The 71,469-nt window shown below is 48.3% G+C and overlaps 3 protein-coding genes across 5 annotated transcripts in view; all 3 read left to right on the forward strand.

Moving 5' to 3' along the window:
• Nucleotides 1-8,353: 8,353 nt before the first annotated feature.
• On the forward strand, nt 8,354-11,132 carry MRPL20 (mitochondrial ribosomal protein L20). The gene is made up of 4 exons (XM_075327688.1): nt 8,354-8,489; nt 9,702-9,812; nt 10,537-10,614; nt 10,699-11,132. Exons 1-4 carry the CDS (start codon nt 8,403-8,405, stop codon nt 10,870-10,872), a joined length of 450 nt encoding a protein of 149 aa, XP_075183803.1. The 5' UTR covers nt 8,354-8,402; the 3' UTR covers nt 10,873-11,132.
• An 8,340-nt stretch (nt 11,133-19,472) lies between these two features.
• On the forward strand, nt 19,473-34,681 carry CCNL2 (cyclin L2). 2 transcript variants are annotated; one of them, XM_075329262.1, is made up of 11 exons: nt 19,473-19,763; nt 26,668-26,742; nt 26,840-26,949; nt 27,039-27,159; nt 29,029-29,093; nt 30,626-30,725; nt 32,299-32,403; nt 32,491-32,632; nt 32,715-32,832; nt 33,399-33,491; nt 33,664-34,681. In XM_075329262.1, exons 1-11 carry the CDS (start codon nt 19,533-19,535, stop codon nt 34,007-34,009), a joined length of 1,506 nt encoding a protein of 501 aa, XP_075185377.1. In that variant the 5' UTR covers nt 19,473-19,532; the 3' UTR covers nt 34,010-34,681. The 2 variants fall into 2 exon arrangements, with proteins under 2 accessions (XP_075185377.1, XP_075185378.1); XM_075329263.1 differs by lacking the exons at nt 30,626-30,725; nt 32,299-32,403; nt 32,491-32,632; ... (1 more) ...; nt 33,399-33,491; nt 33,664-34,681 and adding an exon at nt 29,878-30,570.
• A 15,129-nt stretch (nt 34,682-49,810) lies between these two features.
• The window catches only part of AURKAIP1 (aurora kinase A interacting protein 1), a 27,144-nt gene continuing 5,485 nt past the window's right edge, over nt 49,811-71,469 (forward strand). Inside the window, exons 1-3 of one of the 2 annotated variants that reach the window (XM_075329395.1) lie at nt 49,811-49,884; nt 55,030-55,118; nt 63,638-64,074. In XM_075329395.1, coding sequence (XP_075185510.1) covers nt 55,067-55,118; nt 63,638-64,074 — 489 coding nt within the window. In that variant the 5' untranslated portion in view covers nt 49,811-49,884; nt 55,030-55,066. Of the gene's footprint in view, nt 49,894-55,029; nt 55,119-63,637; nt 64,075-71,469 lie in introns of both variants that reach the window. The other variant, XM_075329396.1, reaches the window with a different exon arrangement.

Below are 71,469 nucleotides of genomic sequence, written 5' to 3' on the forward strand. Positions count from 1 at the left end.
TCAGTACTCGTAACTAGTGATGAGCGGGCACTACCATGCTCGGGTGCTCAGTACTCGTAACTAGTGATGAGCGGGCACTACCATGCTCAGGTGCTCAGTACTCGTAACTAGTGATGAGCGGGCACTGTGTCCTGTAGGTGAATCCCCCAGTAGTTTTCAATAGGGGGTGCATAAGTTGGAGTCACACATGTGGCTAACATATATGTAGACACCAACAAACCAACAACATCTTGGGGTGAGGAGAAAGGTAATAATAGGGAGTTTTAAAACCCAAAGGTTGGGCATTCACATTAGATGGCTGTCAGACAAACTATCTTTTAGCTGATGAGTTGTCCAACAGCCATCTCAGCCAAATTTCCCATAGTCAGGAGCGCTAGTCCAGCTGAGTTCCTGTGTTCTCTATCAGAAAGCCGTGAGTTGATACTTAGGTGCCCTCATACACATTAGATCGTTGGCCAAACCCGTTGATATCAGCAAGTTCAGCTGACTTTAGTCTAATGAAAGCCTTAAAGAGGTTGTCCACTACTTTTACATTGATGGGCTATCCTTTAGATAGGTCATCAATGTCTGATTGGCTTGGGTCTGACACCCAGCACCCCCCTCCAATCAGCTGTTCCCAGTCACAGCGGCAGCAGTAGGCAACCCAAAATGCATAGTTCCGAAGCTGCCCCGTCTTTTGATAGCGACCAGGTACTACACATCTGCCTCCTACTGATTTGTAAAGAGGCGGATGTGCAGCACCCGGCTGCGGCCGCTATCAGTTGACTGGATGGCTCCAGAACTGAGCATTTCTGACTGCCTGCTGCCACCGCCGGCACCGATAGCATAGCAGTTGATCGGTGGGGGTGCCGTACCCTGGCCGATCAGACATTGACTACCTATCCTAAGGATAGGCCATCAATGTTAAAGTAGTGGACAACCTCTTTAAGTTGAAGCAGCCAGATATTTACTACTCCCCAGTGGTGGACACTATGAGCCTGATTCATTTGCTTTTTTTTGTTACATGTTTTTGTTTATTGACATTTCTTGTGCCAAATTTTCCAAAATGGCGTACATGGATTTTGCACAAAATGAAAAAAAGTTGCATGAAAATTCAGGTGTCTCTCCGGGGGAAGGGAGGACTGGAGTAAAGTTGTTGCCAAAAGTTTTGAGTATGACAAATATTTTATTTTCCACAACGTTTGCTTTGTTGGTGTTCTTAGGTCTTTTATGTGGTTACTTAGGCACAATTATCAGCATTTCATAAGTTTTTAAACATTTATTGACAAATAAATCAAGTTTATGTAAAGATTCAATATTTACAGAATTGACCCTTATGTCTTCAGACTTCTGCCCTTCGCCCCGACAGCAGGATATCAGCTTCTAGGCCAAATCCTGACTGCCTACTCATTTTTGTCAGATCAGTGCTTAGAAAATTATCACAATTGTTGGTTTTTGAGGATTGATCGCAGGTTGTCAATGGGATTGAGATCTGGAGAGTTTCTTGGCCATGTTCCCCAAATTTCAATGTTTTGTTCACTGAGACTTGGCCATCACTTTTGCCGTGTGACGTGGTCTCCATCATGATAGAAAAGCCTTGTCCATCACCACATTGCCCCTGGATGGTTGGGAGAAGTTGTTCTTAGTGGATGATTAGATCCCATACTTTTTTCATGGCTGTGTTCTTAGGCAAAATTGTGAGTGAGCCCCCTCCATGGATGAGAAGTCCCTAAAAATGAATGGTCTCAGGAGGTTTTACTGTTAACAGTCAGCCTTCTAGATGTCCCAACCTGAGTGAAAGTGGCTTCATCAGAGAAATCAACTTTACGATCTCTAGAGTCCAATCTTGACCTTCCTTTAAGGCTACATTCACATAACCATTCCGTTTTTGCGGTCCGCAAAACACAGTCCGTTTCTTTCATGGATGCATCCATGTGGCATCCATGTGACATCCGTTCCGTTTCGTATACGGGCAGTGTGTCATCCGTGTTTCTTCCGATTTTTTGGCGGACCGCAAAACACGGAAGCACCTAGATAGATAAATAGATGGATAGCTAGATATACACTGTGTGCAGACTTATTAGGCAAATGAGTATTTTGATCACATGATATTTTTATACATGTCGTACTACTCAGGCTGTATAGACTTGCGAGCCAACTACCAATTAAGTAAATCAGGTGATGTGCATCTCTGTAATGAGGAGGGGTGCGGTGTAATGACATCAACACCCTATATAAGGTGTGCCTAATTATTAGGCAACTTCCTTTCCTTTGGCAAAATGGGTCAGAAGAGAGATTTGACGGGCTCTGAAAAGTCCAAAATTGTGAGATGTCTTGCAGAGGGATGCAGCAGTCTTGAAATTGCCAAACTTTTGAAGCGTGATCACCGAACAATCAAGCTTTTCATGGCAAATAGCCAACAGGGTCGCAAGAAGCATGTTGGGCAAAAAAGGCGCAAAATAACTGCCCATGAATTGAGGAAAATCAAGCGTGAAGCTGCCAATATGCCATTTGCCACCAGTTTGGCCATATGTCAGAGCTGCAACGTTACTGGAGTATCAAAAAGCACAAGATGTGCCATTCTCAGGGACATGGCCAAGGTAAGGAAGGCTGAAAACCACCACCTCTGAACAAGAAACATAAGATAAAACGTCAAGACTGGGCCAAGAAATATCTTAAGACTGATTTTTCAAAGGTTTTATGGACTGATGAAATTAGATAGAGGGATAGATAGATACACAGATAGATAGAAAGAGAGATAGATAGAGGGATGAATGAATGAATGAAGGGATAGCTAGAGGGATAGATACTGTAGATGATAGATGAGAAAGACATATAATGTCCCTCTCCCCAGCATTGTGTAATCTTGCACCCTTTAGTGCCTTTCATGTGGTACTAAAGGGTGCTTAGCCTTGTATTAAGCAAAAAAATAAATAAATAATTAAAAAAAACAATGTGGGGTCCCCCTATTTTTGTAGCCAGCTCCGTTAAAGCAGACGGCTGCAGCCTGCAGACCACAGCTGGCAGCTTCACCTTGGCTGGTAATCCAAAACAGAGGGCACCCCACACTGTTATTTTAAGTTAAATAATTAATTTAAAACAAAAAAAGTGGAGTCCCCTAAATTGGATCACCAGCCAAGGTAAAGCGGACAGCTGTGGTCTGGTATTCTCAGACTAGGGAGGTCTGCGATTCTTGGACCCTCTCCAGCCCAAGAATAGCAGGCCACAGCCACGCTAGAAGTGGCACATCCATTAGATGTGCCAATACTGGTGCTTTTTCCCAGCTCATCCCGATTCCCTGGTGCGGTGGCAAACAGGGTAATATATGGGGTTGATGCCAGATGTGTAATGTCACTTGGCATCAAGCCCTGGGGTTACTGATGTCACGCATCTATCAGATACCTGACATCAAGAACCCAGTCAGTAATTAGAAAAAATAGACGACAAACAAATTTTTATTTGAAAAAAAACCTCCCCAACACATACCCTCTTTCACCAATTTATTGAAAAGAAAAACAAATCCGGGTCCAGCGTAATCCAATAAGGGGGTCTCATGACGAGCCATACTCACTTTCCCAGTCAATGAAGAACAGAATGTTCCCCATTGACTGGGAGAGCAGTGCAGTGACCTGAACTAACATCATGAGGTCAGGCCAGGTCACTGCAGGGCACGACCAGCGCTGATTTCAGGAGGTTAGTGAGGTACATTGCCTGCGGTGATTGAAGCCTCTGCACTCCTGACATCAGCGCTGGTCACTGACTTCTATGCCCGCCGAGTTCTCAGATCACCTCTCGCGAGCGGCCAGTGATATCACCACTAGTCACAGTCTCAGGCCGCCCATGAGAGGTGATGTAAGAACGCAGCGGTCAGTGATGAGCGCTGACGTCAGGAGTGCATCACCGCAGGTAATAAACTTTACTAACCTAACGTTCATCATTCATGCGGCTGCTCGCACTGCTGTGCGGGCAGATACGGACACACTGCAGTGCGGGCAGATGCGAACACACTGCAGTACATATGTGTACACCACAGTGTGAGCAGTCGCGGGGCTGGCACGGGAACGGGACACAGACTGCAGGAGCACCCGACGGAGGTCACACGGAAGTGCTTCTGTGTGGCTTCAACAAAACCAGTGTCAATGGTATATTGTCAAGAAGATACACTATATTGACCAGAAAAAAACTCTAAAACGTCACGTTTATTATTATCATTAAAATTTTAACTTTAATCTAAAACACTGGAACCATATCCAATAGTACAAGTCACTAACAAAGTCGTGATAAGTGATTATTATCCCTTCACTGGCTTCCCATCGCCCAACGACTCCAGTTCAAAACATTAACCATGACATACAAAGCCATGCACAACCTGTCTCCTCCCTACATCTGTGACCTAGTCTCCCAGTACCTACCTGCACGCAACCTTAGATCCTCACAAGATCTCCTTCTCTGCTCCTCTCTTATCTCCTCTTCCCACAATCGTGTACAAGATTTCTCCCGTGCATCCCCCATACTCTGGAACGCTCTACCTCAGCACATCAGACTCTCCCCTACCGTGGAAAGCTTCAAGAGGAACCTCAAGACCCACCTCTTCCAACAAGCCTACAACCTACAATAGCCCTCAGCCCAGTAGACCACTGCGCAACCAGCTCTGTCCTCACCTATTGTACCATCACCCATTCCCTGTAGACTGTGAGCCCTCGCGGGCAGGGTCCTCTCTCCTCCTATACCAGTCTGTCTTGTACTGTTAATGATTGTTGTACGTATACCCTCTTTCACTTGTAAAGCGCCATGGAATAAATGGCGCTATAATAATAAATAATAATAATAATAATAATTATTTTGTGAGGTCCTCAAATAGGGCAGTGGGCAAGGGGCGTGCACCACCTGCTATCATTGGGTCATTTAGGTATCACAATAACGGGGTAAAGGGACCTAATGTTCCCTGATGTTTATCCCTACCTAGCAACGGAGGTCAAGTACACCTTAATTTTCTGGGTGCCCCCCGTTCCTCGGCGGCTAGCCCTATATGTCCCTGTCACTATTTTTGACCTAGAACCACCACCAGGTGCAATGTGCTGGAGTAATTGTGTAGTCATGTGTCTTAGGTCACAGTTCAAAAAAGAGACCCCCCAATCTTAATAATTATTATGATTCTCAGTTCCCAGTTAAGCAGATGCCTATATAGCTATAACAATTGGGGAGATACATTAGATGGGGGTCTTAACCACAGATATGATGGGCCTGAAAGTCCCAGTACTCATCCTGCCAGGACTGGTCTGATCTCGACGCGTTTCCCCCCGATATATTGGGGGTTCATCAGGGGATGTGTATACTCCAAGATGTCTTTATTTAGTCTAGGCTATCAATCTCCTCAGCTTTCTTTGTGTCCTTGAAATAGATTCCCCTAAGTGGGTCCAGTTGCTGTCCTGGGTCACCCTGGGTCACGTACTCTCTGTAAAAGTAGACCTCCTGCCAGATCAGCAATGAATCATGTGGGAGGCTCTGTAAACAGTGAGTGCCTGTAATGGCAGTGTTTCATTGTGTCACCAGTTCCATAATCTGTGTGGCTTCCAAAGATTTTGCGAGCCCATTGACTTGTATTGAATCACGGTCCGTTATTACGGAACAGAATAGGACATGTTCCATAATAACGGATCGGACATACGGCATCCGATGTGTTTTTTTGTAGGATTGGAAGCACACAGAAGTGCTACCGTGTGCCATCCGATCCTACACAAAAGACATTGAAAAGATGGTCCTGTTCGTGGGTCCGCAAAAAAACAGGAACTGACCAGGACAAATGGAACAGTCATGTGAATGAGCCCAAAGGCCGCTTTCACACTGCCCATTGAGAGGTCCCGTCATGGCTTCTATCCAAACCCCCAGCAAAATGGGTTTCAGACATATGTGCCAACAGGGCCATATGTCTGATCGCATCACAGTCGCATGACCCTTGGCTGACACCCGCAGCAGAAGATCATTAGCATATCGCTTCCGATGTTCCCGCATCGGAAGCGGTACACAAGTGGAAAAGAGCCTGTATTGTAGGCTGTAGGTCTGTTGGAAGAGATGGGTCTTCAGGTTCCTTTTGAAGCTTTTCACAGTAGGAGAGAGTCTGATATGCTGGGGTAGAGCATTCCAGAGTATGGGGCAGGCATGGCATATTTACAACTTCAAAACCCTGTCTGAACATAGGCTTTTTTTGCAGCTGATTTTGGAGTAAAATGCGTCAGTTTGCCGCGTAAGGGTTCCACTAAGGCCGGGGTCACACTTGCGAGTGCCTTGCGTGTAACTCGCGTGAGTCTCTCATTGCATCACCCGGCACGGCCGCACACTCTCCTGACAGGAGCGAGTCAGTTGCATGTATCTCTATGCAGCTGAGATGCTCCTGTCCGGTGAGTGTGCGGCTGTGCCGAGTGATGCAATGAGAGACTCACATGAGTTACACACTCACATGAGGCACTCGCAAGTGTGACTCTGGCCTTACATATAGCTTCCGATGCGAGAGCGATATGCTAATGACCCGATGCTGAGAGCGTCAGCCAAGGGTCATGCAACTAAGATGCAATCAGATCACAACTGTGGAGAAGAGAGAGGGAACAGTTTCTCCCCATCTCCTCCCCGGCTTGTTTCTGTATACATTGCACTGCGGTCGGATGACATGTGAGTGCAGTGCGATGTTTCACACGCTCCCCTAGACTTGTATGGGGGTGTGTGAGCTGAGACTCGCTGCCAAACGCAGCATGCTGCGATTCATTTCTCAGGCCAATATGGCATGAGAAATCAATCACAGATGGATACTGCCCCATAGTTTTGCACTGGTGCGAGTAAAGCCCGATGTTTTATCAGATTCCACTCGTATGTGCAAAATGCAAGTGGAATTGAGGCCTTAGAACGTGTTTCTTTTGCCAACTGTTCACGTCCCATAGAAGCATTGGAGGGCGTATAATGAATGTGCCTATAAGGTGCATATATATATATATTATACTAGCTGTACTACCCGGCTTCGCCCGGGTTAATAACTGCTGTTAACAAAATAGAATGTATTAACAAAAATGTATTCTGCACACAAAAACCACAAAACAAATAGATATAAATGTAATTATAATGTCTGTCTCCCCCTCTGTATATATCTCTGTCTCTCTCTCTATCTCTTTGTCTGTCTGTCTCTTTCCCTGTCTGTCTCTGACTGTCTCTGTCTCTTTCTCCGTCTGTCTCAATCTCTTTCCCTGTCTGTCTATCTATCTCTTTCCCTGTCTGTCTATCTTTATCACTTTCCCTGTCTGTCTCTTTCCCTGTCTGTCTCTTTCCCTCTGTCTCTTTTCCTGTGTCTGTCTCTTTACCTGTCTTTGTCTGTCTCTTACCCTGTCAGTCTCTTTCCCTCTCTTTCTCTGTCTGTCTCTTTCCCTCTCTTTCCCTGTCTGTCTGTTTCCCTGTGTCTGTGTCTGTCTCTTTGTCTGTGTCTGTCTCTTTACCTGTCTCTCTCTTTCCCTCTCTTTCCCTGTATGTCTCTTTCCCTGTCAGTCTCTTTGTCTGTGTCTGTCTCATTGTGTCTGTCTCTTACCCTGTCTATGTCTGTTTCTTACCCTGTCCGTCTCTTTCCCTGGCTACATTGTGACACGCCAACATTCCATTTAAGGGTGTGGCTGCACATTCTTCTGAAGTTCTGGCTGCACTGTGGCTCCCAGGTCCATTCGCTTTAATGAAGGCAGTTTTTTTTGGTGAATAACTGTAAAGCGCGGGGTTAAAATTTCCCCTCAAAACATAGCCTATGACGCTCTCGGGGTCCAGAAGTGTGTGTGCAAAATTTTGTGGTTGTAGCTGCGACGGTACGGATGCCAATCCCGGGCGCGCGCGCGCGCGCACACACACACACACACACACACACACACACACACACACACACCTTTATATATTAGATAATGGGCGTATAATGTGTGCACCGCAATACAAGTGATTAGGGTCACATTGTGACCCCTGATGGTACAGCGACCGCTACAAGCAAACCACAAAAAAAATCCACTTTTTTACGATTTTCTTGTCATGGCCGCAGTAAATAAGGTGTCTCCATCCAACGCTAATTCCTGCGCTGTGATAAAGGAGCGACACTGAGGGCCTGCGACCCATGTAGGGCTGAAGTCACAGGGTAGTCATAGACCAAGCTCCTTTTATTAATAATATGGGTTTTAATGCTTTTTCACCACACATTTCTCAGTCACTGGGACACATTTACAACTTCCACATTTCCAGTGTTATCTTGTGAGGTAATGCAGCCACACTGAGCAGACAACGTTTGTCCGCGTGTCATTAAAGTTTGAGAGAGAAAAAAAATATCATGTGACGTAAATTACGTGCGACCGAGTGGTCACCGGCGGCCATGCTGGTTAAGGGCAGTCGGAGAACATCATAGAGGACACAACATGGTGCTGCTGAGCTTTTCACGGTGGGTCCGAAACCGGGGCCCTGACCGATACTGGCGGGTGCAGGAGGTGCTCCAGTATGCCAGGGTGAGTGGAGGACGGCGGGAGGGAGCCGGGGGCGTCTGCCCGGACATTGCCGGCATGCTGCTCCCTGCACTCAGGTGCCACTCCAGCTCCATTGTGTAGGGGGCACTGCTGTTGTTGCTGCACTACAAGTCCCAGCATGCACGATATGGCGTTCTGTTGTTGCATTAGCGATCATTCACCTGGGACTTAACCCCTTAAAGTGGAAAATACACAATTTTCTAACCTGTGATTACAATACCAAAGTATACGAGAAATTACACCTCCTCCATGGAGCCCAGGAACAGACCAGCAACGAGGTCTTTATGAGGCCCCCATAGGCCATAAGCCATCTGAGCCCTGCAATTGTGTTGCCAGGTGAGGGATGGAGCACGATTGGCGCCAGAACACATGAAATCACTAGTGACATCTCACTCCAGTCACTGCTGTTACTCCGGTGTTGTCTGTATAACATCCCCGCAGCTGGCGCCATACACCCGTTCCCAACCCCCCCAGCTGGCGCCATACACCCGTCCCCAACCCCCCCAGCTGGCGCCATACACCCGTCCCCAACCCCCCCAGCTGGCGCCATACACCCGTCCCCAACCCCCCCAGCTGGCGCCATACACCCGGTCCCAACCCCCCCAGCTGGCGCCATACATCCGTTACCCTCCCCCCAGCTGGTGCCATACATCCTTCCTGTCCCACTCAGTTGGCGCCATACCCCCCCCCCCCCCAACACCCCCCCTCACCTTCAGCTGGCCCCATACACTGATCCATTTAAGCTGGCGCCACATAACCGGTCCCCCCCAGCTGGCACCATACACCTGTTGTCCCCCCCTCCGGATGGCTCCATTCAAAACACCTGGTGCCATACACCCATTTCCCCCCCCCACCCTTAGCTGGCACCATATACCCCCCCTCCCTTTAGCTGGCCCCATATAATTCAGATTAGTTTTTTCCCCACTCCATAGTCCTGCATATCCATTACTGCGGGATCAGGCTACATATACAACAGGAAGTGTGTGTCTATATATATATATATATATATATATATATATATATATATATATATATATCTATCTCATTTATTTTACAAAACTGGACATGCCCCTTGAGGGCTAGGCTATACTTGTTTTTACCTCCTAATACGTGGATGGTGGTAATGGTTTGGGATATCTTGTATGGACCACGGCTCTTTTATATGATGTTTTGTCTTTTCTTTTTAATCCTTAGCATTTCCGTGGAAGAAAAAATCGTTGCTTCAGCATGGCGATACGAGCCGTCCGCCGAGCCTTTGTGTATTCAACAAAAGCCAGAAAAGCTAAGAAGCGCATCATGAGAACGGTAAAAAAAAAAAGAATGGAAAAAAAGTTCTCCATGTCTGCCCTTCCTATATGAGATGCCGGGTCTGGGGTGACCTGTACTAATGTTTTCCCTACTCACAAAAGCCAATAATGAGTACATTCTTCAACTCCTTTTCAGGATTGAAAGCTACCAACAACTCTAGTTGCCAAAACAAATGTTGCTCTGTGCCCTATTCACACATACACAGGAGGGCCTCTGTTATCTTACAAAAACTGCACCCAAGGCCGAATAGAATAGAACTGCAGGGGTGCTGCTCTTGCTTTCCATATACACAAACCAGACCTGCTATCTACAGTTGCATTGTAAAGGTGGGATAATACAGATTTCTGCCCATACCAAGTGCCCATCAACAATATAAAGAATCAGTCCTTCCCTGCTCTTCTGAACCCTTTATACACAGTCCTCCAGCCAATTTACAATCTGTATATTGCTAATGACATATCATCTGCTTGCACAAAAAGGTATCCGTTACCATTTAAATGCCATTGTGGGCCTCTGACATCTGCATTTAAATGGTTACTTGGTGGTGCCCCATTCAAGTGCCCATCCCCTCCTTGCCCTTTCGCCCTGTGATGTGTCAGTGGCCTTCTGTGGACCCCCATTGCCTCTCTTGGTACATTATGACGCCTGGCCTCATAGATCGTTATTTTGACTATAACGTATTGCAGCAATATAGTATTTTTTTGTGCTCTCTTCCCTTTAGCTATGGATAACCCGTATGACCGCAGCTGTCCAGGAACACGGCGTGAAGTACCCGCACTTTATTTCCAATCTTGCCAAAGTAGGTTCTTAAATCCCGAGCTACAGATTTGATGCCTCCAGTCTAATTTGAGTAATTTTAATGTGTTTTCTTGGCATTTTTCAGTGTCAGGTGGCTCTTAACAGGAAGGTGATGTCGGATTTGGCCATCTGTGAACCCAAGACGTTCAAATCATTGGCCGCTCTGGCTAAGAGGAGAGGAGAAGAAGGTTTGGTTTCGGCACTTGGAGATGGGAAGGAACCTGAAGGAATATTTTCTCGGGTGGTTCATTATCACTAGTTCCAAAAATCTGACTGAACTGTGCTGAGTGATAAGTTATCGCATTATCGTGTGTAATCTCCAAGTTGGTTGGTATTCGCCATCTTGTACCTGCGTGTCCTATAGGTTACATCAGCAGTTAGAAGAGAAGGAGACACCCGGCAGTGAGAGTGTTGCATTTTTTTTTATTTTTTTTTTTGTCTCGTGTTGTATACACGTTATTAATTTACGTACAAACCTATAACTTTTTTTATGACCATTAAAAAGACTATAACTTTTGACATCCTGAGTAGTGTTATATACAGGGGAAGATTGTAATGTAGAAATTTTTCCTGATGATGTGTTCATGTAGACGTTGTTCCTAAAGATATGCTCACGTAGGACTTATTTCTATTGAGTGGGTTCAATTGTTTTACCAAGACCGGGCTCATACGAGTGTATTTCACTGTCCATATACACACCACAATGCCTGGACTGACCACAGATCTCCTGACCCAAACATACAGCCTTAGGCCAGAGTCACACTTGTGAGTGCCTCGCGTGAGTCTCTCATTGAATCATCCGGCACGGACTCACACTCTCCTGACAGGAGCGGGTCGGTTGCATGTATGTCTATGCAGCTGAGACGCTCCTGTCCTGAGTGTGAGTCAATGCCGAGTGATTCAATGAGAGACTCACAAGTGTGACTCTGGCCTTATATGTGTCTTGAAGGCTCTAAATTTTGTTGGGGAGCTTCAACCGTCTGTCCAGGTATTGCAATCTGTGTACTAGTGATGGGCAGTCCAGCTCTTCTTGGTGATCCGCTTCCCATGGCTCTGCTCACCAAAAAGAGCCAGCTCATTCGGATCGTTTGTGGCTCCCTATTAAATGTGTTCATCCCACGTGAATACATATTTAAGATTATAGTAACACCGATAAAACCCCGCCCACCCACGGCTAAACCCCATCCACTTACAAGGGACCAATTAGATTGTTGAGTGGGCGGGGTTTAGCCACAGGTGGGCGGGGTGTTAGCAGCAAAATGTGTGCAGTCAGGATTCTCAGGCACCAGCTGGTCATGTGACCGCAAGTATGGTGTTTCCATATTGTTGGCAAAATAGTGACTACGTGGCTAGAGCCATAGGGTTTAAAAAAAGATAGATATATATAGTAAATCCGGGAAAGTGTGTGTGTGTGTGTGTGTGTGTGTGTGTGTGTGTGTAAGTCATTTAAAACTAGTTCTTTTGTGGGGTTTTTTTCTTTTTACCCACTAGGTTAGTAATGGGGGTGTCTGATAGACGCCTCTCCATTACTAACACCAGGGCTAGATGCCAGGTAACACTACACAGGAACAATTACCCTGATTGCCACCGCACCAGAGCAATCGGGAAAAGCCAAAGCAAAGCACCAGATATGGCGCATTTTATGCGATTCGCCATTTCTGGGACTGCTATTTTTAATCTGGGAAGGGGCCCAATATCCATGGACCTTCCCCGCCTGATACCAGCCCCCAGCTGTCTGCTTTACCTTTGCTGGTTGCGAAAATTGAGGACCCCATGTCGTTTTTTTCTTTTCTTTTCTTAATTTAATCATAAAAATCTGTCCAATAAGCTCCACAGTGTGCAGTTTTATCATATCTATCTCTCTCTCTGCCTATTATCTGCCTCTATGGATCCGACAAAAAAAGACTTCTCCAATGATTAATGTAAAAATCCTTTATTGGTGCATCAATTCAGAGGGATATACATATTAATACCATTTAAAAATAGAAAATGGAGGAATGTGTAGAATGCAAAAAAAGACTCAGGGCACAATATAAAAACAATGTCTGAATTGAACCACATTGGTTGTAAATATAAGATGGGAAGGTTTAAACACAAAAATAATGCATGGTAGTAAGATGCATAAGGTCAACGTGTGTGTGTGTGTATATATATATATATATAATTTATTATTATTATTTTATTTAAACAAAAGAAAGTAAACAGGATGGATTGGAGAGGGGAGAGTTTAGTAACAGGGAGACCAATTAGTAGAGAATTACAATAATCCAGGCGAGAATGAAGGAGAGCGACAGTAAGGCCCCTTTCACACGTCAGTGATTCTGGTATATAACAGAGAGTAGTAGAGATGGGTTTCAAAGCCGCGCCAAGGACCACAGGTTCATGTAAGCTTAAGATTAATGTTTCTTTATTTCATGTACAGGTCAAGTCGACGCGTTTCATGAGACACAGCTCCCTTCCTCAGGAAAGAGCAAAGAATCATCAAAAATTCTAGTGATTCTGGTACGTTTGTGCTTTTTTTTTTAAACGTACCAGAATCACTGACATACGCAGACACATTATAATGAATGGGTCTGCTCACACGTCAGTGATTTTTCACTGCACGTGTTTCCGTGCGGCGTACCCACGTGTGCGTGATTGCCGCACGGAGACATGTCCATTTTTTTCTGGCATCACTGATGTCCCACGGACCACGCAGTGGTGTGATCCGTGAAACACGTGCCAGAAAAAAACGTGCTTTTAAAATAAAAATCATTTTTACTCACCCGGCTCCAGCGATGTCCTCTGCAGCCCGTGCAGCCTGCTGATTCTGAGCCGGCTCATTACTGTCGCGCATATTCATGATGCACAACACAGCCAACCCGGAAGCAGCTGCTGCAGGGGTCAGCGCCGGCTGGATGCTGCACCGCGGGAGCGATCAGCACCATGGAGAGCGGGAGCACGCACAGGTGAGTTAATCTCTAAGTGCAATCACGGGCCACGGAGAACGGAGCCCGGATTGCACTTAGACAACCCACATGTGCCGTGATTCACGGCACACGGAGGGACATGTGCGTGTTTTACACGCCAGTGAAAAACGTCAGTGTTTTTCACTGACGTGTGAAACGGGCCTAAGAAAGGGTCGAATTCTCAAAATGTTTTTGAGGTGGAGGTGACATGAAAGAGAGAGTGAACAAATGTGGGGAGCGAAGGAGAGCTTGCAGTCATATAACCCCAAGACAGTGGGCGCGCTGTTGGGGCGTACAACCACACACAGAAATGGTAATATTGGGTTTGGGACGGTTAGGAGAGGGAGGAAACAGAAGAAGTTCAGTTTTAGATAGAGGGAGGACATGATGTTGGAGACAGCGGACAAACCATCGCTGTTATTATGTAATAGTGCAGGGGTGATGTCAGGGGACGATGTGTACAGTTGGGTGTCATCAACATAAACATGGTACTGGAAACCAAATCTGTTGACGTTTTGGCCAATAGAGTGAAAAGGAGTGGGGCTAGGGCTGAATACTGAGGAACCCCGACTGTAAGGCCTCCTTCACACTTCCATGTCTCCAGTACGTGTTTGGTCCGTTTCCTCACGTGCCGGAGACACGGGCACACGTAGACCCATTAAAATCAATGGGTCTGCGCACACGTGTGTGTTTTGCTATGGACCGTGTGTACGTGTGCTTCACATGTAGACATGTCCGTTTTTCTCCGGCATCACGGGTGTCACATGGACCGCACGGATGTGATCCGTGTGACACGCATCGGAGAAAACATACGTGTTTGTAAGAAAATAAAAAATTCTATACTCACCTTCTCCAGCCCTGCTGTCTCTGCCGTTTCTGTCACTTGCTTCCAACCCACGCTCATTGAATATTTACTCCACTGCGGCCGGAAGCAGCAGCAGCGGGGAGTCGGCAGGACCGAAGATAAGCACCAGGGACAGGTGAGCAGAAAGTTCCGGTTCTCTGTGTATTATCACAGATAACACACGGAGAACATATGTTGTGCCATAAAAACAGCTCACGGAGGGCAATACGCACCTTTGACATGTCCGTGAAAAACGTGCGTAATTTTCACGGACGTGTGAAGGGGGCCTAAGGGGGAAAGGAAGAGGAGCCGGCAAAAGATACAGTGAAGGAGTGGTCAGAGAAATAGGAGGAGAACCAAGAGAGGACGGTGTTTTTCAGCCCAATAGAGCGGAGCATAGTGAGGAGGAGCTGGTGAGCGGAGCGCGGTGAGGATCTGGTGAGCGGCGCGCGGTGTGGAGGAGCTGGTGAGCTGCGCACGGTGAGGAGGAGCTGGTGAGCGGCGCGCGGTGTGGAGGAGCTGGTGAGCGGCGCGGTGAGGAGGAGCTGGTGAGCGGCGCGCGGTGTGGAGGAGCTGGTGAGCTGTGCACGGTGAGGAGGAGCTGGTGATCCACAGTATCAAATGCAGCAGAGAGATCCAGGAGGATCAGCAGGGAGTAGTGACCAATAGATTTAGCCTTTAGTAGATGATTAGAGACTTTAGTAAGAGCAGTTTCAGTGGAGTGTAAGGCTAGAGTCACAGTTGCGTATGACTCGGCGAGTCTCGCATAGGAATGACCTGGTGTGGCCGCACACTCTATGGACAGGAGCTTCTCAGCTGCATGTATTTCTATGTAGCTGTCCCTCTCCTGTTTGAGAATGTGCGGCTGTGTCGGGTAATGCCGATGCGAGACTTGCCAAGTCACTCGCAAGTGTGACTCTGGCCTAAGGAGCAGAAACCGGATTGTAGAGGGTTGAGGACAGTTATCTGACAGCGGATTAGACGGGAGTGGATCAGGCGTTCCAGAAGCTTGGAGATTAGAGACTGGTCTGTATTTAGCGGCGCAGTTTTGGTTCAGGGATGGTTTTTTAAGTAATGGGTGTATGCTGGCATGTTTGAAGGAGGAGGGAATTGAATTTTTTACTTAGGTGAATGGTGACCCATTTAAGGAAATGTGAGGGAACAGGGTCACTGGTGCAGGCAGTATGTCCAGGAGATGCGAGGAGCCTGGTGACTTCTTCAAAAGGAGAACTAAGCTAGTGCAAACAAATGAGCAGACCACAAAAAAAAGGAAATAACCATTATATGTTAATACACCTGTAACCAATGCTGGAGAATAATTACCATATGAATGTGCCCCAGGGGCCAAGTAGGTTTATCAATGCAGCATTCACTACGGTCTAATAACTTATGCAAAAAAAGCAAAACCACTACAAAAAAGCAGCAAATTCCCAATACTTTTTAACTGAAACTGAAAGAATTGACACGCTGCAGATTATTTCTGCACCAAATCTGAAAGTCACAAATAAGCATTGCGCTCAACACCTCAGGATTCTCATTGATTTTGCTGGCACCAGGATTCCCTCCAGGTTTTGTGATAAATCTGCACTGACAAACACAGCCTAATCCAGACTCCACAAACAGGACGTTTACGAAACAAAGTTTTATTTCATACTTATTAAAAATAGAAAAATCACAGTGGAAAAGATATGGATAAAACACTGGAAAAAGAGGCAAATCTAAAGCTAATCGGTGCAACAAAAAAGAAAAAAAAAATGCTGGTCATGGGAACGTGGCACCACCAGGAATCTGAAAACGTGACAGCACCAGCGCCGCTCACCTCTATTTTATTATCATATGAGACAAATTTGCCTCCTCTGCTCAAACTGATCAGTCTAAGGCTATGTTCACACGTTGCGTTTTTTACCGCGTTTCTGCAGCGTTTTTGGCAGCAGCGTTTTTGGGCAAAAAGGCATGCGTTTTTGTTTTCCAGCAAAGTCTATGGGAAAAGCAGAAATCCTGTCTGCACTTTGCTTTTTTTTCTGCAGCGTTTAATTTGCATATTTGTGGTCAAAAACCATGCTGAAAAAGAAGCAGCATGTCAGTTGTTTTTGCCATTTCTGCAGCGTTTCCTTAACATTGGAGTCAATGAGAAATGGCAAAAAGCAACCAAAATCACAATTCCTGCGTTTTACATGCTTTTTACCTGCTTTTCAACTGCGTTTTTGGCTCCAAAAACGCATGCTTTTCTGGCCAAAAAGTAATGGGTTCTAATGTTCCTTTACACACACACAATAACCGAAAATTTAAATGTAAAAAAATAATAAACTTTAGCTATTTTTCTGTTAAAATGTGCATAACCACTATTATTACATTAAAATTGATAATTTACCATATAATTTTATTAAAAGTTAATTTTATACTTTTTTTCTCTTTTTTCATTCTTTTTGACTAATTCAACTTTATTTCTCAGTGTCTTGATCTCAAAAACGCATCTGCAGAAACGCAGGTGAAAACGCAGGTAAAAAGCGCTAAAAACGCACCAAAAACGCGGTAAAAACGCATGCGTTTTTAGCGCTAAAAAATGGTCAAAAGCCATTTGGTCAAAAACCAAGGGAAGGAAAACGTGCAGAATAAACTGCAGGTACACCGACGCAACGTGCGGACATAGCCTAAAGGGTGCTTTACACGCTGCGACATCGCTACCGATATATCGTCAGGGTCACGTCGTTAGTGACGCACATCCGGCGCCGGTAGCGACATTGCAGCGTGTGACACAAAGGAGCGACAGTCAACGATCGCAAAGTCGTCCAAAAATGGTGATCGGTGACACGTCGCTCCTTTCCTTAATATCGGTGCTGCCACAGGTACGATGTTTTGTCGTTCCTGCGGTAGCACACATCGCTATGTGTGACACCGCAGGAACGACGAACATCTCCTTACCTGCGTCCACCGGCAATGCAGAAGGAAGGAGGTGGGCGGGATGTTATGTCTCGCTCATCTCCGCTTCTATTCGCCGGCCGCTTAGTGACGTCGCTATGACGCCGAACGCACCTCCCCCTTGAAGGATTGTTCAGCGGTCACAGCGATGTCGCTGACAAGGTAAGTGCGTGTGAAGCTGCTGTAGCGATAATGTTCGCTACGGCAGCGATCACCACATATCGCACTGACGGGGGCGGGTGCTATCGCTCGCGATGTCGCAGCGTGTAAAGCACCATTTAAGGCCCCTTTACATAGTGACTTTCTAGCGATCCCACCAGCAATCTCGACCTGGCCGGGATCACTGGAAAATCTCTGGTAAGCTGTCAAACAGGCAGATCTGGCCAACGACGCAGCAGCGATACGGACCTGCAGAACAACCTCGCTGGAAAGGGAACACTAGCACGCCTATGGGCTGGGTCGCTAACGATGTCGTTGTAACGGTGTCAAACACACCGATGCATGCTGCGCAGCGGGAAACAAAGGACCAAAGAATGATCCTGAACGACTTGTAGCGATCAGCGACCTCACAGCGGGGGCCAGGTCACTGATGCGTGTCACACACTGCAATGTCGCTGGGGAGGTCGCTATTACGTCACAAAACCGGTGACGTTACAGCGATATCGCTAACAATGTTTCAGTGTGTAAAGGGGCCTTTACTCAAAATTCTCAGCCCTGTGCGCCCCCTCACACCATGAAGACCATCCCTCCTGCCCTCACACTATGGGGGGGGGGAAGAGACTGTCCCCCCCACTCCTTACATTGTGGAGGGGAGACTGTAACCCCCCCCCTCACATTGTGGAGGGGAGACTAACCCCCCTCACATTGTGGAGGGGAGACTGTAACCCCCCCCCCCCTCACATTGTGGAGGGGAGACTGTAACCCCCCCTCACACTGTGGAGGGGAGACTGTAACCCCCCCCGTCACATTGTGGAGGGGAGACTGTGCCCCCCCCCCCCCCCTCCCACACATTGTGGAGGGGAGACTGTGTCCCCCCACACTGTGGAGGGGAGATTGTAACCCCCCTTTACCCTCACACTGTGGAGGGGAGACTGTCCTCACTGTCTTCCCCCCTTGCCCTTACACTGTGGAGGGGAGACTGTCCTCACTGTCCCCCCTTGCCCTCACACTGTGGAGGGGAGACTGTCCTCACTGTCCCCCCCCCCCCCCCTCCTTGCCCTCACACTGTGGAGGGGAGACTGTCCTCACTGTCTTCCCCCTTGCCCTCACACTGTGGAGGGGAGACTGTCCTCACTGTCCCCCCTTGCCCTCACACTGTGGAGGGGAGACTGTCCTCACTGTCCCCCCTTGCCCTCACACTGTGGAGGGGAGACTGTCCTCACTGCCCCCCCCCCCCTTGCCCTCACACTGTGGAGGGGAGACTGTCCTCACTGTCCTTCCCCCTTGCCCTCACACTGTGGAGGGGAGACTGTCCTCACTGTCCCCCCCCCCCCTTTGCCCTCACACTGTGGAGGGGAGACTGTCCTCACTGTCCCCCCTTGCCCTCATACTGTGGAGGGGAGACTGTCCTCACTGTCCCCCCTTGCCCTCATACTGTGGAGGGGAGACTGTCCTCACTGTCTTCCCCCTTGCCCTCACACTGTGGAGGGGAGACTGTCCTCACTATCCCCCCCCCTTGCCCTCTCACTGTGGAGGGGAGACTGTCCTCACTATCCCCCCCCCCCCTTGCCCTCTCACTGTGGAGGGGAAACTGTCCTCACTGCCCCCCCCCCTTGCCCTCTCACTGTGGAGGGGAGACTGTCCCCCCTTGCCCTCACACTGTGTGGAGGGAAGACCATCACCCATCCCCCTGCTGTCTCGCACAGTAGTATCTGTCTGGCACCGAATAACAATAGAGAAGAATGGCGGCCGCCGCACTGCATTCTGGGACTTGTTTGTTAGAAAACTCCAGGTTTGCGTCATTGGAGCGGAAATAGGCGGAGCCAGCTCCAGCATCCAGGCACGTTCTCTGACGTCAGTCTAGAGATTGGCTCATACTTTGAACGACGTAACCTCTATCCAATAAGAGCCGAAGCCGAGACGACGCCAGCCAATCACAACGTTCGGGTTCGGCACATAAGAATTTGTAAAAAAAAAAAAAAAAAAAGAAACCGCAGGGCAGCGCCGCGCTGGAAGCTGAGAGGAGAGGAAGACGAGGAGACAGAGAAGATGGCTGCTGCCTCCGCCACCACCACCGTCGGCCCCGCCGAGGGCATCCTGATCGGGGACAAGATGTACTCCGGCGTCCTCATCTCTCTGGAGAACTGCCTGATGCCTGAGGAGAAGTGCGCGCTCACTCCTTCCGTTGTGGACGGGCTGGAAACCGACACGGAGACGGACCTCCGCTGTGTGGGCTGCGAGCTCATCCAGTCCGCCGGTATCCTGCTGCGGCTCCCGCAGGTAAGAGCGCTCCGAGCCGGGGGAGGGGGCGGGAACACCGGGGAGCTGCTGCGGCCTACACCTGCCCCGAGGCCTGCGCCGGAGTGAGCGGACAATGGCTGCGGCCGGATTGTGGGAGGGATCCACGGTAATCCGGCAGGGGGAGCCCCTAATCCTGCGCTGGGCCGGACTATCGGGGGCTGCCGGACCATCAGGGACATGAGGAGAATGGATAAAAGCCCAAATGTAACAACTTTATTTTATAGATTTTTAACTTTTTATTTAGATTTTTTTTTTTTTTTTATATATATATAGGTTTTCCAAAATTAAGCAATTAACCCCCCACTCACTGGTCACCCTCTTTTATTAACTTCACAGGATGGGTGATTGCTGGACAGTGGGGTCCGCACACCAGATATTCCCAGTACAGCATGGTCGGACCCCTGATCCATTCAATCTCTGAGGCTACTGGAGAAAGCAGAGCCCGGCAGCCCTATAGAGGTGAATGGATCGGCGCTCCGGTGGGCACCACTCCATTGTAAGGGGGTAAAGACCCAGCGACTGGGCCCTGATCTTAGTGGTAACGCACCCTGTGGATAGTCCCTTTTAAAGGGAACCTGTCATCAGAAATTTAGCTATCCACCTAAAAGTTTCCCCCTCTGCAGCTCCTGGGCTGCATTCTAGCAAGGTTCCTGTAGTTTTTCTTGCCCCTTTTAGCCCAAAATAAACACTTTATAAAGTAGTACCTGCTCGTATGTAAATTTTCTCATTTTTCCATGTGGGCGGTCTGTCTGGTGTCTGTGCCTGTCCTCCTACCGATTTACGCCCCCCCCAGAACGCAGAATTTCAAACCTCAAGACGCCGCCCCTGGGCGCCTGAGGTCCTGCGCATGCGCTCTGCTACCGTAGCGGGACAGTGCACAGCGTGCACGTGTGACCGCTGGTGACGGTATGCGCAGGCACGATGTTATGGGCGGCGCTGTGAGTGTCCTCAGCAAGTGCCGCCCATAACCTCGTGACCGCACTTTCCTCTCTTCCTCCATCGTTCTGCGCCAGCGCTCGCTGGCGCGGTGACCCGACGTCACCTCCTCCCATCTCCCATCTATTTCCTGCTGCAGGGCAAGATGGGAGGAGGTGACGTCGGGTCACCGCGCCAGCGAGCGCTGGCGCAGAACGATGGAGGAAGAGAGGAAAGTGCGGTCACGAGGTTATGGGCGGCACTTGCTGAGGACACTCACAGCGCCGCCCATAACATCGTGCCTGCGCATACCGTCACCAGCGGTCACACGTGCACGCTGTGCACTGTCCCGCTACGGTAGCAGAGCGCATGCGCAGGACCTCAGGCGCCCAGGGGCGGCGTCTTGAGGTTTGAAATTCTGCGTTCTGGGGGGGGCGTAAATCGGTAGGAGGACAGGCACAGACACCAGACAGACCGCCCACATGGAAAAATGAGAAAATTTACATACGAGCAGGTACTACTTTATAAAGTGTTTATTTTGGGCTAAAAGGGGCAAGAAAAACTACAGGAACCTTGCTAGAATGCAGCCCAGGAGCTGCAGAGGGGGAAACTTTTAGGTGGATAGCTAAATTTCTGATGACAGGTTCCCTTTAACTGCCCTGTAAGTAATGATTTCTTCCCTTTACCCACTGTTGTCACCAGTGATGTTACCGCGGTGGGAAGTCGTCTTCAGGGTTGGAGACGGCATAAATATAGTTCTGTCCAGTAAGACTCGCTCGTCCTGTCCTGTGTTACAATGGGAACGAAAGGGCAGAGGGATGTCGACATGTCTGATCCGATCCCCTCTGGTCTGTAGTGGGAAAGTCTGACACCCATACAAATTGGTCATCTCAATTATCAATGGGGGGGGGGGGGGGTTAATCAATATTAAACCTTCCCAACCATTTGTGTGTGTTCCAAGAACCTTCTATATATATATATATATATTTTTTTTTTTTTTTCTCCATATCACCCATCTAATGTACTGAGAAATAAGGCCAAAAAATCCAGGTGCAGTGAAATTCCCCAAAAACACTACTCTGCTATTATTTTCTTTTCTTTTGATGACATTTATACTTTAAAAATGACCTGGAATTCTGATTCTATGTCCCAGTACGATTTATGGCCATGCCAAACTTATGAGGATGTTTGTTTTTGTTTTTTTTTTAATATTCAGAAGTTTGTAAAAGGGAGGAAAAAAAAGTTGGTTTGTTGTGACACCTGTAGTGTTTTATATATATATATATATATATATATATATATATATATATATATATATATATATATATATATATATATATATATATATATATATAATATATATTTTTTTTTATTTTTTTTTTTTCCTATGTATGAAAGTGAGCTAACTTTTTCCATTGATACAGTTTTGGGGTACGGAAATAGTTGCGTCTCATCTTTGTGGATCTGTCGACCCCAGTGGTCGGTCCCTATCCAGTCCGTTAAAGGGCCCATTGCGTGTTTGGGGTGTTTGGTTTTTTTTTTTTTTTTTTACCTCAGTGTTGGTAACCAAAATCAGGAGTGGGTGATAGAAACACGGCCACTACTTCTGTATTTATTATACTTTTTCCTCTGTGTAACTCCTGGTTTGGCTACAAATAATGTTAATGTGAACGTGGCCATAAATGGTTTTCCAGTCACTTAAGCTGGGTTCACACATAGCGACAACGACATCGCTGTTACGTCACCATTTTCTGTGACGTAACAGTGACCCTGTAAGTCGCTGTTATGATCGCTGCTTAGCTGTCAAACACAGCAGATGCAGCAGCGATCATAATGACACGCGTCGCTGTGCTACATGTCAGGGCTGTGGAGTCGGTAAGCCAAACCTTCGACTCCGACTCCGGCTCCGGCTCCGGCTCCGACTCCGACTCCGGCTCCGACTCCGGCTCCGACTCCGACTCCTACATATATTGCTTATAGTTAGGTGAAAAATTTATTGTAGTACATGAATATGTGTATGTGAACATCAGACATTTAATAATTTTTATGATACAATAATCAAGATATTTGGATAGAACATAAAATATATTTATTGGAATACAACTTTAGAACACAAACTGTAATAAATTGTAAATATGTAATACACTATGTAATATACAGTAGATTACATATATATCTTGTGTGTGTATATACACTGTATATATATATATATATATATATATATATATTACATATTTACAATTTATTAGTTTTTTGTGTTCTAAAGTTGTATTCCAATAAATATTTTATGTTCTATCCAAATATCTTGATTATTGTATCATAAAAACAATTAAATGTCTGATGTTCACATTGTACTACAATAAATTTTTCACTTAAATATAAGCATTATACTAAATGTTATTATTTAGTAAAATATTCAGCACATTCTGCATTGCACTCCTGTCCCCAATTTATTATGTATTTTAGGAGTCGGAGTCGGTGCATTTTATACCGACTCCGACTCCGACTCCACCAAAATGAGCTCCGACTCCGACTCAGACTCCACGACTCCGACTCCGACTCCACAGCCCTGCTACATGTGCAGGGAGCCGCGCACACTGCTTAGCACTGGCTCCCTGCACTCCTAGCTACAGTACACATCGGGTTAATTACCCGATGTGTACTGCAGCTACATGTGCAGGGAGCTGGCACTGGCAGCGTGAGAGCGGCGGACGCTGGTAACTAAGGTAAATATCGGGTAACCAGGGAAAGGTCTTCCCTTGGTTACCCGATGTTTACCCTGGTTACAGCTTACCCCAGATGCCGGCTCCTGCTCGCTTCACTTCGTCGCTCTCTCGCTGTCTCACACAGCGATGTGTGCGGGAGAGCGACGACCAAAAAATGAAGCTGGACATTCAGCAACGATCGGCGACCTCACAGCAGGGGCCAGGTCGTTGCTGGATGTCACACACAGCGACAGCAGCCGGATGTTGCTGCTACGTCACAGTAAATGGTGATGTAGCAGCGGCATCGTCGTCTCTGTGTGTGACACCACCCTTAATGTACCAACCTGTATATGTGATCAGTATCAGATTGGTGGGGGTCTGACACCCGGCACCCCTGCTCATCCACTGTTGTCAGTCCTTAATGGAGCTGCTGTGCTTGGTGTGTGCTGATCAGCTCCTACAGTCTTGAATATTTTCTGGGCAGAGACCCCCTTTATTGTAGGAAGTGACCCTGCTTTATTTTGATGTGCCGCTTCTTTTCGTTGTTGCTGTGGTCATGGCACAAGAAACCATTACCGATGTTTGTGTGTTAGGTCAGGGACCTCCTGCTGTAGAGGGGACTGTCTCCTATTTGGAAGTGGAAATCTACAGGAGCAGAGGTCCCCCTTCTTCCCCATAGATTGGAAGCTTTCGAGCAGGGCCCTCATTCCTACTGTAGCTGTTGAATTATGTTCTATTTTGTTTTGTTTTTGTCTATACAACCCCCCCACCGGATTGTAAAGTGCTGAGGAATAGGTTGGCGCTATATAAATAAACATTATTATTATTCTGAGGGGCATCAGGATCTCCTGTCCAGCCCGTCCTTCTGGATCCCGGTGTACAGACCCCAGTGGTGCCATGTTCGTTTTGAGGAAGGTTGAACTAGATGGACCTATGTCCTCCCTTTTTTTTTTTTTTTTTTTATTAATTTTTTTTAAAACCTATGTAACTAAAATATTCCATAAGTCTGTGTGTGTTTACTTCTCTGGTTACCTGTATGTATGGTTCTTCCACGTTTTTTCACTTCTGGGTTAATGGGAGGGCCCACATAGTTGTGTAAGTGGGTGGGGTGAGGGCGGCCGGCCCTGCTGATCCCTGGGATGTGACGTCAGCCCTCAGCCAGCTGCTCCTTTGTTCTGTTTCTGAGAAACCGAGACTGTCCTGTTCTCCGAGAGCTGACGTCACGTTCCTGGTTTCCTCTCCGCCCTGCGGGTGCTGTCTGCCCTGTGCGTGCGCTCTGCATGTGACCGGACACCTGCACCTGCCTGATGATATCTGCTCCTGCTAGAGGCTTCCTCCTGTGTCCCAGCACAAGAAATAGAACATATGTAGGGAAGGGGTGAGACTCGCCCGGCAGGAGGTGTATAATGTCCTGCACTCAGTTTTTCACTATACATCTGTTGCTTTGTGATCCTATTTTCTAAAATTGAACCTCTAGTTTCCGGCATCTTTTAAACCCAGATGAACCCACTGAGTTTTTCAAGCCGAAAAAAAAACCAAGTGTGTGTGTGTGTGTGTGTGTGTGTGTGTATGATATATGTAATATATATTTAGTATATGTATGTATATATTATATAATATTTAGTACAGAGCCACTTCCTAGCGGAAAATGCTAAAGTGTGGGTGCCGCTTCTTAAAACCATTTTGGTGTTTCTAGCAACCTGAAGAGGTTTAGACGTTTGAAAGCCTGAGAATGTTAGCAGCAAGTAGTTTTTATATAGAAATGCGGGTTTTTTGTTTTTTTTTTTGTCTGTGCACATACCCTTGTGTGTGGATTGATGGGGGTCAATCTGTGCCGTGGTTGGTCCCATGTACAGGCTCCATATGCTGAGCTCCGTGAACAGTCTTTTTCCTATAAAACATTGGTGGAGTCTCAGAACATGGACAACTACTGATACAAGCTTCAGATGCCAGTTTCTGAAACTAGAGGCACATTTTAAATGTCTTCTGATTTAGAAAACTTTTTCTCCCCCTCCCCTGGCTACTGGTTAGCTTTTTAAGGGGGATCTTGCCAGCAGGATTTCAGTTCTCAAGCTGTTGTGTATTTCTTTCAGGGACAAGTACAGCAATACCTTATACATGGCTGGTCCACTCCTCCATTACTGAAGGCTGAAGCGTTAGGGCCATTTCACAAATCTGGCACACTCCAGTACAGTGTTAATACTGTACAATGGCATTGCGGCAATCTCCAGTCACATGACAGCATGTGACCGGAGCTTGCCGCGATGCCATTGTACTGTATTACACTGTACTGGAGTGTGCCGGATGCGGCAATCTTTTGCTGGATGTGTGAAACGGCCCTTATTTGTAGATCCAAAGCCTCTGTTACCCGTCTCCTGCTATTTGATTGGCAGTCCTCTTGTCTGAAGTGTCACAGCACAGATTGTCAATCAGGATATGGCAGTGCTGGGTGGGAAATAGAGCCAGAGTGACGGAGGCTTCAAATCTACCATAGCTCTTCAGCCTTATTTACATATCAAGTCAAAAGCTGATTTATTAGTGATGGAGGAACAGACTGGTAATGTAAAGGTATTGCTGGACTTGTCTTTGAAAGAGCTACATGAGAATATCAATATTTTGGGGGCTGAATTCCCCCTCCCCTGGTCCAGTGCAGAGCCTGCAGACAATCTAGTGAAGTCAGCGGCTTGTGACGTCTTCTTGGACAGAGCTGCTGAGCGCACTGGTTGGCTGCAGCGGTCTGGTCAGTATACCTGCACTGTGGACAGACACTTGGTGCTGGACCTGGGAAAGGAGAGTAGCCAGTTTCTGGGGGGTGTTTTAGGTCAAAAAAGGGGGGGAAAGTCTTGTCTGTAATCCTCCAGACAACCTTTTTTACAGATTAGACTATAATCTTCACACAGGTATTAAGGAGGGTGTAAAGTTAGGTGTGGGTGGGCTATTACTGACTGATGGATGTTCTGTACAGTTTTCTCACTTTAGAAACCTGAAAGAACAATGATCTAATTGTGCTGCCATACTCTTGTTCTCACGCCCCTAACTCTCGTGGGAGGGGGTCTGTTTAGGAATGGGTGTCATTCCCACCCACAGCTTTGTTACAGTAGCTCCCCAGACACCCGGCAGTGTCTAGTGACTTGCGCCTCCAGATTCCCAGCACTTAATGTTCTTGCTGCGGCCCACACAGCAGAGGTGCCGTCACGATCTGTTCCTGGCTTTCCCCCTGCCTGTTCTGCAATACTTACCGTAGTCTTGTCTTTGGTTTTCAGGTTGCGATGGCCACCGGACAAGTCTTATTCCAGAGATTCTTCTATTCCAAGTCTTTTGTGAAGCATTCAATGGAGGTAAGCGTCTTCATCCACGGTTTTAGTATTTGAGGGGCGCTTTATTCTGTTACTGTGTTCCTGTAATCTTCAGCAGGGTGTTATTTTCTCCCTTTAGCACGTGTCCATGGCCTGCGTCCACCTGGCATCCAAGATCGAAGAGGCTCCGAGACGCATCCGGGACGTGATCAACGTGTTTCATCGCCTCCGACAGTTAAGGGAGAAGCAGTAAGTGCTTGTCGTTTGGTCATTGCAGGACTTGGCGAAGGTGGCTTTTAATCTAACCTCCTCAATGTCTTGACTCTTTATTTTTCTAGGAAGCCGTTGCCTTTGGTGTTGGATCAGGACTACGTGAACCTAAAGAACCAAATAATAAAAGCCGAGAGGAGGGTCCTAAAGGAATTGGGCTTTTGTGTGCACGTGAAGCACCCTCATAAAGTGAGTGCTTTTGTGATTTGTTTTTAGTAGCTCTATAGTTAATGCCGTATATACTCAATTATAAGCCGAGGCCTCTAATTTTGCCACAAAAAGCTGGGAAATCTTATTGACTTGAGTATAAAGGGTGCTTTACACGCTGCGACATCGCTAGCGATGTCGAGCGCGATAGCACCCGCCCCGTCCGTGCGACATTTGGTGTTCGCTGCCGTAGCAAACATTATTGCTACGGCAGCGTCACACGCACATACCTTGTCAGCGACATCGCTGTAACCGCCGAACAATCTCCTTCAAGGGGAGGTGCGTTCGGCGTCACTAAGCGCCCGGCCAATAGAAGCGGAGATGAGTGGGACGTAACATCCCGCCCACCTTCTTCCTTCCGCCTTGCCAGTGGCCGCAGATGTTCGTCGCTCCTGCGGTGTCACAAACAGATGTGTGGTGCCTCAGGAGCGACGAACAACGTCGTACCTGTGGCAGCAGCGATATTAAGGAAATGATCGTTGACACGTCGCTCACTGTTTTTGAACGATTTTGCGACCGATGATCGTCGCTCATTGGTGTCACACGCTGCCATGACGCTACCGGCGTCGGATGTGCGTCACTAACGACGTGACCCAACGATATATCGGTAGCGATGTCGCAGCGTGTAAAGCACCCTTTAGCCTAGGGTGGGAAATGCAGCAAATACTGGAAGATTTGAAAAAAAAAATATATATACCAATAAAATGTAATGTGCCCCATCCTTGTTGCCCCCCCCCCCCCCTTGTACTAGTGTGCCCATGAATTAATGAGCCCTCTAGTAATGAGCGCATCATTTTAGTAATGTCCTCATTCCTGTTCACTTCTTGTCCCCTATTATGCCATTTACACACCTACAAAAAATTCTCAGCTGTCCTCCGTTCCTGCGGTGTCCTCTTACCTGCTTCTTGAAGTCTGCAGGCACATAGTCCCACTCCATGATTGCATCCAGTGCACGGGGTCGCCGCTGCAGGCTGCCGTCATGGCTTTACTTCAGTTGAATGCTTTGCAGCACCGTAAAGCATTCAACTGCAGAAAAGCCATGACTGCAGCGGCAGCCCTGTGCATTGGATGCGATCATGGACCGGTGCCTTTTGCAGTCCGCAGATACATAGACCCCTCCATGATTGCGTCCTGTACACGGGGCCACCGCTGCTGTCTGTGCTTTGCAGTGCAAAGCATTCAACTGAAGTAAAGCCATGACTGCAGCCTGCAGCTGCGGCCCCATGCACTGGATGCGATCATCATGGAGGGGTCTGTGCCTGCGAACTGCAAGAAGTTGTTAAGGACACCGTGGGAACTGAGGACAGGTGAGAATGTTATTAATAATAACATATTATTATTATTATTATTATTATATATATATATATATATATATATATATATATATATATATATATATATATATATATATATATATATATATATATATATATATATATATATATATATATATATATATATATATATATATATATATATATATATATATATATATATATATATATATATATATATATATATATATATATATATATATATATATATAAAATTTTTTTTTTTTTTTTTTTTTTTTTTTTATGGGAACCTCACTCAAGTATAAGCCATGGGGGGGCTTTTCCAGCATTAAAAAATAGGCTTATACTCTAGTATATATGGTACTCTGGGAACTGCCACAACCTCCTATGACACTGGGTGATAATTTCTAGTATTTGGGTGAGGTATAGCAATGAGTTTCCCCGACTTATATACAAATGTTGAAGTCAAATGACTTCACGTGATTCCTCTTACTGGATGCTGGAGTGACTTTCCATAAAAGTATAATTTTTTTTGTGTTTATTTATCTTTTCTTAGATAATTGTGATGTACCTACAAGTTTTGGAGTGTGAGCGTAATAAGCATCTGGTCCAGACTTCATGGTGAGTGTCGCTCTGTCCTGTAGCTTGTATGTAGCCTGTAAGCTACCCTTTATCGCCTCCATTGCCTGCAGGATGTGTAGGGCATTGCCAAGCAATGCTGTACCAGTCCTGAGGAATCATTTGCAGCCGTTATCTACTGTTGACTGTAGAAGATCTGAAGGGGGAATTGCATGGGAAATGGCCTCAGCGTTCCCATATTTGGAGAGAGTTGATGTGTGCCGCGGACGGTCTTGGCACATTTTCAAGGCTCGTCTCAAGTGAAAACTCACAACCTTAGTTTTGCATTAACCAAAGTCGTCCTTTTTGTCTTAAAGTGACACCTCTGAATTAAATGTGCGCGTTACGACTTGTTAACCTATGGTGCACTTTTGGGCTGGGTTTTACAGTTTAACATTTGTATGTATTTGGTCTCTTATTTTTGGGTTTATCAAGACTGTTTGCATTAAAGGTATTTTCTTATTTTATAAAGTGATGGAATATCGCTAGCGGAGTGATGGTTGCAGCACGGCATCCGCTATGCTGGGATCTGTAGTGCAACCCTTTAAACTGTGCTGTTTGCATGGAGAACGTTAAAAAAAAAATGTAGGTCAAACCCTTAACCCCTTCTATTTTTTTGGATAACTATCATATTGATGAAACAGCCTGGCGATACTCCATCATTGGACTTTATATGTTATTGATTGGGTGGAGGGTGGGGGGAGGGGAAAATGTCTGGTGCTGTTTACTTGTTCAATGGATGGAGAACCTATATTAACTTTTGTTTTCTGTACTCTTTTGATCAAAGGCTAGCCTCTGAGGGTAAGTGACTAAGACTTCTCCTCTGCTGTCCAAGCGCTTTGGTGCAGGGATGGCTGCCGTCTTCAGTCAATCCCAAGCAGGTTCCCCAGAAACGAAGGCTGCCTCTGGTCAGGTGGTATACATCCCGTGGAGTAAGGGGGGGCTCACCGCTCCTTGTGGTTTCCTTTTTTCTATTATTTCTTCACAATGAACAGTAGTTTTTTTATTTTAATTTGCCTTTTGTTTCTTTTATTTTGTAGTTTTTATTTCAATGCAAAAAAATAAAAAAAAGTAGTTGAAGTGCCAATATATTTCCATAGCCTGTACATTAACCTCTGACTTGTCATAGTTTTGTATTCTGTTCTTTCTGTGATTTTTGATTCACTCCAGTTTGTAGCCTTGTCTAGATCTGCCGTCCTTGTGGAAATTGATGCCGTATTTTGCAGCAGAATGTCTCTGCCACGTGGAGGTTGTATGCTGGGAGCACACCGCCTGTGGATGACATTAGGACTCTCCATCTGGATACCCTGGATGAAGCCAAATTGACCTTTTTTTTTTATTGGCACTAATTTTAGTTTTGACCCTCCCAAGCTGTTTACATATAAAAGCCTTTTTTGGGCACATCCACAGACGTTAAAATATGTTCTCCATCCTTCACAGTTGAACACTTGTTTGCTTGAAACACTTAAGTGCCAGATGATGCTGTACGTTGTGTGGCGTCTACAATCTTTTTGCTTCTTTTTGTGCCGTTTCAGGAACTACATGAATGACAGCCTCCGCACTGACGTCTTTGAGCGGTTCAATCCCGAAACAATCGCATGCGCCTGCATCTATCTGGCAGCAAGAACACTAGAGGTTGGTATACACAGGATTTTTCATCGTATGGCTACAATTATCCATTTCTTTGCTAGCTAAATCTTCTTTATTTTTAAAAAAAGTGTGTGTGTGTGTGTGTGTGTGTGTGTGTGTGTGTGTGTGTGTGTGTGTGTGTGTGTGTGTGTGTGTGTGTGTGTGTGTGTGTGTGTGTGTGTGTGTGTGTGTGTGTGTGTGTGTGTGTGTGTGTATATATATATATATATATATATATATATATATATATATATATATATATATATATATATATATATATATATATATTATTAATATATATATTATATATTAATAGATTATATAGTATTAATAGATATATATTATATAATATATATTTAATTAATATATATTTATTTAATTAATAGATAAATAAAATATTATATATATATTATATTTTTTTTCATTCGTTCACTGGTTTCAGTGCCGCTTTTACCACTGCTCCTGGTGTCTGTAGTTGTCTGCAGCGCTCCAGCTAATCTGATCTCAATGGCTCGTGCCTTCAGCTCGGGCAGAGCCGCTGAGCTCGCTTGTTGGTTGCAGCTCTGTGCTCATGCCACAGACAAGAACAGACTGCGGGAGCAGCAGAGACAAGGGGGAGGGCAAGTAAAGGACAGTGGTTTTTCAACCTATTGAGTGGGGGAAAGGTTTTCTGAACCTGAAGAACCCCCTTTAAAGGGTCACTCCATTGTTTTGTTTTTTCACCGCTGGAGTGGTGCTTCTAATCGAAGCCCGCTGTCTTGTAATCGCCCTCTGGCGTCTTCATCTTCAATTACCACCGGTCCAGTTGGTCTCTGGCAATTTGTGATCTGCCGGCAGCTCCAGTGTTTTATGCAGCGATCTGGGGAAGGTTACAACTCAATACAAGTCTGAGAGCCTCATACTAGCTCTTAGGGCTGTTTCACACATCCAGCATTTTGCCAGATCAGTCACATTCCAGTTTAGTGCTAATACTGTACAATGGCATCGCGGCAAGCTCTGATCACATGACAGCATGTGACCGGAGCTTGCCGCGATGCCATTGTACAGTATTAACACTTTACTGGAGTGTGGTGGATCTGGCAATCCGGCGAAATGCCAGATGTGTGAAATGGGCCTTACAGACTGGAATTGATTGTTTGTGACGTCACCTCTGACTGCCGTTTGGTCAGAAGTTACGGGCACAAGATGCTGCTGCGGGACCAAATTGGCAAGTTCAGGGGCAGGGAACTTGGATTTAATGCACCACTCCAGCCCTGAAAACAAAAGCTGGAGTTGTGCTTTAAAACATATTGCCTATTTAAAAGGCAGCTGATCGTGGGGTACAGTTTTACAGCGGAGCCACCAGAGCATTTCAGAGCCCAGTTTTGGGGGGTGTGGTGTGTGTGTGGGTGTTTTTTGGTTTTTTTTTTTGGTTTTTTTTTTAGATTATGGATTAATTTTCATACGGTCTATGGGGCTGGTGAGGATATTCATGGCCAGTAAGGAAATCTTGGTCTTTAAGCCTTAACCTTAATGTGAGGTAAAAATGACCAGAGCTGTGAAAATATTTCCTAATTTGTATGGAAACTTTTTCTTCTAGATCTGCCTCCCAAATCGTCCTCACTGGTTCCTTCTTTTTGGGGCGGCTGAAGAAAACATTCGGGAGATCTGTCTGCAGATATTGAGGCTGTACACGAGAAAGAAGGTATGCAAAATGTCAAATCCACCACACACATCCATTGCATCACCTCCCATATTACTAATATGATAAAATCCTTATTCTCTATTACAGGCTGATCTGACTGATCTGGAAAGTTCAGTTGAGAAGAAGAGGCTGATGCTCGAGGAAGCTAAAGCCAAGGCCAAAGGGTTACTACCAGATGGCACGCCGCGCATCGACAACGCCCCAGAGTTCTCACCCAATGTGAAAACTGGTATGTTGCATCTTCTCGACGTTTTAGAACTTTTTTATTTTTTTTTGTCCTACACAAATGAACAAATAATTTCTTCTTACAGTGTCTCCTAAGGAAGGAAAATCAAGCAAGCCTTCCCCCATCTCCATACATGCACTGAAAAACATCAAAAGAAAAATAGAGGATGCAAAGAGGACCACTTCATCAAGCCCTGTGAATGGGTAAGTTGTAAATCAAAAGGGGTATTCCAGGACTTGTATATTGATGGCACCTTTTACGATGCCATAGATATTGGATCACTGGGATCACCCCTGCGAGAATAGAAAATATATTTATAATTTTTATAATTTTATTTTATAAAAAAAATTATATATTTTTTTATTATTAATTTTATTCATTATATATCGCTATCTGTCTAGCCTATTAGTGGCCTAATAGATTCTGTAACATCCCAAGATTGAAATGCCCTGTCAGAATTAAAAGGCAACGCACCACCTATATATTCATTGACTGAGGCTGCTGGAGATGGCTGAGTACAGCGATCTGTCTTTAGCAGCCCATTTAATACACTTTTGGTGTTCATGCTTGGCATTTTACACCCCGTTCTATGGGTTGGGTTGGGGGGGAGGGGGGGGCGGGTTGATCTCAGCAGTCAGGCCCCCATTGACCAGGCATCTATCTTCTATTGTTTGAATAGGTGATAACCTTTCACAGTGGGGAGAAATCTTGTAAATGTCAGTCATGTAACAATTATTCATATGTCTCACAATTCTGTTTATTGTAACAGTGTCGTAAAAGGGAGGGAAAGCAGAAGTGGCAGCAGGAGCCGAGACAAGAGCTACTCCCGTTCCCACTCGCGATCAGGATCTCCAAAACGAAGGTGAGTTTCTGACACCGCCACGGCTATTATAATGCAGTTATATGTACGTAGTGTGAATATACGTCTGTACTTCCTATGTATACGGTGCCGAGCTGTAGTCTGTGGAATGAATCATATATGCACGTTTTTCCGGCAGTGAATCAGTTACTAATCCTGATCTCTTTATCAACAGGAAAAGTGAAAGCTACTCTACCTCCAGCGGTTCCAAGTCTCGCAGCCACTCCAGAAGTCGAAGCGACTCTCCACCTCGAAAAGCTAACCACGGTTCCTACAAAAGCTCTAAAAGCCAGTTATACGGGAAGGACAAGGACTACAAATACTCGGGGCAGAAAAGACGATCCCGCAGCAGAAGCTCTTCCCCTCGCAGCCGCTCACGTGGAAGTCCCGACTCCGGGAAGTACAAGAAGAAAAGTCACTACTACCGCGAGCGGCGGCGAGAGCGTTCCCGGTCTTACGAGAGAGCGCCCCACCGGCATTATGACCGCGAGTACCCGGGTCACAGCCATCACAGAAGATAAATACTGTAGCATCTCTTGACTTCTGCCTGATATGGATTATGTTCGGCGTCACGGATAGTGTGGGGGAATGACCACGGATTACATACTGGTGCTAATTGACAAACAAAGACAGCGGAATTTTTTTTTTTTTTTTTGTAGGACAGATGAAGCATCTGAAAAGTGAAAGTGGAGTGGTAACGTTTATGAAGACCTGACATTCCCAAAAAATTGACTGTCAGTAACGCAATGTATCTGAACAGTACATTATGGATGTAAACGTTCTCTTATCATGGACCTATATTAGGTCCGGACTGAATGTTTCTGATGCTCTAGTTACGGACTTGCCTTAGCGTTGTGAACATATGTACATAGCTCGATGTTACATGTGTACAATGAGTGCAGGACGTTGTCGGTGTGCGATGGACCTCGACACGTCTGTACTATAGATTATTTTATATCTTTACATGCCCGTGCCGGACACGTGCATCCGCACACGTATGGTCCTGTCGATTAGAGGACACGCGTGAAGCTCTACTCAGGATATTTGATAGCTCAAATATATCTAAGAAGGTTTTGTCTTTCTGCTTGTTTACCAGGTCTACGGAAACCAACCACAGCCAGGCCATATCAGTTTTATTGGTATATCCAAGCTGTATTCCTCTATTCAATAAAGTATTGGATTTTATATTTAAAGTGCTGTGTATGTGGCTCTTCTTATTGTTTACAACCATGTAGGATTTGATGAACCTCTGCTACTGGTACAAAATAATCAGAAAAAGGAAGTACACCCCCTTTAAATTCTATGGCATTAAAAAAAAAGTTCAGAAGTTTTAAAATTAGGGATGACCTCGGATGAACAAGTGACATGTCACAAGTTACCAAAATGAAGAAGTAAATTGTGAAATCTTAAGTACATCCCATGAAACACTAAGGGGTACTTCTCACATAGCGAGATCGCTGCAGAGTCACGGTTTTTGTGACGCACCAGTGACCTCATTAGCGATCTCGCTGTGTGTGACACTGAGCAGCGATCTGGCCCCTGCTGTGAGATCGCTGCTCGTTACACACAGCCCTGGTTCATTTTTTTTTTTTTTTTTTTTTTTTTGGACGTTGCTCCCGCTGTGAAGCACACATCGCTGTGTTTGACAGCGGGAGAGCAACGATCTGAATGTGCAGGGAGCCGGCGTCTGGAAGCTGCGGCCTCTGGTAACCAAGGAACACATCGGGTAACCCAGCGAAGCACTTTGCTTGGTTACCTGATATTTACCTTGGTTACTAGCGTACGCCGCTCTCACGCTGTCAGTGCCGGCTCCCTGCACACGTAGCCAGAGTACACATCGGGTAACGAAGCGAAGCGGTTTGCTTATTAACCTGATGTTTACTCTGGCTACAAGTGCAGGGTGCCAGCGCTAAGCGGTGTGCGCTGGTAACCAAGGTAAATATCGGGTAACCAAGCGAAGCATTTTGCTTAGTTACCCGATATTTACCTTAGTTACCAAGCGCAGCATCGCTTCCACGCGTCGCTGGGGGCTGGTCACTGGTGAGATCTGCCTAATTGACAGCTCACCAGTTACCATGTAGCGATGCACCAGTGATCCTGAGCAGGTCATATCTTGGTTGGAATCGCTGGTACGTCGTTTAGGGAGACTGTGCCCTTATTTGTAGCAATAACTTGAAGTGATCATTTTCTTAATGACTTGGTCTCGTCATTCTGGGTGAATTTTGTTCCACTGTTTAACGTTGGTTAAAGGGGTTGTCTACTACCCAGACATATACAGTGGAATCTTGGTTTACGAGAACAATCCGTTCTGGGAGTAGCTTGTAAACCAAGTTACTCGTCTAGCAAAGCAAGACTTCCCATAGGAAATAATGCAAGCTCAAACAATTTGTTCCACAACTTCTGCAATGTCCCATCCTGGTCCCCTATTGTGTCATTCCACACATGTGCACACACACTATACTTACCTTCCATTCCATTGCTGGCCTCCCGGTTCTTGTAGTCCACCGGTACAGGATGTGTATCTGGTAACCATCGCGACCGATGCCGGAGCCTCCGCTGCCAGAGCACTGACTTCAAAGGCAGGAGCCGCTTGCCTCTGATTAGTCAGCGCGCTGCCTTTGAGTAGCGTCTGACAGAGGAAGTTCCTCCCTCGTTGCGATGGCTACCTGATACACATCCTGTACCTGTGGACTAAAAGAGCCAGGAGGCCGGCGAGGGAACGGAAGGTAAGGTGAACATAGTTTGTGCGGACTGCAAGAGTGGGTCAGAGCACGGTGAAAGTACGGAACCGGAAGTGTGTGCGGTGAGTATTTACTGATACAAAGAAGCTTGCTCGTAAACTGAGTTACAAATTTATAGCAAGCTTTGCTTGTATAGCAAAATACTTGCAAACTGGGTTACTTGTAATCAAAGGTTCCACTGTACTCTTCTTTTGGCGCTGGACATTGCATTTAATTCCCGGTATCAGGTGACAATCAGTGGTCGCTTCATTCAGACGTAACTGACCTTTCCTTCTCCGAAGATCAGAAAGCAGCATGAGCTTTCACTGCTCCCCAGAATTATGCCTGCACTGCGTGGCATGATGTCCTTTTCTAATAACTGGACATGTATGCAAATTGGTCAGCACTAAAGGTTCAAGAATAAAATCTCAGGATTACAGCCAGTCCAGTAATCTGTTACTGCTTGTCGGGAAGCCTGCAAATCTCCTTCCCTCTGGGCTCCACTTGAAAATCTTACCCAGTAACCATTTTTCTGCTGTGACTCCAACATCATCCTAAAAAAAAATGGTTACAATTACAAAACGAGCATTTCTTTGTCGCTCCATTGGGAGACCCAGACAATTGGGTGTATAGCTTCTGCCTCCGGAGGCCACACAAAGTATTACACTGAAAAAGTGTAACCCCCTCCCCTCTGCCTATACACCCTCCTGTGGATCACGGGCTCCTCAGTTTTATGCTTTGTGTGGAAGGAGGCACACATCCACTCATGCTTTCCCATTTTAGTCAGCAGCTGCTGATTTTATCGGTTGGAAGAAAAGAGGGCCCCCACAGGGCCCCCGGCATGCTCCCTTCTCACCCCACTACGTCGGCGGTGCTGTTAAGGTTGAGGTACCCATTGCGGGTACAGAGGCTGGAGCCACATGCCGTTTTCCTTCACCATCCCTTAGAGGCTCTGGGAGAAGTGGCATCCTGACCGGTCATCCATTTACTGGGACCGGGCTCCCTCCGCAGCCCCTGTGGGAATCTGCCGGACAGGAGTCTATGTATCCTCAGGGACAGGGCCCTGCATCTAAAGGTACTCTGTGTCCCCATGGGGACTGTGCATGGAGCGCTTGTTTCACAGACGCTGCAGCAGCTGCTGGTTTGTGAAGACCGGGACTTCCGCGCCGACCGAGCCCGTTTGTCGGCCGCGGTATTAAATTTAGTCCCCGGCTTCATTGCGGCCTAGTACCATAACTCCCGCCCCCGGGCCTGCCAGTCAGGGGTAAGGGCGGGACGGTCGACCTGACGTCGGCAGTGAGGGCTGGAGCATACTTTAGGGTTCCTCCCCCCCCCTCACTGATCACTGTGGGCCCCAGATTCCCGCACTTTACTAGTCGCCGCTCACGGCTCCCTCCTCCCCTGAGAGCTCCGGCAGCCATTTTTACACACATTCTGCCGGTGGAGGATTTTCAGGAACGAGCTCTGCAGCTCTGGGAGACCTAAGGCAGGGAATCTGGTGGACACACACTCCGCTTTGGGCGGTCGGTAAGCCACACCGGTCACCCGGTGCTGGTCCCCCTAGGGTGCCGGAGTGTGTGTGTGTGTATGTGTGTATATATATATATATATATATATATATATATATATATATATATATATATATATATATATATATATATATATATATATATATATATATATATATATATATATATATATATATATATATATATATATATATATATATATATATATATAGAGCCGGGTTGTTTACTTTTGGCTATATACCCTCAGTGATCACTCTCCTAGGAGACAACAGCATGTCGTCCACAAGGAGCAAGGGCGCTAAGGCAAAGGGTTTTTTTGCAACCTGTACCTCTTGTGGGGCTATGTTACCTGCGGGTTCCACCTACCCTCACTGTGAGCAATGCTCGACCCCTGTTGCACTTGCTCAGCCGGAGCCTCGGTCACTAGTGGGCCCCTCGGCTCAGGCAGACCCTCCTGCTTCCACTGTCCAGGGGCAGGGACAGAGTTTGCAGTTTTTGCTGAGAAACTCTGAGTCGCTTTCACAATCCATGGCTCAGTCTGGACAAATGGTCTGCCAAGCTACTAGAAGCCTTGCAGTCCAGACCGGTCCTTACACAGGCCCCGGGCACTGTTGGATCATCGCCTCCAGGCCCCTCTCGGTCTGCGCCGCAGCGTGCTCCCGGGGTGGCCCCTAGGTCTCACATGGAGGACTCCTGCACGGACCACAGTCCCAGACCGGCTAAGCGGGCTCGCTGGGAATCTTCCCCGACTTCCTCACGCTGCTCGGGGTCTCAGCTTGAGGACTCTCTGGAGGACGAGGCGGACGTTGCAGCTCAGGGCTCTGACCCTGACGTTGCCCTCAATCTTGATACACCTGAGGGGGACGCCTTAGTAAATGATCTTATATCGTCCATCATCCAGGTGCTGCTAGATCTTTCTCCCCCACCTCCACCTATAGAGGAGTCGGCTTCGCAGCAAGAGAAACACCAGTTTAGGTTTCCCAAACGTACACTGAGTGCGTTTTTCGATCACTCTAACTTCAGAGATGCTGTCCAGAAGCACAGAGCATTTCCGGACAAGCGCTTTACTAAGCGCCTTAATGACACACGTTACCCCTTCCTCTCTGACGTAGTTAAGGGTTGGGCTCAATGTCCCAAGGTGGATCCTCCAGTCTCTAGACTGGCGGCTAGATCTGTAGTATCAGTTGCAGATGGCTCATCGCTCAAGGATGCCACTGACAGGCAGATAGAGCTCCTGGTGAAATCCATCTATGAAGCCACAGGCGCGTCTTTTGCCCCGGCCTTTGCAGCCGTGTGGGCACTCCAAGCTATCTCAGCTTGTCTGTCTGAGATTAATGCAGTCACACGTACCTCTGCTCCGCAAGTTGCGTCTTTGATTTCTCAGGCGTCGGCTTTTTCGTCCTACGCCATGAACGCCGTCCTGGACTCTGCTAGCCGTACAGCGGTAGCATCCGCTAATTCGGTGGCAGTCCGCAGGGCCATGTGGCTACGCGAATGGAAGGCAGACTCTGCTTCCAAGAAGTTCTTAACCGGTTTGCCGTTTTCTGGCGACCGATAGTTTGGCGAACGATTGGATGAAATTATTAAGGAATCCAAGGGAAAGGACTCGTCCTTACCCCAGTCCAAACCGAAGAGACCTCAGCAACGGAAAATACAACCGAGGTTTCGGTCCTTTCGGCCCTCAGCCAAGTCCCAATCCTCCTCGTCCAACAGGCCAGAGAAAGGCCAGAGGAACTCCTATGCGTGGCGGTCTAAGTCACGCCCCCAAAAAACCGCCGGAGGCACTGCCTCCAAGGCGGCCTCCTCATGACTTTCGGCCTCCCCGAACCGCATCCTCGGTCGGTGGCAGGCTCTCCCGCTTTTGCGACGCCTGGTGGCCACATGTCCAAGACCGATGGGTGAGAGACATTCTGTCTCACGGTTACAGGATAGAGTTCAGCTCTCGTCCTCCGACTCGTTTCTTCAGAACATCTCCGCCCCCATCTCGGGCCGGCGCACTTTTTCAGGCTGTGGGCGTTCTGAAGACAGAAGGAGTAGTGATTCCCGTTCCCCCTCAGGAACATGGTCACGGCTTCTACTCCAACTTGTTCGTGGTGCCAAAGAAGGACGGATCATTCCGTCCCGTTCTGGACCTCAAACTGCTCAACAGGCATGTGAGCACCAGAAGGTTTCGGATGGAATCTCTCCGCTCGGTCATCGCTTCGATGTCACAAGGAGACTTCCTAGCATCAATCGACATCAAGGATGCTTATCTCCATGTGCTGATCGCACCCGAACATCAACGCTTCCTGCGTTTCGCCATCGGGGACGAACACCTTCAGTTCGTGGCACTGCCTTTCGGCCTGGCGACAGCCCCACGGGTCTTCACCAAGGTCATGGCATCCGTTGTGGCGGTCCTACACTCTCAGGGCCACTCGGTGATCCCTTACTTAGACGATCTCCTAGTCAGGGCACCCTCCCGGGTGGCGTGTCAACACAGCCTGACCGTCGCTCTGGCGACTCTCCAGCAGTTCGGGTGGCTCATCAACTTCCCAAAGTCCGGCGGATTCTGCTGTGGGCGGAAGCCACAGCCTCCACCATCTCCGCAGTTCACATCCCGGGCCTAGAAAACTGGGAAGCAGATTTTCTCAGTCGTCAGGGCATGGATGCGGGGGAATGGTCTCTTCACTCAGACGTGTTTCGAGAGATCTGTCGCCGCTGGGGAACGCCGGACGTCGATCTCATGGCGTCACGGCACAACAACAAGGTCCCGGCCTTCATGGCACGGTCTCAAGATCAGAGAGCTCTGGCGGCGGACGCGTTAGTTCAGGATTGGTCGCAGTTTCGACTCCCTTATGTGTTTCCTCCTCTGGCGATGTTGCCCAGAGTGTTACGCAAGATCAGATCCGACTGTCGTCGCGCCATTCTCGTTGCTCCAGATTGGTCGAGGCGGTCGTGGTACCCGGATCTGTGGCATCTCACGGTGGGTCAGCCGTGGGCGCTTCCAGACCGCACAGACCTGCTGTCACAAGGGCCGTTTTTCCATCTGAATTCTGCGGCCCTCATCCTGACTGTGTGGCCATTGAGTCCTGGCTCCTAGCGTCGTCGGGTTTATCTCAGGATGTCATTGCCACTATGAGACAGGCCAGGAAACCAACGTCCGCCAAGATCTATTACAGGTCGTGGCGGATCTTCTTGTCCTGGTGCTCTGATAAGGGTTTTACTCCCTGGCCTTTTGCCTTACCCATTTTTCTTTCATTCCTTCAATCCGGAATGGACAAGGGTTTGTCACTCGGCTCTCTCAAGGGACAAGTATCGGCGCTCTCAGTATTTTTTCAAAAGCGCCTGGCAAGGCTTCCGCAGGTCCGCACGTTCCTGCAGGGAGTTTGCCACATAGTTCCACCCTACAAGCGTCCGCTGGAACCCTGGGACCTTAACAGGGTGTTAATGGCTCTTCAAAAACCACCTTTCGAGCCGCTGAGGGATGTCTCTTTATCACGTCTTTCGCAGAAGGTGGCATTTCTTGTGGCAATTACCTCACTCCGAAGAGTGTCGGAGCTGGCAGCGCTGTCCTGCAAATCCCCTTTCCTGGTTTTTCACCAGGATAAGGTGGTTCTGCGTCCTGCCCCGGAGTTTCTCCCTAAGGTGGTATCTCCTTTTCATCTCAATCAGGATATCTCCTTACCGTCCTTTTGCCCTCATCCAGTTCACCAGTGTGAAAAGGATTTGCATTCATTAGATCTAGTGAGAGCACTCCGGCTCTACGTGTCTCGCACGGCGCCCCTGCGCCGTTCAGAAGCGCTCTTTGTCCTGGTCGCTGGCCAGCGTAAGGGTTCGCAGGCTTCCAAGTCAACTTTGGCTCGGTGGATCAAGGAACCGATTCTTGAAGCTTACCGTTCTTCAGGGCTTCCTCTTCCTTCGGGGCTGAAAGCCCATTCTACCAGAGCCGTGGGTGCGTCCTGGGCATTGCGGCACCAGGCTACGGCTCAGCAGGTGTGTCAGGCAGCTACCTGGTCTAGTCGGCACACCTTCACAAAACACTATCAAGTGCATACCTATGCTTCGGCAGATGCCAGTCTAGGTAGGCGAGTCCTTCAGGCGCCGGTTGCCCACCTGTAGGAAGGGGTCGTTTTCGGCTCTCTTTTATTGAGGTATTCTTTTACCCACCCAGGGACTGCTTTTGGACGTCCCAATTGTCTGGGTCGCCCAATGGAGCGACAAAGAAGAAGGGAATTTTGTTTACTTACTGTAAATTCCTTTTCTTCTAGCTCCTATTGGGAGACCCAGCACCCGCCCCTGTGCCCTTCGGGCTGGTTGTTGTTTTGTGTACACATGTTGTTCATGTTGAATTGTTCTTTTGGTTATGGCTTCAGTTCTCCGAACATCCTTCGGATTGAATTTACCCCAGACCAATTTATAAGTTTCCTCCTTCCTGCTTTTGCACCAAAACTGAGGAGCCCGTGATGCACGGGAGGGTGTATAGGCAGAGGGGAGGGGTTACACTTTTTCAATGTAATACTTTGTGTGGCCTCCGGAGGCAGAAGCTATACACCCAATTGTCTGGGTCTCCCAATAGGAGCTAGAAGAAAAGGAATTTACGGTAAGTAAACAAAATTCCCTTCTTTTGTTTTCAATAAAGCTTGGAAGTGCTTGGATCCTGCCAGCTTCAGTGTAGACGCTCCTCCAGTGCTACCTCTGCTTGCAGCAATGGCAAGTACAGTTCATTCAATGAAGCAACAGTGTTGCGGGGTCTGAACTGTCAATCGGGTAAGACTGTACTGTCTCTTGACCTGTAGGAAGCTCATGCCAAAAACTAAGGCTAGTTTCACACTTGCGTTGGACGGGATCCGTAGCATTGCGTTGTGTAACGGATGCGTTGCATATAGTGGCACAACGGATGCTACTGATCGTACAAAATAACGCAATCCGTTATAGGGTTTTTTTCCCTTGACTTTACACATCTAAGCATGCGCAGTTGTGTAAAGACTGATGCGTTAACGGAATCCGTCAAATGACTGATTCTAACGGAATCCGCCACCATAGGCGTCCATTATAAAAACAACGAACGCCGACGGAATCCTGCAGGTTGCGTTTTTTTGACACTCCGCCAAGTGCAGAAAAACGCTACATGCAGCATTCCATCCGCCTGACGGTCAGCGTCAAAACAACTGTTGCGCCGCGGGGCGGATGCAATGCAAGACCATCTGTTGCTATCCGTAGCTAATAGAAGTCTATGAGGAATATAACGGTTTCCTGCAACGGTTACCGTAATTCCTCAAGGCAACGGAAGCCGTCCAACGTAAGTGTGAAAGTACCCTAAGACATCCCCTTTAGGGCTGCTTCTCACTTGCGAGTTTCTCGCAGTAGAGCAATGCGAGAAAAACTCACATTGGAATCGGACACATGTTAGTGAATGATTCAGCTCTCATCTGCGATTTTTTTTTTTTTTTTCCTTCTCAGTCCAAATCGGACTGAGAAAAAAATCGCAGCATGCTGCTTTTTTGCGAGTTTCTACTGCGAGTCTCTCCAATGCAAGTCTATGGGAGCGTGTAAATAATCGGATGTCACGGGACGGCACTCACACCATCCTAGTGACATCCGATTTTCTAAATACATTTCTCGCATGTTTCCTAAAACACTGGAAACGAGCGATGTCTCCCAATGTCTGTCAATCACTATTCTCTGTCAGTCGGTCTCTCCCTCTCGGTCTCTATTCTCTCTCTGTCGGTCCGTCACTATCTCTCTCCCTCTCTCACAGTCTGTCGGTCATTTTCCCCTCCTCTCTCATACTCACCTTTCCCCGATCTCCGGCGCAACGCTGCACGGCTTTCTCACTGCTGCGGCGGCTTTTACTATTTTGAAAAAGCCGGCCGCCCATTAAACAATCTCGTATTCCCTGCTTTCCCCGCCCACAGGCGCCTATGATTGGTTGCAGTGAGACACGCCCCCACGCTGAGTGACAGGTGTCTCACTGCACCCAATCACAGCAGCCGGTGGGCGTGTCTATACTGTGCAGTGAAATAAATAATTAAATAATTAAAAAAACCGGCGTGCGGTCCCCCCTAATTTTAAAACCAGCCAGATAAAGCCATACGGCTGAAGGCTGGTATTCTCAGGATGGGGAGCTCCACGTTATGGGGAGCCCCCCAGCCTAACAATATCAGCCAGCAGCCGCCCAGAATTGCCGCATACATTATATGCGACAGTTCTGGGACTGTACCCGGCTCTTCCCGATTTGCCCTGGTTCGTTGGCAAATCGGGGTAATAAGGAGTTAATGGCAGCCCATAGCTGCCACTAAATCCTAGATTAATCATGTCAGGCGTCTATGAGACACCCTCCATGATTAATCTGTAAGTTACAGTAAATAAACACACACACATGAAAAAAATCCTTTATTAGAAATAAAAAACACAAACAAATTCCCTCATTACCAATTTAATAAGCCCCAAAAAGCCCTCCATATCCGGCGTAATCCACGGACCTCCAGCGTCGCTTCCAGCATGGAGGTGACAGGAGCTGCAGCAGACACCGCTGCTCCGGTCACCTCCAAGCAGCAACTGAGGTGAGTAGCGCGATCAGCTGAGCTGTCACTGAGGTTAATCGCGGCCACCGCTGCATCCACCGCTGGATCCAGTGACAGCGGGTAACCTCAGTGACAGCTCAGCTGATCGCGCGGCTGTCTTCAGTTGCTGTGTGAAGCTGACCGGAGCGGCGGTGTCTGCTGCAGCTCCTGTCACCTTCATGCTGGAAGCGACGCTGGAGGTCCGTGGATTACGCCGGACATGGAGGGCTTTTTTGGGGCTTATTAAATTGGTGATGAGGGAATTTGTGTTTTTTATTTCTAATAAAGGATTTTTTCATGTGTGTGTGTTTACTGTAACTTACAGATTAATCATGGAGGGTGTCTCATAGACGCCTGACATGATTAATCTAGGATTTAGTGGCAGCTATGGGCTGCCATTAACTCCTTATTACCCTGATTTGCCAACGCACCAGGGCAAATCGGGAAGTGCCGGGTACAGTCCCAGAACTGTCGCATATAATGTATGCGGCAATTCTGGGCGGCTGCTGGCTGATATTGTTAGGCTGGGGGGCTCCCCATAACGTGGAGCTCCCCATCCTGAGAATACCAGCCTTCAGCCGTATGGCTTTATCTGGCTGGTATTAAAATTGGGGGGGACCGCACGCCATTTTTTTTAATTATTTATTTATTTCACTGCACAGTATAGACACGCCCACCGGCTGCTGTGATTGGGTGCAGTGAGACACCTGTCACTCAGTGTGGGGGCGTGTCTCACTGCAACCAATCATAGGCGCCTGTGGGCGGGGAAAGCAGGGAATACGAAATTGTTTAATGAGCGTCCGGCTTTTTCAAAATAGTAAAAGCCGCCGGAGCAGTGTGAACGCCGTGCAGCGCAGCGCCGCGCCGGGGATCGGGGGGGGGGTTGTTAGGCTTAGACGCAGAGAACCTTTTATTGTGCAGCAATAGACCTAAATGGTTGATATTTTGGTTTGTCCAGTGTGAACACATAGTGACCTTTGTTTACGCATATGTATGTTAATGGAAAAAGATTTTTTATTGTCATTAATAAAGTTTGATATTAAGGAAATGCACCATCCTAAGCTCTTTTAGTGGTTTATATACCGCTAGTTGAATGCCTGTATGGTTTGGGCCTCCTATCCACTGACAAGGATTGAAGAGTCACTGTCTGCTTTTACACAAGCTAAATACTTCTGTTCTCTTGACCTGGCTTGCGGTTACTGGCAGGTACCCATGGCTGAACAATATTAATACATGGGGCTATTTGAGTTCAACTGAGTGAAGTTTGGGCTCACCAATGCCCCAGGCATGTCCCAACGCCTCATGGAAAGATGTCTGGGAGATTTTAACTTCGAGGTACCTTTGATATATCTCGATGGCATCATCACCTTTCAACCTTCGAGGAGCATCTCAGCAGACTTGAGCAGGTACTGGAGCAGCTTTAGAAGCATGAGCTGAAGATTAAGCCCTGAAATTGTCATCTGTTCCAGAAAAAAATCGAGCGTCTGGGGCATACCATCTCTAGCGAAGGAGTGACTGCCGTACAAAAATGCAACCTAAGAACACTAAGAAAGTTGACAGCCTTCCTGGGCCTGTCCGAATAGTGTCACCAGTTTATTAAGGATTTTGCCAAGGCCGCAGTCTCTTTGCATGAACTATTGAAGGGAACAACTGAGGGTGCAAAGGGCCGGTACATCCAGTGGGGCTTGAGGCAGCAGGAGGCCTTTTGGACCTTTAAGGTTGCATTGACTGACAACCCCATCACGACGTATAAGGACTTCTTTACAGCCTGGGGAAGGTTTTTTCCCAGGTCCAGGAAGAATAAGATTGGGTGATCGTCTACCGTAATCTGTCTCTGAAGGAATCCGAGAAGAACCCTGATAACTACAGCTCCTTCAAACTGGACCTGTTAGCTCTGGTGTGAGTCATGATAGAGATGTGGATGAAGAGCTGGAGGGAGACTTTTTACCACAGCTATGGTACCACCCAAGAGTCCGAATGGGAAACCCAACTGTCAAGCATACTAGGGCATTCCCAATAGGAATGGGTGCAGTTGCAACAGTCTGTCCCTGCACTGGCTGAGCTGTGAAAATGGGTGACTCCAAACAGGGACCAGATGGATGAGTCAACAGCTTGAGCCATCTGCCATGACTTCATCCACATGTACAGGTCCACTCTGACCAAGGGGCCTGCTTCTAGAGAAAGGTCATTGAGGAAGTACATGAACTCTACAGCATCAATAAGTCCCAAATAATGCCTTACCAGCTCCAAGGCAATAGAGCCTGTGAGTGCTTTAACAGGACGCTGAGGCATATGTTGAGAACTCTGGAGGAAGACCGGAAGATGAGATGGCCCAAATTCGTCTCGGAACCATGTGGGTGAACAAAAACGAGTCACCACCACCACCACCACTGAATACAGCCCCTACATGCTGTTGTGTGATCAGAATGGTTGCTGGAGATCACCGAGTTGGAGCTTTATCCTGGAGAAGATTGCACAAGAGCCAACGTCAGCACCTGGGTGTGAGACCAATGACACAAACTACAAACATGAGAAAACTAAGGTTTTGGTAAATGGACCATCCGGATACCACCCCAGTGCAAGAAATGCCCCTTCAACAAGGAGATCGGGTGCTGGTCTGAGCTAAGCATCCCAAGGACAAGTTGGACTATCAGAGGGATGTGACACCTCATGGGGTGATCAGGAGAGTTCACCCTGACAACCCAGTCTATGAAGTCCAACCCGAGAGGTAGGAGGAGGTGTCGAGTCAGGTACTACACCGTAACATGCTCCGCCCTTGCGTATCCGAAGAAGAGAAACCCATAGTGGAGTCCCCAAAGAAACAGCGGGATACTGTATATTATATGTCTGCAGGTGAGGAGGACAAGTGGTTTGCAGAGCCCTCTGAATTCCGAGGAGTAGAGCCCATGTCTCTGAGTTAGAAGATGAACCAGAACCCAAGCCTCCACATGAAGCGCCTAATGCTCCAATTGCCCCTGTGGAACCACCTCAAGAAAAGCTTCATAGAACTGAAGGCACCAATGCCAGTATCCCACCCATCAAGTGCGCACAGAATGAGTTTATCTGGAAAAGTATCATGCAAAAGGTCTGGGAGTGCAAACAACTGCTGTCCACATTAGAACGTCTCTCAAAAAACATTGGATACAGAAGGAGACTCTTCACCATTGGACTAGAAAATAAAAAGAAGAGCAGAATGTAAGGGGTTGGCCAGAGGAAGGTACTCTTATTCATTGCTCTACGACATTTGTACATCAACATCACCTTTCACCGGAGTATCTGGGCCACTAGGAACTCATCTATAAGAAGTGTGTTTCTTCGATGGAAGAGTTATAATGGGACGCCAAGTCAGGCGGCAACTGTGGTGCAGTTGTAAAATATAAAAGCCTGGGCCGGCAGCAAGAAGTTAGAGTTGGCACCAAAATTACCAGGCAGTAGATGTCTGCGCAGCAAGGCAGGCCCGTGTCATCTATGGTGGAATAATGTGGAAGTGTGCTAGCCAAGAGGAACCCGAAGACCGAATACAGTTGCTAGAGGAACCCAAAGACCGAATACAGTCACCAAAGCAACTCGAAGACTGAATACCATCGCCAGAGGAACCCGAAGACCAAATACCATTGCCAGAGGAAACTGAAGACCAAATACCATTGCCAGAGGAACCTGAAGACCGAATACCATTGCCCAAGGAACCTAAAGACCAAATACCATTGCCACAGGAACCCAAAGACCAAATACCATCGCCAGAGGAACCTAAAGACCAAATACCATTGCCAGAAGAACCTGAAGACCAAATACCATTGCCACAGGAAGCAAAAGACCAAATACCATTGCCACAGGAAGCAAAAGACCAAATACCATTGCCAGAGGAACCTGAAGACCGAATACCATTGCCAGAGGAACCTGAAGACCGAATACCATTGCCACAGGAACGCAAAGATCAAATACTATTGCCAGAGGAACCTGAAGACCGAATAACATTGCCAGAAGAACCTGAAGACCAAATACCATTGCCACAGGAACCCAAAGAACAAATACCATTGCCAGAGAAACCTGAAGATCAAATACCAATGCCAGAGGAACCTGAAGACCAAATACCATTTCCAGAAGAACCTGAAGACCAAATACCATCGCCAGAGGAACCCGAAGACCAAATACCATCACCAGAGGGACCTGAAGACCAAAAACTGTCGCCAAAGGAACCCAAAAACCAAATACCATTGCCACAGGAACCTGAAAAGCGAATACCATTGCCAGAGGAATCTGAAGACCAAATACCATCGCCAGAGGAACCCGAAGACCAAATACCATCGCCAGATTGACCTGAAGACTAAAACCTGTCACCAGAGGAACCCAAAGAAGGAAAACCATCGCCAGATGAACCCACATACCATTGCCAGAGGAACCTGAAGACCAAATACCATCGCCAGAGGAACCCAAAGAACAAATAGCATTGCCAGAGGGACATGAAGACCAAAAACTGTCATCAGAGGAACCTAAAGAAGGAAAACCATCGCCAGACGAACCCAAAGACCAAATACCATTGCAAGAGGAACCCAAAGCCTGAATATTGTCATCAGTGGAACCTGAAGACTGAACACTAAACATCGTTACCAAAAGAGAACTAGACTATGTGGTCAAGCACTGAAGATTGGACATCGAGAACCAAAGACTAAGGAACAAACGTTTGTTCTGTAGCAGCATCCAAGTGAGCGGGACATTGCTTCCCACCTGATCAGTTGAGTGTAACTCTAAAATCTGGTAACTAACTGTATTTTGATTTATTTGCATTGAACGTCTCTTCGCCCTCTGCTTATCCATCTTTTCTCGATCTCCCTGTTCCCACCTAATAAAAATCTGTTGTTGTCACCACTGAGTCGTCCTTGCTGCTTGTTGCATATCTGCCCTGAGCTTTACATATAGTAAACAATCAAACTATCATGGGTTCAAGTCCCCTAAAGAGACTGAAAGGAGGTAAAAACTAAAATTAGAAGAAAAAAAAATATATAGGTTATAGGTATTTGAAAAAGAAGAGGAAAAACATAAATTGTGGTCATCTTTAAATGGTTAAACTGTCCCTCTGCAATTATAAATGTGTTTTTTGGGGTTTCACGTCCCCCTGGGTTGAACCCTTAGCCATCGACCCCTAAATAATTTTCAAACATAATTTTTTTTTCAGTTATTTTTAAAAGCATTATTTTTATGTTATTTTTTTGCTATATAGAACCATAAGAGAAAATACATGCTGCATTTGGGGGGGTACCAGAGACTCAAAAACCCAATTTTTTTTGTACTGTGTTTTTCGTATTTATAGATTGATTGCCATAAAAAAAGCAAAAAAAATCACCACAAATATACATGTAAAAATGTCACTCAGCAACTGGTTTTCAGTAATCTGGATTTGAAGAATAATCAGCAGAAAGGGGGAGAATCCAGTCCAGATTGGAGAATGAAGGATCAGTCAGACAGTTCCTGCTTATGGCCACTAGAGGGAGCGCCTCACACGGGGGAGCGCCTCGCGCGCGGAACCTTCCTTCAGGGCTCAGATGGGGAAGTGTTTTTAGGACGCACAGGAAGCCAGTGTACAGTGAGAAAGAAGGTCCGAGGTCAGGTGTGTATGGTGCGTTATACGGAGCGGTATGTGATTTATATGTGACCAGCGCTCTATATTGGGGTGTCCGCATTTGTCACCCTGATGTTAGTGACTGTTGAAGAGAAGCACATACTGCGCATGTGCGTCTACTGTCTGGCCACAGCATAGAGCCCAAGTAGTGATGTTTGCTGCTCACCTCAGCTCTGAGGCCATGAATATATATACTGGAATGTCATATATATATATATATATATATATATATATATATATATGTGTGTGTGTGTGAATGTGACACTGCCAAATCAGTGTGTAGGGACATGCCCTACTGGGGAAAGGTAACACCCAGCTGTCAGTTTAGTCAGACTATTCCAGGAGGAGTAACAGAGGAACGGACTTTGGAGTAAATATGCGCCTTAATTTCACGGGGAGCACAAATATTTACTAATAATAATAGATTTTTAGGAATTGTTCAGACTGGGAGGTGCGCTGTTAGAAATCGGGCACTTCTTAAAGGGAACCTGTCAGCAGAAATTTTGCAATAAACCTAAAAGATTCTCCCTCTGCAGCTCCTGGGCTGCATTCTAGAAAGGTTCATGTTGTTATTGTGCCCCCTGTGAGACCAAAATAAATACTTTATAAAGTCTTACCTTTTTGTATGCTAATCTTTTTTTATGGTCACGGGGGCGGGCTCTCTTGCGTCCGTTATTCGCCCTCCTGCCGCTTTACGCCATCCACCATCACTCATTTCCATACCTGAGGACGCCGCCCAGTGCTCCGGAGGTCTCGCGCATGCGCCGTGCCACTCTCGCAGGACTGAGCACTGTGCACAGTGTGACCGCTGGTGACGTGATTGCGCAGGCATGAGATTATCGGCGACGCTGTGATTGTCATCAGCGAGTACCCGCCCATAATTTCGTGCCCGCGCTTTCCCCTCTGCCTCCACCGTTCTGCGCAAGCGCTGGCCAGATGACCCCACGTCACCTCTTACCCATCTTTCCCTGGAGCAGGAAATAGATGGGAGGAGCGGAGCAGCAGAACGGTGGAGGCAGAGGGGAAAGCGCGGGCACGAGATTATGGGCGGGTACTTCTGATGACAATCACAGCGCCGCCCATAATCTCACGCCTGCGCAATCGTGTCACCAGCGGTCACACTGTGCACAGTGCTCACTCCCGTGAGAGTGGCACTGGGCATGCGCGAGACCTCGGGAGCACTGGGCGACGTCCTCAGTTATGGAAATGAGCGATGGGGGACGGCGTAAAGCGGCAGGAGGGCGACTAACGGACGCAAGAGAGCCCGTCCCCATGACCATAAAAAAAGATAAGCATACAAAAAGGTAAGACTTTATAAAGTCTTTATTTAGGTCTCAAAGGGGGCACATAAACAGGAACATTGCTAGAATGCAGCCCAGGAGCTGCAGAACGGGAATCTTTTAGGTTTCTTGCAAAATTTCTGCTGACAGGTTCCCTTTGAAGGGAACCTGTCAGGTGCAATATGCATCCCGGACCAGTTCTGGGTACATATTGCTAATCCCTGCCTAACTATCCCAGCATTTACTAGCATAGATAAAGAGATCTTTAGGAAAAGTAGTTCTAAAGGTCTTTTATCTTATGCTAATGAACGCAGGGACTAGTCCCAAGGACGTTCTATCCCCTGACTAGTCCTTCCTCTTAGTAGGTTACCATGCCCACAGGGGCGTTCTAACATGCTATTCAATTCAGCATCCCCAATGGTGCAGCGCGTACCTGTGTTTGCTAAGACCGTGCTTCTGAATGCCGGGCACTTCTGGTCATACGCAGTATAAAGCTGGGTGTACGCGTCCCGGCTTCAGAGAGATCTACAGTGCTTGACTGGAAGTGCCGGTATTCAGAAGAGCGTTGACAGCGAACACAGGCACGCGCTGCACCACTGGTGATGCTGAATTGAATAGCATGTTGGCACGTCCCTGTGGGTGTGCTAACATGCTAAGAGGGCGGGCTAGTTGTAGGATATAACGCCCAGAGGACTAGTCCCCTCACTCATTAGCATATGATATAAGATCTTTAGAAATACTATTTCTAAAGATCTCTTTATCTATGCTATTATATTCTGAGACAGTTAGGCAGGGGTTAGTAATATGTACCCAGAACTGCTCGTGGTTCTGAGTGCATATTACACCTGACAGGTTCCCTTTAAGGAGCAGTAAAGTGGGTGACACTGAAGTTTATGCCTGAGATTCTTAAAAAAAAGACCCTCCAGCAAGGAAAAGTGGTGGAATGATGGGCGGCACGGTGGCTCAGTGGTTAGTACTGCAGTCTTGTGGTGGCTCAGTGGTTAGCACTGCAGTCGTGTGGTGGCTCAGTGGTTAGCACTGCAGTCTTATGGTGGCTCAGTGGTTAGCACTGCAGTCTTGCAGCGCTGTGGTCCTGAGTTCAAATCCCACCAAGGACATTATCTGTAAGGAGTTTGTATGTTCTCCCCGTGTTTGTGTGGGTTTCCTCCAGGTACTCCGGTTTCATCCCACACTCCAAACACATACAGATCAGGACTCTAGATTGTGAGCCCCAATGGGGACAGCATTGCCAATATATGTAAAGCGCTGTGGAATTATTATTATTATTATTATTATTTATTATTATAGCGACATTTATTCCATGGCGCTTTACAAGTGAAAGAGGGTATACGTACAACAATCATTAACAATACAAAACAGACTGGTATAGGAGGATAGAGGACCCTGCCCGCGAGGGCTCACAGTCTACAGGGAATGGGTGATGGTACAATAGGACAATTAATAGCGCTATATAAATAGCGCTATATAAATGAATAAATATTATTATTATCATTAATGATGGAAATGTCAGGATGCACAGACGTTACTCATATATAAGTGATGAAGAAATAGAAATAAAATGTTCCAGATGTCTTGATTTATTTAGAATGGCATATGAGCCATGAGCAGAAATCCCCACACTTACAGCCTCGGCCGCTATCAGTGAGGTTAGTAATGGTCGACTGCTGCATGTATTTGGGCAAATCAACAAGATCCGCTGCTGGCAGCTCCCTGTACTACCAGCGATCAATTTGTCCCAGATGTTCTCAATGGGAGATAAGTCCGGAGACGCTGCAGCCATGGGAGCACGTTTAGGCCACACAGGCTGCTACAAGTAGGACGAGCAACATGTGGCCTGGTTGAAAAATGGTTCCTAGGACACTTTGGACAAATGGACCCACCACTGGGTCCAGGATTGAGTCACACTCAGCTGCAAGTGAATCCAGACGTCATATACCGAGCCTGAGACGTCAGTGTCTGCTCAACCCATCAGAAGGTATCTATATGACATTAGGCTACGAGACAGACGTCCGGCTACAGGCGTCCACTAACCTCACACCACCGCTTTCAAAGCTATCATCGAGCAGAGCAAGACACCACTTGAGGCCATAATTGAGGTCCATCCTCTTTAGTGATGAGTCTTGGACGCAAATGGTGGTGGCAGACTAGTCTGGAGACCACGTAGGTGACGCCATGAAGAGGCCTTCACGAGGGACATCACACCGATCCTTCTCCACGCCGAGATTATGGGGTGCAGTGTCCTTATGTACAGTATCCGGACCTCTCTGGTCTTCATTGCAGGAATACTTACCAGCTCGGAGTTACATTGATTTGGTCATGGAACCAGCGCTGCCGCCATTTCTCCAAAGAGATCGAGATGTTTTCAAAGCTTTGTCTTTTCCCATTAGTTGCATATTATTAACAAGTCTATGCATCCTGTGATTTGCACAATTACATGACATTACCATCTTGGTGTTTCAGTTTCAATATTGAGGAGAGAAATGAAAGGGTTTTGTTTTTTTTTACATCTTGTGGACATATCCTTAAAGGGAAGGTGCCGCGTTTTTTATTTTTGTATTAATAATAGTGATTATGGAATCAAGTATTTTTAATACAAAAATAAGCTCGCTGTTTATTTAGTTTTTATTTATTTCTAGTATTTCAGAAGCACTGGGGGTGGCCATCTTGGATTTTCTGTGTGTAACGACAGTTACCTCCTTTATGATAGCCCCGGCCCCAGTGCATTCACTCTGATAGTCGGACTCTGACTCTATACTTGAGGTCATGTGTGCACAGGGCACAAAGATTGTCCTAAAATTCAACCCCGCAATGATACCCGCGTCTGCTACCTGCGGATTTTGCCAGCACAGATTTCTTTCATCCTATTGCATTGAATTAAATATGCCGTGAATATTCACGACAGAAAAGGTGAGACGTGCTGCAGGTATCAAACTCCACATTATACCATCCAAGTGAGATTATTTATATACTGGATGTAAATAGTTGGTTGAAATCCCCTCCACTGCCATCATACTGTGTTTTTTTTTTTTTGTTTTTTTTTGCATAATTTCAGTGCGGATTTCACAGCCAAATTCTGCACCAAATACGCGATGTGTTAACAAGTCATTCAATCATTAGCACTTCTTATACTGGAAATTTAGCGAATACAAGTGATGATCAATTTTTACCATCTTAAGCGGGCTTTACACGCTTGCGATATCACTGGCTGGTGAAAGCACCCGCCCCCGTCGGTTGTGCGTCACGGGCAAATCGCTACCCGTGGCGCACAATATCGTTCGGAGCCGTCACACGGACTTACCTACCTAGTGACGTCGCTGTGGCCGGCGAACCGCCTCCTTTCTAAGGGGGTGGTTCGTGCGGCGTCACACAGCGTCGTCACAGCGGCCGCCCAATAGAAGAAGAGGGGCGGAGATGAGCGGGCCAAACATCCCGCCCACCCCATTCCTTCCTCATTGCCGGCGGCCGCAGGTAAGCTGTAGTTCGTCGTTCCTGAGGTGTCACACGTAGCGATGTGTGCTGCCACGGGAACGACGAACAACCTGCGTCCTCTATAATCAACGATTTTTTTGAAAATGAACGACGTGTCAACGATGGACAATTTGGTGAGTATTTTCCATTAACGGTCATTCGTTAGTGTCACGCGCAACGACGTCGCTAACGATGCCGGATGTGCGTCATGGAATCCGTGACCCCGGAGATATATCGTTAGATACGTCGCTGAGTGTGACGGGGCCTTTAGACAACCATTTTTGTAAACCCTACACTACCAGCACAGATTGGTGGTCTGTAGCTTAGGAGCCGTGTTGTAACCTGGATCATGTTTGTCTTCCAGACGCCACTGACCTCCGTACCTTATTCTCCATCTCAGCATGTGGCTGACACGACTGACATCTCATCTTAACATAGCCACAAGGATCGCAGGTAAGGAAAATGGCAACAACCTCCCCACGTACACATTAAATGAAACCTGCCAGTTTCAGGTGACTATCTACTGTGTATGACGACTTCACAGCTCTCCCCACAGATGGATAGGTCAGTTTTTGATCCAAGTTGCAGATTAAAATCACAATTGCAAGTCTATGGATCAGTGAGAAAAATTCAGAGCACATGTATGCCATCTGTGCGTTATCTGGGTGATATCTGTTACTTATTCTCTGTGCCCACGTAGCGTATTTTCATGCAGTTGCGCTGCGATCTTCACCGCAGCGTAACTGCATGCGTCCTGCGTCCCCAGCACAATCTATGAAGATTGTGCCTAACCCATGCCCACGTGGCGTATTAGAGCGCAGCGCTTCAGCTGCTGCCAAATCGCTGTGTTCTAAGAAGTGACATGTCACTTCTTTCGTGCGCTTTACATGCAGCCCCCACTCTGTCTATGGGAGGGGCTGCATTCAGAGCGCATGAAATCGGCTTTTCAGTACGCTCTGTTTCTGCAGCGATTTGAAGCACACGTGTGCTGTCAAATCGCTGCAGAAATTTCTGCAGGGACAGAACGCAACATGGGCACATAGCCTTATGCGGGCTTTACACGAGACGACCGATCGTGCGATTTCACGATCGATCATACCAGCCCCCGTCGTTTGTGCGTCACGGGCAAATCGCTGCCCGTGTCGCACAAAGTCATTAAACCCCCGTCACACATACTTACCTGCTGAGCGACGTCGCTGTGGGCGGCGAACATCCTCTTCCTGAAGGGGGAGGGACGTTCGGCGTCACAGCAACGTCACACAGCGGCCGGCCAATAGAGGCGGAGAGGCGGAGATCAGTGGGACGTAAACATCCTGCCCACCTCCTTCCTTCCGCATTGCCGGCGGGACGCAGGTAAGCTGTGTTCGTCGTTCCCGTGGTGTCATACGGAGCGACATGTGCTGCCACGGGAGCGACGAACAACCTGCACCAGGAAAAATAAATGATTTTTTAAAATTAAACGACGAGTACACAACTCACGATTTGTGAGCGATACTGCGTCGCTCGGAGGTGTCACACGAGACGACGTCATGTACGATGCCGGATGTGCGTCACGAAAACCGTGACCCCGACGATGCATCGCACGATAGCTCGTCTCATGTAAAGCCCGCATTACTGTCAGGTCAGATAACAACCCTTTTCGACCTTGGATGTATATATACAGTACAGACCAAAAGTTTGGACACACCTCCTCATTCTAAGAGGTTTCTTTATTTTCATGACTCTAAAAATAGTAGATTCACATTGAAGGCATCAAAACTATGAATTAAAACATGTGGAATGAAATACTTAAAGCGTGAAACAACTGTAAAGATGTCTTATATTCTAGGTTCTTCAAAGTAGCCACCTTTTGCTTTGATTACTGCTTTGCACACTCTTGGCATTCTCTTGATGAGTTTCAAGAGGTAGTCACCGGAAGTGGTCTTCCAACAGTCTTGAAGGAGTTCCCAGAGATGCTTAGCACTTGTTGGCCCTTTTGCCTTCACTCTGCGGTCCAGCTCACCCCAAACCATCTCGATTGGGTTCAGGTCTGGTGACTGTGGAGGCCAGGTCATCTGGCGTAGCACCCCATCACTCTGCTTCTTAGTCAAATAGCCCTTACACAGCCAGGAGGTGTGTTTGGGGTCATTGTCCTGTTGAAAAATAAATTATGGTCCAACTAAACGCAAACCGGATGGAATAGCATGCCGCTGCAAGATGCTGTGGTAGCCATGCTGGTTCTGTATGCCTTCAATTTTGAATAAATCCCCAACAGTGTCACCAGCAAAGCACCCCCACACCATCACACCTCCTCCTCCATGCTTCACAGTGGGAACCAGCCATGTAGAGTCCATCCGTTCACCTTTTCTACAAAGACACGGTGGTTGGATCCAAAGATCTCAAATTTGGACTCATCAGACCAAAGCACAGATTTCCACTGGTCTAATGCCCATTCCTTGCGTTCTTTAGCCCAAACAAGTCTCTTCTGCTTGTTGCCTGTCCTTAGCAGTGGTTTCCTAGCAGCTATTTTACCATGAAGGCTGCTGCACAAAGTCTCCTCTTAACAGTTGTTCTTTGAGAAGGTGTGTCCAAACTTTCTTTGTCGCTCCATTGGGAGACCCAGACAATTGGGTGTATAGCTTCTGCCTCCGGAGGCCACACAAAGTATTACACTTTAAAAAGTGTAACCCCTCCCCTCTGCCTATACACCCTCCCGTGCATCACGGGCCCATCAGTTTTAATGCTTTGTGTTGAAGGAGGCACACATGCACACAATGCTCCACATTTTAGTCAGCAGCAGCTGCTGACTATTTCGGATGGAAGAAAAGAGGGCCCCTAAGGGCCCCCGGCATGCTCCCTTCTCACCCTACTGAGTCGGCGGTGTTGTTAAGGTTGACGTACCCATTGCGGGTACAAAGGCTGGAGCCACATGCCGTTTTCCTTCCCCATCCCTTAGGGGCTCTGGGTGAAGTGGGATCCTAACCGGTCATCCAGGCACTGGGACCGGGCTCCCTCCGCAGCCCCTGGTGGTATCTGCCGGACAGGAGACTGAGTATCGTCAGGGACAAGGCCCTGCAACTACAGGTACTCTGTGTCCCCTTTGGGACGGTGCATGGAGCACCTGGGCCTCAGACGATGCAGCGCCTGCAGTGTTGTTTTTTTGTCCGGGACTACCGCGCCGACCGTGCCTGCTTGCCGGCCGCGGTTTTTACTTTAGTCCCCGGCTTTTGCGGCCTAGTACATTAAACTCCCGCCCCCGGGCCTGCCAGTCAGGGGCAAGGGCGGGACGGTCGGCGTGACGCCGACAGTGAGGGCTGGAGCGCACATAGCTGTCCTCCTCCCCCCTCACTAATCCCTATGGGGCACCAGATTCCCGCACTTTTGTAAGTTACGCCCACGGCTCCCTCCTCCCCTGTGAACGCCGACAGCCATGTTTTAACACATCCTGCCGGTGGAGGATTTCTGGCTGCAGCTCTGGGAGACCCGAGGCAGGGAATCTGGTGGCCACACAGAGCGGTTGGTAAGCCACACCGGTTTCCGGTGCTGGTCCCCCTAGGGTGCTGAACTGTATATAGATACATTATATGTGTATACTTTTTCCGGTTCAGCTGTACTGTTCACTTGTGGCTATATACCCTCAGTGATCACGCTCCTGGGAAACAACAGCATGTCGTTCACAAGGAGCAAGGGTGCCAAGACACAGGGTTATTTTGCTACCTGTACCTCTTGTGCGGCTATGCTACCTGCAGGTTCCACCTACCCTCACTGTGAGCAATGCTCGGCCCCTGTGGCACTCGCTCAGCCGGAGCCTGAGGCACTAGGGGGTCCCTCGGCCCAGGTAGAACCGCCGGCCCCCCCTGTCCAGATGGCAGGGACAGAGTTTGCAGTTTTAGCCGACAAACTCTCTGAGTCGCTTTCTCATTCCATGACCCAGTCTATGGATAAATGGTCGGCTAAGTTTCTAGAGGTTTTGCAGTCCAGACCGGCCCTTACACAGGCCCCGGGCACTGCGGGATCACCCCCAGGCCCCTCTCGGTCTGCGACTAAGCGTGTTCCTGGAGTGGCCTCTAGTTATTACGTGCAGGACTCCGGCACGGACCGCAGTCCCAGACCGGCTAAGCCGGCTCGCTTAGAATCTTCCCCGACTTCATCACGCAGTTCGGGGTCTCAGCTCGAGGATTCTCTAGAGGAGGAGGCGGAGGTCGCAGCTCAGGACTCTGACCCTGACGTTGCTCTCAATCTGGATACACCTGAAGGGGACGCCATAGTAAATGACCTTATAGCGTCCATCAACCAGGTGCTAGATCTGTCTCCCCCAACTCCGCCTACAGAGGATTCGGCTTCACAACAGGAGAAACACCAGTTTAGGTTTCCTAAACGTACCCGGAGTGCTTTCTTTGATCACTCTAACTTTAGAGATGCTGTCCAGAAGCACAGGGCTTTCCCGGACAAGCGCTTTACTAAACGCCTTAATGACACACGTTACCCCTTCCCCGCTGACGTGGTTAAGGGTTGGGCTCAGTGTCCCAAGGTGGATCCTCCAGTCTCTAGACTGGCGGCTAGATCCGTAGTAGCAGTGGCTGACGGTGCATCGCTCAAGGATGCCACGGACAGGCAGATAGAGCTCCTACTGAAATCCATCTATGAAGCCATAGGCGCGTCTTTTGCCCCAGCCTTTGCAGCTGTGTGGGCACTCCAGGCTATCTCAGCTTGTCTGTCTGAGATTAATGCGGTCACCCGTACCGCTGCGCCACAAGTCACATCTTTGACTTCTCAGGCGTCAGTATTTGCATCCTACGCCATGAATGCTGTCCTGGACTCGGCTAGCCGTACAGTGGTAGCATCCGCCAATTCTGTGGCAGTCCGCAGGGCCATGTGGCTACGCGAATGGAAGGCAGACTCTGCTTCCAAAAAGTTCTTGACCGGTTTGCCTTTTTCTGGCGACCGACTGTTTGGCGAGCTATTGGATGAAATTATTAAGCAATCCAAGGGAAAGGACTCGTCCTTACACCAACCCAAACCAAACAGACCTCAGCAACGGAAAGTTCAAGCGAGGTTTCGGTCCTTTCGGCCCTCAGCCAGATCCCAACCCTCCTCGTCCAACAGGCCACAGAAGAGCCAGAGGAACTCTTCTGCATGGCGGTCTAAGTCACGTCCTCCAAAGACCGCCGGAGGCACCGTCTCCAAGGCGGCCTCCTCATGACTTTCGGCCGCCCCAAACCGCATCCTCGGTCGGTGGCAGGCTCTCCCGCTTTTGCGACGCCTGGTGGCCACATGTCCAAGACCGATGGGTGAGGGACATTCTGTCTCACGGTTACAGGATAGAGTTCAGCTCTCGTCCTCCGACTCGTTTTTTCAGAACATCTCCGTCTCCCGAGCGGACCGTTGCGCTTTTTCAGGCGGTGGACACTCTGAAAACATAAGGAGTGGTGATCCCCGTTCCCCTTCAGGAACGCGGTCGCGGTTTTTACTCCAATCTGTTCGTGGTACCAAAAAAGGACGGATCATTCCGTCCCGTTTTGGACCTCAAATTGCTCAACAGACATGTGACAACCAGGCGGTTTCGCATGGAATCCCTCCGATCTGTCATCGCTTCGATGTCCCAAGGAGACTTCCTAGCATCAATCGACATCAAAGATGCCTATCTCCATGTGCCGATCGCTCAAGAGCATCAACGCTTCCTGCGTTTCGCCATCGGGGACGAACACCTTCAGTTTGTGGTACTGCCTTTCGGCCTGGCGACAGCCCCACGGGTCTTCACCAAGGTCATGGCATCTGTCGTAGCGATCCTACACTCTCAGGGCCACTCGGTGATCCCTTACCTAGACGATCTCCTAGTCAAGGCACCCTCACGGGTGGCTTGTCAACACAGTCTGACCGTTGCTCTGGAGACTCTCCAGAGGTTCGGGTGGATCATCAATTTTCCAAAGTCAAAATTGTCTCCGACCCAGTCACTGACGTACCTCGGGATGGAGTTTCATACTCTCTCAGCGATGGTCAAGCTGCCGCTGGACAAACAGCGGTCGCTGCAGACAGGGGTGCAATCCCTTCTTCGGGCCCAGTCGCACCCCTTGAGGCGCCTCATGCACTTCCTGGGGAAGATGGTGGCAGCAATGGAGGCAGTTCCATTTGCGCAATTTCATCTGCGTCCACTCCAATGGGACATTCTCCGCAAATGGGACAAGAGGCCGACGTCCTTAGACAGGGACGTCTCTCTGTCTCTGGAAGCCAAGACCTCTCTTCAGTGGTGGCTTCTCCCCACTTCTCTGTCGAAAGGAAAATCCTTTCTGCCCCCATCCTGGGCTGTGGTCACGACGGACGCGAGCCTGTCAGGATGGGGAGCGGTTTTTCTCCACCACAAGGCTCAGGGAACCTGGACTCCGACAGAGTCCTCCCTTCAGATCAATGTTCTGGAGATAAGGGCAGTGTATCTAGCCCTCAAGGCGTTCCATCGGTGGCTCGAGGGCAGGCAGATCCGCATACAGTCGGACAACGCCACGGCGGTTGCGTACATCAACCACCAGGGCGGCACTCGCAGTCGTCAAGCCTTCCAAGAAGTCCGGCGGATTCTGCTGTGGGCGGAGGCCACAGCCTCCACCATCTCCGCGGTTCACATTCCGGGCGTAGAAAACTGGGAAGCAGACTTCCTCAGTCGCCAGGGCATGGACGCGGGGGAATGGTCTCTCCACCCGGACGTGTTTCAAGAGATCTGTTGCCGCTGGGGAACGCCGGACGTCGATCTCATGGCGTCTCGGCACAACAACAAGGTCCCGGCATTCATGGCACGGTCTCAGGACCACAGAGCTCTGGCGGCGGACGCCTTAGTTCAGGATTGGTCGCAGTTCCAACTGCCTTATGTATTCCCTCCTCTGGCAATGCTGCCCAGAGTGTTGCGCAAGATCAGGTCCGACTGCCGCCGCGCCATCCTCGTCGCTCCAGATTGGCCGAGGCGGTCGTGGTACCCGGATCTGTGGCATCTCACGGTGGGCGCTCCCAGACCGACCAGACTTGCTATCTCAAGGGCCATTTTTCCATCTGAATTCTGCGGCCCTCAACCTGACTGTGTGGCCATTGAGTCCTGGCTCTTACCGTCCTCAGGGTTGTCTCAAGATGTCATTGCCACTATGAGACAGGCCAGGAAACCAACGTCAGCCAAGATCTATCACAGAACTTGGAGGATCTTCTTAGCCTGGTGCTCTGATCAGGGTTTTACCCCCTGGCCGTTTGCCTTACCCACTTTTCTTTCCTTCCTTCAATCGGGATTGGACAAGGGTTTGTCTCTCGGCTCTCTCAAAGGTCAAGTCTCGGCGCTTTCCGTGTTTTTTCAAAAGCGTCTAGCCAGGCTTCCGCAGGTCCGCACGTTCCTGCAGGGAGTTTGCCACATAGTCCCACCTTACAAGCGTCCGCTGGAACCCTGGGATCTCAACATGGTTCTACGGGCTCTTCAAAAACCACCTTTTGAGCCACTGCGGGATGTCTCTTTATCACGTCTTTCGCAGAAGGTGGCATTTCTAGTGGCGGTTACTTCACTCCGTAGAGTGTCAGAGCTTGCAGCGCTGTCTTGCAAAGGCCCTTTCCTGGTATTTCACCAGGATAAGGTGGTTCTGCGTCCGGTCCCGGACTTTCTCCCTAAGGTGGTGTCCACTTTTCATCTCAATCAGGATATCTCCTTACCTTCATTTTGCCCTCATCCAATTCACCAATGTGAAAATGATTTGCATTTGTTAGATCTAGTGAGAGCACTCCGGATCTACGTGTCTCGCACGGCGCCACTGCGCCGCTCTGATGCGCTCTTTGTCCTTGTCGCTGGCCAGCGTAAGGGGTCGCAGGCTTCCAAGTCAACCTTGGCTCGGTGGATCAAGGAACCGATTCTTGAAGCCTACCGTTCTTCTGGGCTTCCGATTCCTTCAGGGCCGAAAGCCCATTCTACCAGAGCCGTGGGTGCGTCCTGGGCATTGCGACACCAGGCTACGGCTCAGCAGGTGTGTCAGGCGGCTACCTGGTCGAGTCTGCACACTTTCACAAAACACTATCAGGTGCATGCCTATGCTTCGGCAGATGCCAGCCTAGGTAGGCGAGTCCTTCAGGCGGCGGTTGCCCACCTGTAAGAGGGGGCCGTTGTTTCGGCTCTTTTTATCGAGGTATTCTTTTACCCACCCAGGGACTGCTCTTGGACGTCCCAATTGTCTGGGTCTCCCAATGGAGCGACAAAGAAGAAGGGAATTTTGTTTACTTACCGTAAATTCCTTTTCTTCTAGCTCCTATTGGGAGACCCAGCACCCGCCCCTGTTCCCTTCGGGCTGTTTGTTCTTTTGTGTACACATGTTGTTCATGTTGAATTGTTCTTTTGGTTCATGGTTTCAGTTCTCCGAACATCCTTCGGATTGAATTTACCTAAGACCAATTTATAAGTTTCCTCCTTCCTGCTTTGGCACCAAAACTGATGGGCCCGTGATGCACGGGAGGGTGTATAGGCAGAGGGGAGGGGTTACACTTTTTAAAGTGTAATACTTTGTGTGGCCTCCGGAGGCAGAAGCTATACACCCAATTGTCTGGGTCTCCCAATAGGAGCTAGAAGAAAAGGAATTTACGGTAAGTAAACAAAATTCCCTTCTTTGGTCGGTACTGTACATCCAAGGTCATATCTGTCCCTTTAATGCAGGTTCTTGTGGCGAGCCCGCATTATTTCCTGCACATGTCTGCTGATCAGATCAGCAGACATGTGCAGCTAACAGGCGCAGGTAGATCAGGAAGGAAAGTTTTCCCATAGACTTGCATTAGATGAGAATTCATGTTTAGTGTGTTTCTGCAACAGAAACACAATAGAAATGCATGTTAAAAAAAACAAGTACAGGTACAGAAATTCTGCAACACCGAAAGCTCACCGAATACTCATTGTGGGAACCTAGCCTTACTGCTCCGGGCAGGCCTGCATGACTGAAAGCGGCCGCTCGGGGAGCTATGCAGATATTTACTTCTGTCCTGCCTTGCAGGATGCCTGGTTCCCCGGTGTGCAGCTACAAGTCACAGGACCCTGTCATCATGGTATAGCACACAGCACCCTCAGAGGCAGAGGATCCCTCCACCTACGTGGTGCACCCTAGAGCCAGAACTGGACGATGTACTGGTCCCCCGCAGGATGTCCATCACTCCCCTAGAGAGTCTACTCTCCTCCCGGTACACCCTCCCCAAACCTTTCATCTCCATTGTCCTGGAGGAGCCAACAGAACATGAGAGAAGCTACGACTGCCCCACTCATCAGGACACTGACCACACGGGGGAGTACGACGGGGACCGGGGTGTAATGCAGTGTAAGAACGTCCTGAAGATCCGACGGAGGAAGATCAACAAACACAAGTACAAGAAGCTGCAGAAGAGAATCAAGTTTCTCCGGAAGAAAGTGCTGGACAGACGCAAAGTGAGGAAGCAGGTAAACGCTGGTAACATTTATACTTAAATGCTTTATTAATACAATAAACAGTCAGAACAAAGGATCCAGATCCTGAGGGTAAAGAATAATCCACCTCCAGAGGTCGGGGAGGCTTTGGATCGCTTAATGGAGTCATCATTTATGACTTCACAGCCCCCTATACCACAGGAGCGGCCCTCATGATGCCGGAAGGGCCATAAGACTGGTCGAAATTTGACTGGACATGATGAGTCTATAGTCTCTTTTCAGTCCTAGGATGGATCGGCGCTCGAAAGTGTTTTGTACTAAGGTTGGAAGTTGTCCACAGATTAGGGGATACGTTTCAGATCGCTGGGGTCTGACCCCCGGGACCTCCCAAAGCCTAAGAACGGAGCTGCTAAGAGCCCTATGTGAATGAGGCAACGCTCGGCTGTCTCTATAGTCTCATAGAGCGGTAATATAATTTCTCGACCTTCGTTCACACCAGACAGAGCCCGGATCCCACATGGTAGCACTAAATTCACTCTCTGAGGGACGGACAGGCCGAATAGTCAGGCATTGTACTCTTCTGTCTGTGTCAGTCCCGGAGACTTTAAATGGAGCAGCAGTTTGTATACCTAACCACTGTTCCATTCAAAGAGGGGTGCGGACCCCCCATTCTGCAAATCAGTGGCGGCCTCAGTCACACCTACAGTGATCTAGCAATGGTTATGTGATAACTTCTTACCATAATGATAATTTTAGCTGTAACTCCCCCATACAATCCCCTGTGAGCATCATAGGTTCAGTGAATTGAAGAAGTAGGCATGTTGGCGACGTTCTAAGCATGAGGAAGACTTGGGGCATTTTGGGATTTGTACTGTTATCACTGCTGGCATAACACACGTAATGAAATGATAGAGAAAAACATGTGCCCTTAATTGGAATCTGTCAGCAGGTTTTTGCCTTGTAATGTGAAAGCAGCACAATTTAGGGTCTCGGACCCTGATTCCAGCGAAGTGTTGCTGTTTCGATAAAATCAGTGTTTTATCAGCTGCAGATGATCACTACAGGACTAGGAGTCTCATGCCATGTAGTCCTCCTGCTCTGTGTAACCCAGCCTCCAGAACTAATTGGCTTCTTTCTACCTTTGCAGAGTGTTCACAGAAAGCTGCCAATCAGTGGTGCGGGGGCAGGGTTATACAGAGGTAGATCTGCAGCAGAAAAAACAGGGATTGTATCAAAATGACAGCAAGCAGCTCAATAAGTGACACATTGCTGGAATTAGGATCTCAGCCCCTACATCATGCTGCCCTCAGATTACATGGCACAAACCTACTAACAGATTCCATTTAAAATAGGGATATTGTTAAAAAGACAAACACATTTTGGGCAATCAATGGAGTTTTCTAAATCTTTGATTACACAGTTGACCTATGACCTTTTAAAGGGGGTGTCTAAGTTTAGAAAAGAACTTGTTTTTTTCTCAACCATGTGCGTTATTACAGCTCCGCACCATTCACTTCTGTGGGGCTGAGTTATAATATTGCAATAGACTACGGCCGACCAAATATCATAGATGGCGGAAAGCTCTTACAAGTGACAGACATTTCTTCCGACTCCCTTTTCACCCCCATTAATTAGATGATCAGAGGGAACGTATCACATTTTTATTTTTGTTTACTTATCCTTTTAAATGTTAAAGTATAACCATAAAAACAGTCAAACAGATCTAACACCATTAATCCAGCATACTCCTCATAGGACAAATAAAGAGCACTAACTGGCCACCAAATGACCCTGATCAAAAGTTCACACACCCCAGTTCTTAATACTGTGTATTGCCCCCTCTAACCTCAATGACAGCTTGAAGTCTTTTGTGGTGATTGTGGATGAGGCTCTTTATGTTCTCAGATGATAAAGCTGCCCATTCTTCTTGGTCAGATGGTAAAGCTGCCCATTCTTCTTGGTCAGATGGTAAAGCTGCCCATTCTTCTTGGTCAGATGGTAAAGCTGCCCATTCTTCTTGGTCAGATGGTAAAGCTGCCCATTCTTCTTGGTCAGATGGTAAAGCTGCCCATTCTTCTTGGTCAGATGGTAAAGCTGCCCATTCTTCTTGGCAAAAAGCCTCCATTTTCTGTAAATTCCTGGGCTTTCTTGCATGAGCTGTGCGCTTGAGTTCTCTCCAGAGTGGCTCAATGATATTGAGGTCAGGAGACTGAGATGGCCACTACAGAACCTTCCCTTTGTTCTGCTGTAGCCAATGACAAGTCAGCTTGGCCTTGTGTTTTGGATCGTTGTCATGTTGGATTGTCCAAGTACGTCTCATGCGCAACTTCTGGGCTGATGAGTGCAAATTTGCCTCCAGTATTTGCTGATAACGTGCTCCATTCATCTTTTCTTCAACTTTGATCATGTTTCCTGTGCCTTTTGTAGCTCACACATCCCCATATCATCAGCGATCCACCTCCATGCTTTACAGTAGGAATGGTGTTCCTTTCAGAATAGGCCTTGTTGACACCTCTCCAAATGTAACGTTTATGGTTGTGGCCAAAAAGTTTGATTTTGGTCTCATCGCTCCAAATTACCATGTTCCAGATGTTTGTAGGCTTGTCTCTGTGGTGTTTGGCATATTGTAGGTGAGATACTTTGTGGAATTTGCACAGTAATGGCTTTATTCTGGCGACTCGACTATGCAGCCCATTTTTCTTCAAGTGTCTCCTTATTGTGCATCTTGAAACAGCCACATTACTAGTTTTCAGTGAGTCCTGTATTTCAGCTGATGTTACTTGTGGATGTTTTTTCGCATCCCGAACAGTTTTCTTGGCAGTTGTGACTGAAATTTTTGTTGGTCTACCTGATCGTGGTTTGCTTTTTACAGAGCCCCTGACTTTCCATTTGTTAATTACAGTTTGAACACTGCTGACTGCCGTTATCCATTCCTTGGATATCTTTCTGTATCCCTTTCCTGTTTTATACAGCTCAACTATCTTTTCTTTGTCGCTCCATTGGGAGACCCAGACAATTGGGTGTATAGGCTATGCCTCCGGAGGCCACACAAAGTATTACACTAAAAGTGTAAAGCCCCTCCCCTTCTGCCTATACACCCCCCGTGCTCCCACGGGCTCCTCAGTTTTTATGCTTTGTGCGAAGGAGGCAGACATGCACACATAGCTCCACAGCTTAGTCAGCAGCAGCTGCTGACTATGTCGGATGGAAGAAAAGAGGGCCCATAACTGGGCCCCCAGCATGCTCCCTTCTCACCCCACTCTTGTCGGCGGTGTTGTTAAGGTTGAGGTATCCATTGCGGGTACGGAGGCTGGAGCCCACATGCTGTTTTTCCTTCCCCATCCCCTTTAGGGCTCTGGGTGAAGTGGGATCCTATCGGTCTCCAGGCACAGGAGACCGTGCTCCATCCACAGCTCCTGGGAACTCTGCTGGATAAGGAGCCGAGTATCGTCAGGGACATGGCCCTGCTACTTTGAGGTACTCTGTGTCCCCGTGGGGACCGCGCACAGAAACACTCCAGCATTGCTGGGTGTGTTAGTGCGCCGGGGACCGAGGCGCTGACCGCACTTGTGCCATCACACGCTGCAGCGTGGCTGCGTGTGTAGTGTATTGGGGACTACCGCGCTGACCGCCGCTGCCATTGTTATACATGCGGCGCGGCTGGGACTGTTAGTGCGCCGGGGACATCGCGCCGACCGCGCTTATACGGCGGCCGCGCTTATAATTATAGTCCCCGGCTTCTGCGGCCTAGTCTCATTCTCTTCCCGCCCCCAGGCCTGCCAGTCAGGGGAAGGGCGGGACGCTGTACAGGAGTCAGCGCTGAGGGATGGAACATGCTTTGCATACTCCACCCCCCTCACTGTGCACAGTGGGGCACCAGATTCCCGCACTTTCCAGGGCACGCCCACGGCTCCCTCCTCTCCTCAGGACGCCGGCAGCCATTCCTGTCAGCTCTGCTAACGCTGGAGAAGGGAGACAAGCTCAGGGAGACCCAGGCAGGAATTCTGGTGACCACACAACCGCATTGCGCGGGCGGTAAGCAGCACCTAGGTGCTGGCCCCACTGGTGCAGAAGTGTACTTATAGATTATATGATTATAGACTATACTTTACACTGTATGGTGCACGGTTGATTTTGGCTATATACCCTCCTGCATTGCTCAGGGGAGACAACAGCATGGCGTCCACAAGAAGCAAGGGGGCCAAAACACAGGATTACTATGCTGCCTGCGCCGCATGTACGGCTATACTGCCGGCAGGTTCCACTGACCCTCATTGTGTGCAATGCTCGGCCCCTGTGGCACTTATTCAGCCGGAGCCTCTGCTAAGGGTGGCCCAGGGGGAACCACCTGCTAACACTGTCCAGGTGACAGGGACGGAGTTTGCAGTCTTTACTGAAAGACTTTCTGAGACTATGGTTAAGATACTAGAAGCCTTGCAGTCCAGACCGGTATCTCAGACCATGGGCACTGTGGAATCATTGCCCCCTGGTCCCCCTCAGTTGGAACAACAATGTCCTCCAGGGGTGTCTCATGGATCCCAGGGTGAGGTCTCTGACACGGACCGCAGCCCCAGACCACCTAAGCAGGGTCGCTGGGAAAGGCCCTCGACATCATCACATTGTTCAGAGTCTCAGAGGGAGGACTCTCTGTATGATGAAGCGGAGGTAGCTGATCAGGATTATGATCCTGAGGCCGCTCTCAATCTTGATACTCCTGATGGGGACGCCATAGTGAATGATCTTATCGCGTCCATAAATCAAATGTTGGATATTTCCTCCGCAGCTCCTCCTGTAGAGGAGTCAGCTTCTCAGCAGGAGAAATTCCGTTTCAGGTTCCCCAAGCGTACAATGAGTATGTTTCTGGACCACTCTGACTTCAGAGAGGCAGTCCAGAAACACCGAGCTTGTCCAGATAAGCGTTTTTCCAAGCGCCTTAAGGATACACGTTACCCCTTCCCCCCTGACGTGGTCAAGGGCTGGACTCAGTGTCCCAAGGTGGATCCTCCAATCTCCAGACTGGCGGCTAGATCCATAGTTGCAGTTGAAGATGGGGCTTCACTCAAGGATGCCACTGACAGACAGATGGAGCTCTGGTTGAAATCCATCTATGAAGCTATCGGCGCGTCTTTTGCTCCAGCATTCGCAGCCGTATGGGCACTCCAAGCTATCTCAGCGGGTCAAGCGCAAATTGACGCACTCACACGTACGTCTGCGCCGCAAGTGGCGTCCATAACCTCTCAAACGTCGGCATTTGCGTCCTACGCTATTAATGCTATCCTGGACTCTGCGAGCCGTACGGCGGTTGCAGCCGACAATTCGGTGGCAATACGCAGGGCCTTGTGGCTACGGGAATGGAAGGCAGATTCGGCTTCCAAAAAGTGCTTAACCGGTTTGCCATTTTCTGGCGACCGTTTGTTTGGCGAGAGATTGGATGAAATCATCAAACAATCCAAGGGAAAGGAAACATCCTTACCCCAGGCCAAACCAAACATACCCCAACAGAGGAGGGGACAGTCGAGGTTTCGGTCCTTTCGGGGTGCGGGCAGGTCCCAATTCTCCTCGTCCAAAAGGCCTCAGAAGGATCAGAGGAACTCCGATTCATGGCGGTCTAAGGCACGCCCAAAAAAGACCGCCGGAGGTGCCGCTACCAAGGCGGCTTCCTCATGACTTACGGCCTCCTCACACCGCATCCTCGGTCGGTGGCAGGCTCTCCCGCTTTTGCGACACCTGGCTGCCACAGGTAAAAGACCGTTGGGTGAGAGACATTCTGTCTCACGGTTACAGGATAGAGTTCAGCTCTCGTCCTCCGACTCGATTCTTCAGAACATCACCGCCTCCCGAGCGAGCCGATGCTCTTCGGCAGGCGGTGGGCACTCTGAAGGCGGAAGGAGTGGTGGTCCCTGTTCCTCTTCAGCAACAGGGTCACGGTTTTTACTCCAACCTGTTTGTGGTTCCAAAGAAGGACGGGTCTTTCCGTCCTGTCCTGTACCTAAAACTGCTCAACAAACACGTAAAGACCAGGCGGTTCCGGATGGAATCCCTCCGCTCCGTCATCGCCTCAATGTCCCAAGGAGATTTCCTTGCATCGATCGATATCAAAGATGCTTATCTCCACGTACCGATTGCTCCAGAGCATCAGCGCTTCCTGCGCTTCGCCATAGGACACGAACACCTTCAGTTCGTGGCACTGCCGTTCGGCCTGGCGACAGCCCCACGGGTTTTCACCAAGGTCTTGGCTACAGTAGTTGCGGTCCTCCACTCTCAGGGTCACTCAGTGATCCCTTACCTAGACGATCTGCTGGTGAAGGCACCCTCTCAAGAGGCATGCCAACACAGCCTCAACGCTACTCTGGAGACTCTCCAGAGTTTCGGGTGGATCATCAATTTCCCAAAGTCAAATCTGACACCGGCCCAATCTCTAACATATCTTGGCATGGAGTTTCATACTCTAGCAGCGATAGTGAAGCTTCCGCTGAACAAACAGCGTTCACTACAGACAGGGGTGCAATCCCTCCTGCAAGGCCAGTCGCACCCCCTGAGGCGCCTCATGCACTTCCTAGGGAAGATGGTAGCAGCAATGGAGGCAGTTCCTTTTGCGCAGTTTCACCTGCGTCCTCTTCAATGGGACATCCTACGCAAATGGGACAGGAAGCCGACGTCCCTCGACAGGAACGTCTCTCTCTCAGGCAACCAAAGCTTCCCTTCGGTGGTGGCTTCTTCCCACTTCATTATCGAAGGGGAAATCCTTCCTACCCCCATCCTGGGCGGTGGTCATGACGGACGCGAGTCTGTCAGGGTGGGGAGCAGTTTTTCTCCACCACAGGGCCCAAGGTACGTGGACTCAGCAAGAGTCCTCACTCCAGATCAATGTTCTGGAGATCAGGGCAGTTTATCTTGCCCTAAAAGCGTTCCAGCAGTGGCTGGAAGGCAAGCAGATCCGAATTCAGTCGGACAACTCCACAGCGGTGGCTTACATCAACCACCAAGGGGGAACACGCAGTCGGCAAGCCTTCCAGGAAGTCCGGCGGATTTTGAGGTGGGTGGAAGCCACGGCCTCCACCATATCCGCAGTCCACATACCGGGCGTAGAAAACTGGGAAGCAGACTTTCTCAGCCGCCAGGGCATGGACGCAGGAGAATGGTCCCTTCACCCGGACGTGTTTCAGGAGATCTGTTGCCGCTGGGGGATGCCGGACGTCGACCTAATGGCGTCCCGGCACAACAACAAGGTCACGGCATTCATGGCACGATCTCACGATCACAGAGCTCTGGCGGCAGACGCCTTAGTTCAGGATTGGTCGCAGTTTCAACTCCCTTATGTGTTTCCTCCGTTGGCACTGTTGCCCAGAGTGTTACGCAAGATCAGGGCCGACTGCCGCCGCGCCATCCTCGTCGCCCCAGACTGGCCGAGGAGGTCGTGGTACCCGG

This window comes from Anomaloglossus baeobatrachus, chromosome 11, assembly GCF_048569485.1.
Source record: "Anomaloglossus baeobatrachus isolate aAnoBae1 chromosome 11, aAnoBae1.hap1, whole genome shotgun sequence".
In the NCBI taxonomy this organism is placed as follows: domain Eukaryota; kingdom Metazoa; phylum Chordata; class Amphibia; order Anura; family Aromobatidae; genus Anomaloglossus; species Anomaloglossus baeobatrachus.

Coding starts and splice junctions, on each gene's coding strand:
- MRPL20 (XM_075327688.1), top strand. CDS start 8,403: ATGGTGCTGCTGAGCTTTTCACGGTGGGTCCGAAACCGGGGCCCTGAC. Junction 8,490..9,701: donor AGGTGCTCCAGTATGCCAGG/GTGAGTGGAGGA, acceptor TTTAATCCTTAG/CATTTCCGTGGAAGAAAAAA. Junction 10,615..10,698: donor TTATTTCCAATCTTGCCAAA/GTAGGTTCTTAA, acceptor GGCATTTTTCAG/TGTCAGGTGGCTCTTAACAG.
- CCNL2 (XM_075329262.1), top strand. CDS start 19,533: ATGGCTGCTGCCTCCGCCACCACCACCGTCGGCCCCGCCGAGGGCATC. Junction 29,094..30,625: donor CATCTGGTCCAGACTTCATG/GTGAGTGTCGCT, acceptor GTGCCGTTTCAG/GAACTACATGAATGACAGCC. Junction 32,633..32,714: donor CTCACCCAATGTGAAAACTG/GTATGTTGCATC, acceptor TTCTTCTTACAG/TGTCTCCTAAGGAAGGAAAA.